General features: G+C 36.7%; 5 protein-coding genes across 11 annotated transcripts in view; 2 read left to right on the top strand and 3 right to left on the bottom strand.

Moving 5' to 3' along the window:
• The window catches only part of LOC119785935 (NAD(P)(+)--arginine ADP-ribosyltransferase 2-like), a 3,770-nt gene extending 28 nt beyond the window's left edge, over positions 1–3,742 (bottom strand). Inside the window, exons 1-3 of the mRNA XM_038288907.1 lie at positions 3,687–3,742; positions 3,542–3,612; positions 1–889 (exon numbers count right to left, since the gene is read on the bottom strand). The exon at positions 1–889 is cut by the window's left edge and continues 28 nt beyond it. Of these exons, the coding sequence (XP_038144835.1) occupies positions 224–889; positions 3,542–3,595 (720 nt within the window). The 5' untranslated portion in view covers positions 3,596–3,612; positions 3,687–3,742 and the 3' untranslated portion in view covers positions 1–223. The remainder of the gene's footprint in view (positions 890–3,541; positions 3,613–3,686) is intronic.
• A 2,505-nt stretch (positions 3,743–6,247) lies between these two features.
• On the bottom strand, positions 6,248–11,207 carry otud6b (OTU deubiquitinase 6B). The gene is made up of 8 exons (XM_038288657.1): positions 10,938–11,207; positions 9,549–9,697; positions 9,140–9,238; positions 8,719–8,919; positions 8,423–8,543; positions 6,965–7,026; positions 6,778–6,884; positions 6,248–6,384 (listed from the first exon to the last, which is right to left on the bottom strand). Exons 1-8 carry the CDS (start codon positions 11,005–11,007, stop codon positions 6,300–6,302), a joined length of 894 nt encoding a protein of 297 aa, XP_038144585.1. The 5' UTR covers positions 11,008–11,207; the 3' UTR covers positions 6,248–6,299.
• A 1,126-nt stretch (positions 11,208–12,333) lies between these two features.
• On the top strand, positions 12,334–23,471 carry rab5aa (RAB5A, member RAS oncogene family, a). Of its 4 annotated transcripts, none has more exons than XM_038288899.1 (6): positions 12,334–12,635; positions 18,531–18,749; positions 18,881–19,032; positions 19,193–19,315; positions 20,852–20,945; positions 21,201–23,471. In XM_038288899.1, the coding sequence occupies exons 2-6, from the start codon at positions 18,584–18,586 to the stop codon at positions 21,314–21,316; spliced, it is 651 nt and encodes a 216-aa protein (XP_038144827.1). In that variant the 5' UTR covers positions 12,334–12,635; positions 18,531–18,583; the 3' UTR covers positions 21,317–23,471. The 4 variants fall into 4 exon arrangements, with proteins under 4 accessions (XP_038144827.1, XP_038144826.1, XP_038144825.1 ...); XM_038288898.1 differs by having other exon boundaries at positions 18,528–18,749; XM_038288897.1 differs by having other exon boundaries at positions 12,335–12,525.
• Positions 23,472–24,344: 873 nt separating this feature from the next.
• kat2b (K(lysine) acetyltransferase 2B) lies at positions 24,345–37,163 on the top strand. Of its 4 annotated transcripts, none has more exons than XM_038288892.1 (18): positions 24,345–24,680; positions 26,614–26,740; positions 27,569–27,714; positions 27,831–27,917; positions 28,009–28,190; positions 28,269–28,460; positions 29,812–29,915; positions 30,023–30,142; positions 30,416–30,558; positions 31,585–31,793; positions 31,874–32,000; positions 33,227–33,337; positions 33,459–33,602; positions 33,682–33,796; positions 33,907–33,937; positions 34,178–34,241; positions 34,604–34,688; positions 36,065–37,163. In XM_038288892.1, the coding sequence occupies exons 1-18, from the start codon at positions 24,480–24,482 to the stop codon at positions 36,256–36,258; spliced, it is 2,382 nt and encodes a 793-aa protein (XP_038144820.1). In that variant the 5' UTR covers positions 24,345–24,479; the 3' UTR covers positions 36,259–37,163. The 4 variants fall into 4 exon arrangements, with proteins under 4 accessions (XP_038144820.1, XP_038144818.1, XP_038144822.1 ...); XM_038288890.1 differs by having other exon boundaries at positions 30,020–30,142; XM_038288894.1 differs by having other exon boundaries at positions 24,346–24,680; positions 30,425–30,558.
• Positions 37,164–37,473: 310 nt separating this feature from the next.
• On the bottom strand, positions 37,474–44,464 carry sgo1 (shugoshin 1). Its single transcript, XM_038288895.1, has 10 exons — positions 44,303–44,464; positions 43,954–44,114; positions 42,468–42,676; positions 42,273–42,325; positions 42,075–42,139; positions 39,065–39,907; positions 38,898–38,987; positions 38,184–38,348; positions 37,847–38,021; positions 37,474–37,764 (listed from the first exon to the last, which is right to left on the bottom strand). Exons 2-10 carry the CDS (start codon positions 44,099–44,101, stop codon positions 37,608–37,610), a joined length of 1,905 nt encoding a protein of 634 aa, XP_038144823.1. The 5' UTR covers positions 44,102–44,114; positions 44,303–44,464; the 3' UTR covers positions 37,474–37,607.
• Between the last annotated feature and the right edge of the window lie 26,197 nt (positions 44,465–70,661).

Raw genomic sequence — 70,661 nt, 5'->3', positions numbered from 1 at the left:
AGTGCTTTGGAAACCAATTTATAAAGCAAGTCAAAACTGTTGATGAATTCTCCACATTAAACTATATCATGGAAGCATGTAAATAATAGCAAGCAGTAACTTTTTTAAGTAAATTCAAATTTCATCATCTATTACAAAAGTGTCTTGTATATAATATATATGGCAAAAAGCACTCCCCAGGATTGAGGATAATTCCAACTTACTAATCACTATTAGTTTTTCTTTAATTCACTAGTTTGCAGTCCAGTCTGCTCTTAGTGCCAATACTTTCCAAGACATAGACAGTCTCACAATCTTTCAGTTTTTCAACTTTTTCCTCTACAAATTTGAACACCTCATATGGTGGTATGAGCACTTCTTTCTCTTCAGGATGAGCTGAATAATTTATTATGTCGGCACCATGACAGGTTTTGATTTTAAAGCAGGATTTTTTCCCGTATTGTTCCAAATTTGAAGTCAGAGAGCTGGATGTAAAGCTACCAAGTCGAATTTCCTTTTCTTTTTTTTCAAAAGTACTGTAGGTCCTTCTATAAGTAAAATAGCAACGTTTGTCATGTTCTTTTATTTTCTGTATAGCTGATGTAAGTAAGAAATATAAAGTGTGGTACTTAAATGAGGCGCCATATACATTTCTACCTGTCCTAGTAGCACTGTTAAAATCGGAATAAACTCCATTTTCATTTTTAGTGTAGACACGAAGAGCTGTCAGTTCATCCGGAGTCAGAAATGGATGATCTTTTATAGTGTTTCTTTCATTTTTCCAGTCATATTCGGTCTCTTCCAGTTCCTTTCTAAACTTTTCGAACTTTTTCTTAATCATGTCTTTGCAATCACTGTACATGTCATCAATAGAATTTTCGTGGAATTCTAATGGGTATGGGCCAGACATCTGCAAAAGAAGAAAAAAAACATTTAAGACAAGCTGTGTCATGTTATTTGTTATTTTTTTCTATCACCAATATGACTTAATCATATTTTTAAACAATAGCCAGCAGTAACCAGTTTTGTAAAAACATCTTAAAGCGAAAGTGAGGGAGATCAGTATAAGGTGCCGTGTTGGTGTTCACTTTAGACCAGGCATCCCCAAACTCGGTCCTCGAGGGCCGCTTTCCTGCAGGTTTTAGAGATTTCCTTACTCCAGCACAGCTGATTTGAATTGAAAGCTGATTAACAGGCTTCTGCTCTACTGCATTCATGATAATCAGCTGTGCTAAAGCAGTGAAACCCTTAAAACCTGCAGGACAGCGGCCTTCGAGGACCGAGTTTGGGGATGCCTGCTTTAGACAGTGAGCACATTGAGAGCTTGCAAATTCCAAAATAAAAGGGATTCATAAAAAAAAAAAAAAATTAAAAACCAAGTAAAAATTAAATTAGTTTCTCTGATAAAAAAAATAAAGGTAAAGAAAGTGATGACAAAGGACAGCCAATAGCAGATGGGAAACTTCATGAGAATATAATTTTCCAACATAAACAGTGGAGTTAAAAAAAAAATGACAACACACTGAAAGACCACTTGCAAAAACCAGTTACCAGTACCCTGTATCGGAAGAGACAATGAGGCCCTTATATGTCTAGGGTTTATGGGGCGATTTACTAGCTGAGGCAGTGAGAAGTGGTTAAAGTTTTTCTTTAGTTTGTCTTGTTTTCTTTTTGCTTTTCTGTAATTTTGTTTTGTTTTTAGATTTCAAGGGGATCACTATTCGTATGTCCTCCTCAAGTCCTGCCATGAGTAAAGTTTATTAAATATTTGTATTGCTTTTCTTTGCTGCGCTGTGCGACTCCAAACCTTTTATTTTTTATTTCTCCCAAAGAGGATGTGTTCTACTATGTAGCCCCGTCTATATTTCTGCCACACGTTTGAAAATACAGCTGAATTGCTGCATAGTCCCAACTCGACTCTATGATATTCAAGATTTTGGGTTTCAAAACAGGTGATATGATAATAGTCCGTTTGCAAATGGAACTTAAAATATAATGGCTTATGAGCATTATAAAAATATTTCAAACAGAAAGCTACTGTTCCTGGAAATTAACGCATATGCGTGGAAAAGGCCAGTCAGTGCGTGAAATGGAAATTTAAATTTACATTACAACAGCAGACAGGTAGCTGCCTCGGGCGCCATCTGCTGGACAGGGCGCAAAATTGCAGAATGGAAAATAAATTATTGTAGCCTAGGATGAATGATACACACACAGACCTACATTTATTTATTTTTTAAGTCATAGTATTTTAAGTATTCTCAGGCTACTTATCTTTCAAATTGAAATGTATTCTTTGGAATTTTTCCTTTTACAGTTTTTGTCTTAACGTTGATATTTAAGTTTTGCCTTTGATTTTACAGTTTTATGTTGCTTTTGCACCCATCACATTTATATGCGATTATACCTTGTTGGTTACTGTAATATTGTAATTATATCGATCATATTTATAAATATTCTTCAGGTTACTGACTTTAAAAAAGGTTGTTTTTTTTAAACATAATATAAAAAAATAATGATTATGGAATTACTGTGGAATTGAGTGCAAACTCGCTAACATTTAGGTTATGAAAAATTTAATCCGCCCACAGGGTAATTATTTGTCATTTCTTGCCTTGTATTTTCAACCTGCTGAAGGAATCTTATTCTGAAAATTTGTTGTTTTTTTTTTTATTATATCAAATTCATAATCATTTTTAAGGGCAATAAACAAGTAGTATAAATAATAATAAAAAATAAGAACCAGAAGACAAAATAATAAGGCAGTTTCACCGCAGTGCAGTTAGTGTGCAGTATTGCAGATTAAATTATATTTTGCCTTTTGAAATGATGTTTCATCTCAAGAGGTTATCCAATAATAAATAAACAAATCAAATTAATTAATTAACAAGCGTGTACCACTGAGCATCACCATCTAAAGGATTAATTTGATTTAGCCATGTAACAGAAAACAAAAAACACCAATGACGATGACTATTTCTTCTACAGGCTGTACAAGTAGGGTTGACAAATATTGCAACATTTATCCCCTACAAGCTTTATTTTTTTTTATTGAAAGGGAATTAGTTGAGAAATTTTTGATCGGAAGGTCTGTGGGAGAAAACATTAAAAATCAGGATTCTCCCGCTTACATCCGGAGAGCTTGCAAGTATGTAAGCTCAGTGGCTGACACATCATTTGTCAGCTTTATTCTATAAAATTAGTTAATATTGTATAAGAAATACATTTTAAAAAGTTCTGTGCCTAAAACTTCCTGTGAAATGGTTGTATGAGGTGTATTCACTTCACTACAGGGTATAGAGATACGTTTGAAAAGAAATACCTAAAAAGTATTACAAAATTTTGAAAAACTGAGTAACCCTGACTACAATACTTTTGGCATTGAAAATTAAATCTACAAGTTTGTCTGTTCTACATGTGGCCTCCCTTACATCTCTCTGTGAAATAATGCAGGCACCGATGCAGAAAAAACTAAAATACTACACCAAAAACATAGTAAATTGCACATTTCTCTAAATTACAGTTTCAAAATAAAATGTTTTTTACATGTTTTTCCACTTACCACTCCATTGAATTGTGTCCAGCAGAGAAGACATAGTGTAGTGAAGATCAGCATGATTTCTTCTTTTTTACCTACAAAATAAACAGCATGATTCTTATTTTCCTAACAAGCACAAATAATGTACGTGAATGGTATTCTAACATACCTGTGGTAATTTCCAGAAAAAAGAATGCGAGTTTGAGAGTTCCCTCAAAGTGGCTATGCTGCAGAGCTGGGACAGAATATATATACCCCTGCAAAAGGAATCTAAACTGTTAATCTTCCTAATCACCCTTATCTGTTACAGTTATTGTTATCAAACAGAGTAGTCAAATAACTCAATTTCCATAATGAAGATGTATTCTGAAGTGAACATAATTTGTATTGAGCTCAGCTTTATACTACAGGATTTCTTAAAGTTGAAAAATAAAGGAAAACAATAACAATTATCCTGCTAAAGGTCAATTTTGGCATCATTTTTGAACATCCATTTGTCCGTCCATCCATGCATAGATGCATCTATGCAAACATTGTTATGGTAAGTCCTGGTATGAAGTTCATTGCGTTAATTCTAACGAATTGTAAAACTATTAGTCAGAGTGCAACATTGTTGCAATTAACTCCGTTATGTCCTTGGGCAAGGCACTTCACCTGCATTACCTACTGATAGTGCTCAGAGGGCCTGGTGGCGTCTTTGTATGGCAGCCTCTATTCTGTCAGTGAGCCCCAGGGCAGCTGTGGCTACCATGTAGCTGATACCATCACTGTGTGAGTGGGTGAATGGGTGAAGGACTGAATGTAGAGTAAAACACTTTGGTCAAGGCTCCTAACTTGAAAAAGTGCTAAATAAGGACAGGCAATTTACCATTAGGAGTTCAATTTCCAGCCCTGACTCACAGCCATTACTTATATCTCACATTTGCATTCACACCATAGCATACTAGGTAACCATTTTTAATGTGATAAAACCTTTTCCATTAATTATTTTTTTCTACAAATAGCAAAATACATATAAAAAAAAAAAACAGGCAGTCAAAACAAACCTACACTCCTCTGTGTCACCATGTTTGTTATTACGTCAGCTGTGACATAATTCATCATATACTCAAATATTCTAATGTACTGGAGGAAACAACCCCATGCTAAATGTGAATTCCCTTCAACATTATTCCTACTAGCAATCAAATATTTGAAAGATGCAGTCTTTGTCATCAAGCTGAGTCCAGCTTGCAAGCTTCGGCACACGCACGCTCTTCTAGTGCCATTATATCAGCCACTCTGCAGTAATGAGGCCTTCTGTTATCAGTGCATGGTGTATTTTTTCTAACTCCTTGTGGCGAAAGTGAACCATCCCCCAGGGGACAAAGCAGTGGAGATTCCGGTAAATTTTGTCCCAAATAATACGTTCTTTAAAGACTTTTTTTCCAGAAAGGTAATACCACTGGACATTCCCAGAAGGCATGCAGAAATAAACTTATAGCTCTGTCAGTCTCAGGTGGCAGTCTGCAGTACCGGGGCCCCCAGGGGCACCGTACTGTCTCCATTTCTCTTCCCCCTCTACACCTTAGACTTTACCTACAATAGGGAAAGCGACCACCTCCAGAAGTTGATGACTCGGCCAATGAGGCCTGTGTGTAGGAGGAACGAGCTTGAGTATCATCAGTCTTCATGAACTTTGTGGACACCAGTAAGACCAAGGAGATGGTGATAGACTTCAGGAGAAGACCCCCACCTCACTCCCCTGTGAACATCAAGGGGCAGGATATAGAAACCCTGGAGTTTCAGATACCTGGGTGTTTATGTAAACAACAAACTGAGCTGGACTTATAGCACTGACGCCCTATTAGGAGGCCCTTTGGAGGGAGCAGGCCCCTGCTTATAACCTACTATGACTCTGTGATGGCATCTGGGCTCCTCTATGCTGTCGTCTGCTGGAACCCTGGCAGCGCAGAGCAGGACAGAAAGAGACTGAAACAGCTGTTGAGGACCACTTCTGTCCTAGGCTGCACTCTTGACTCAGTGAAGGAAGTGGCTGATAGGAGTGTTGTCCAAGCTCACATCCATCATGGAAAAACACCTTCCACCGTCTGCACCAGGCTTTAGAGGAGCTGAGCACCTCCTTTTGTGAAAGACTTAAACACCCTGTTTGTAAAAAGGAGCGCCACCGCAGGTCATCCATCCCTGCTGCCATCAGTTTATAATGCCACACTATAACTGCAATAACCTGCGCAATAACTAAGGTGCAATCACTATTTAATAACCTGTTATCCTGTTAGATAAGCGACTTCAGCTGCTAGTTATCTTACCATCTCACTGTTGTTCTGTACCTTGTACCACTTTAATGTACAATGCCAAATCCATGTGTATAAGTCACCTTTATTGATCCACTGTATATACATGGATTCACTGGACCCAGGAGGTTTAAAGCATCATATGCTAAATAACCAGGTTATATTTTGTTATATTAATTTACTCCTCACTTTTGTCTATTCTGCTCTTTGCTGTCTGCCTGTATTTGTGTAAAAACAAACATGCAAAATAAATCAGAAAGCTATGGACAGCATTGATGGTATTTAATGTAAAACTCAACAGTAACCAAATTTCATTCTTTGCTGCTCTTTGAAAGGTGATTCTGTATCTAATAATTGAGCAAATGGACGGAAATGTTGTGCTTCCTTCTCTCTTTCCTAAACTGTCCTAGGAAGAAAGAAAACCCCTTTACAAGCATTTGTTTCTCTTTAATAAAGACATTTATTTCTGTCAGAGGGGGGACTGTCTCTTAGTTGTCATCGGCACTGGCTGCTTCCTTTAGTCGCTCCACACTGTTGTAGTGCTCTCCTAGACCATAGGCATGATGCATATATCTGTAAAAAATTAATAAAAACACATATATTCAATGACAGCAAAGGTCAGTGCCATACCTCAATTTGCCTTCAGCTTCTTTACATGAGAAACTGATAATGTGCTATCAGTTTGTCCATGTTTTCATACAGGTAAATCATCCTATAGCATTAACAAAGGAAAACTGTTGGAGCTTACTACTGCTACAGCGAGGTCTGTGATACTGTATGTGAAATGTATTATAAAGACTAGTTTTGCATAAAAAGATTACATTTACAGTCCCTAAACCTGCAGTGAATGCCTCCCAAAAAACGGATGCAAATCCACTCACACCTTTCTATCTCTATGTAAAGCATTTCTGAAAACTAAAGTTTTTCCCTCCAGTTTAAAGGGAATATTTCAACCACTTTTCTTACACAAGAGTGAGGATTTCACCATCGTATTCCTCTCCAATCCTGATTGTTGGGGAGTCAGCCTGGATCACTTCTATTGGCAATTTCAGCACCCGACTCAAAGCCTGAAGCTGTGAACAACAGGAATGTAAAACATAAACTACAGTAAATCCGTACATATTACTGCTAAATAACAGAGAAAGCAACTCACTTCTAGCTGCCCACCCCAAGCTGCTGTGTGCTCTACATCACTGCAGTATTTTTCAAACTCCTCTGAAAAAAAAAAAAACACAGAAGATAATCAAACACACAGCAAGGTTATAATAGTTTGAGGTTATTGATTATAATTCAGCTTGATTTTCTTTTTGATTTCCTTAGTACCAAACTAATACTAAGAATATTCTTGATCTGTTATGGATGAAAAGGAGTCTGATCCACAGATCTATTCAGTCTCTCTGTAGATAATTTAAGTTTTGTTAGAAATCTCTTAAGCAACAGGAAAGTTCACTTTAAGTCTTTAAGATATTTGTTTGTGGTTTAATAAATACAGTCGATTTGAAACAATTTTTTTGGATGGAAAATGTTATGTTAACACAATTTATGGTGTTTATGAATTCCACTGGTTTGTTTGTGTTTGTCTAACCATCCTGGAGAGACATTGTCTTGGCTAATGCCATCAGCACCTTAGATTACCAGTTTTTCTGTATGTAGTCCTGTTTCTCTTCTAGACATAGCATTGGGCTCAGCTTTTACTGTGACTAACCACATCTGCTTAAGTGTTTGTTTCCAGGACAGAGACACCAGTGGTGCTAGTTTACCTTTACTAGCATAGAAAGTATTTATAGATCATATTTCATATTTATAGATGAAAGAATAAAATGTAATTACTGTTGAACATTCAACTGGCAACAAATAAACGTAACAATCCACTATATAGCAGCATGAAGTGCAGAATGTGTGACACACTCTTCTTCCTCTCAGATTAAAAACACAGAGGCATGGCAGGGTGCGAGTGAAATGGAGTTCTTGCTATAACATTGAGAGACCGTAGTAGCTACTTTTTGCTCGGCCATGTTTTTGTCCAAATACGTTGTCGCCTTTTCTTTTTAGGGCTTTCAGCACAAAACTGCCAAGGCAGCGAATTTCACTCTAGTGAGCTTCATATTCCCTTTCTTTTTGTTTGGCTTCCGGATAGAAGAGTCAGAGTAATGCCATCTCACTGCAGAGCTGAGTCTGACGTGATTTTTAGACATACAATGTGAGCAGGTAGATCCCATCAGAGCGTCAGGCCGAGCTGTAGCTGCGTGCAACGATTGAAAAAAATCGCACAGTGAACACCCGGTTTAAGTTTATTTGATATAAACACAATACACTTTCAGTTAGTTAAAGTTTTTTTTTTTTTACCCTTTTTATAACAGTTTCTAGTTATTTTAATTAGCTAAAATATTTTCTCAGTTGTCATTTTTTTGTGCATTTCACTTAACCTAGTTGGAATACACACAGAGCTCACTCATAATTATCTGATATACAGCCATAATTCAACTCTTCTAACATATTGTATCAGAGAGAGAGAGAGAATATTGTACATACATACTACATAAATCTAATCTATTTTTATACCTTCCCTTATGCCGGTTTGTATAACTAACTCATAACAAATCAGTTTTACCTGTTGTGAACATGTCTCCAGTGTTGGGGTTGGTGAGAAAAGGTAGGAAGTCGTCAGCATTATTTCTCATGTGCTCAGCAGTGCGGGTCCGGAGTTCCTTCATACTCATGTTCAACGCAGGCTAGGAGAGAAAACAACAGAAAGCCTGCTCAATGCAAGTACAAGCTTGAACCGCAATATGAATAAATGTTTTAGATGAATTAGATTTGATTGCCTCTACCACAGAGTTAACATTTGCCTGTGGGATCTCTGATTAAATAATCAAAACATTGCAACGCTTCAGTAAATGAAACTACCTTTAATCGCTGCGCTAGTTGGTCTTCAATGGCGCGATACATGCAGTGTCCATCAGATGCAATCTCCTTTATCTGCAGCTGTTGCTGAGCCAGTTTCTGAGCCAGCTTCAAACCCTCCTGGTGCCTCACACCCTGGAGGTTCTGCACCTCTGCCTCTGCTATCCTGCTCTCCCTCTCCTTCTCCTGTGCAGCCTTCTTGTCCTGGAGAGCATTTTTCATTCAAAAACCGTAGATTTAATACAAGCTGACAGCTGTAGTTAAAAAATAAATAATACATTAATATCAAAGGTAGGTAGGGATGTTTTTCAAATTAAAAATATGTTATGATTTTTAATTTGGTCATAAAACCAAGTTTTGGATACATTACGGTCTACCTGTTATATGGCAGTAATAACTGAAAACTTTATGAAAGACATCTTACCCTTCTTTTCTGGGCCTTCGTTACACGGGGCTGTTTGGACTCTTCCTGTCCTCCACCTTCCAGCTGTATGGTCTCCACACCATTCACCACTTCCTCCACCTGGTCAGAGGGAGGAACCGTAACAATTAGTAATAATTTATCAGCAACTTATTATTAGAGCATCTTCTGTATCAAAATAAAGTGCTAATCATAAGATTATTATAATTATGAATAGCCATGGTTATATTTTGGAGTAATATTTCAAATACCTTTTCTTTTTTTTTTTTTACATGTTTAAATAAGTTAAGATCAAACATTTAGAAATTATATAAGAGGAGCCACTGATTATTTCTGTAAGAAACAAAGAAAGGAGTCATGTCTGACACATGCGTCAACATTCAGAGTAATTTTTTTTAATAAAAGTGGTTACCTTTGTATCAGCGGTAGATTTCAGCTGCTTGAGTTCCTCTTCATGCTTCTGATTGAGATCCGTCTCCAATTTTGCTATCTCCTCTGTAAGCTGTTTTCTCCTTTTCTTGTCATTTTTGGGGACTGCATTTTTCATACCCTGGATCTTAGCTGTAAAGTAAGCACACAAACACTTTTTAAGGGCATCAAAGAAATAAATCTTGTGAATATTAACTTGATTAATATAGAAATTCACGATATACAAGTTGCACCGAAATTCAGCAGATTCTAAACAGTGTGGAAGAAAAAAACATGCTGCATTAATGAATAGAAAAGGGAAACAATCTAAGCTTAAGAGACCCAAATATGTATTGCAGTTATTTAAAAAGTTATTGAAGTGATTAAAAGCTGTATGTATTTTAGCTGCTCTTGTGGTTGTTTTCTCCAGCTCTGTGAGTTTTGTGGTTTTACGTCAAAAACTGAAAATCATTCATTATCCTCTCGATTTTTTTTTCTCCATTCCAACAACCATAGTGTAAAATTCTGAGGCACTGTTTGTACAAGAACAAGAACTTTGACTGTTCAGAACCTGCTTCTCGTTTATGTGTATTTTAATGGTGGTTACAAAATGAAAACAAAATGCACTAATATAAACCAGTGTGCATTTCTGCTTCTATCTCCTTAAACCTCAGCCGGCATCGGAAGAAGGCTGCTTACGCTGAGCCTGATTTTCCTTAAGGTTTTTTCCAGTAAAAGGAAATTTATTCTCTCTCTGTCTCTACATTTATGCTTGTTATGAGGGATTGCTGGCAAGTCAATGAGTCGATGCAATCACCTGGTTTTCCTTAGACAGAAACTTAAATAAAACTGGAATTGGATCAGAAGTGAAAAATGTGGATCGTGCATCCCTTTTTTTACTCTTTTTTTTTCTAAAACTGCTTGGTTTTAATTAGGTCTAACACTAGTTTTATGTTTTCATGCTTTGGTTCATTTTCAGACACAAGATTCAAAAAGGTTTGAGTCTAATTATTATGTTGTGTGAAGATTTAACAAAGAAAAGAGCAATGAAAGGAAAAAATGCGATTATTGTTGAACATTCAACTGGCAACAAAAAATTTAACAATCCACTATATACAAGCCTGAAGTGCAGAATGTGACACACTGCTTTTGTTAGAACTCATCCATAGATTAGTACAGATTGTACTATTTGTAAAAAGAACAATAACTATGACTGTTCAGACCATGCTTCTCGTTTATGTGTATTTTAACACATAAACAGAATGCATTAATATGAACCACGTTTATGCAATGCTGCCAGAATTGACTAACCGTCATATCAAAAAGACAAATAATATAAATTGAGACAGTAAGAGTTTGATAAACAGAGGTAACGGTCGGTGAGTTTTGATACCCTGCAGGTCCTTCTTCTCTTTGCGGTGCTGCTTTATCAGGAGCTCCTCTGCTGTCTCCCCTTCTTCCATGACGGGCTGTTTCCTTCTGCTGTTTCAGTGGTTCAGTTAGCTCTTATTAATTGTAATTGTCAGTTCAAGTGCAATTATTACAATATCATCAATCTACGCTATTTAAAATCAAATGTTTACGAGTAATTAGCCTTTAAAACGTAGTACCACAGTCTGACGGAAGTAACCATTTTCTTTCTTCCTCTGGAATTTTTGGAACGGTCGGTGAATCCCTGTAGTAGCGCTTTACCGCCACCCACTGGTGTGGAGTGTGTACTGAACGAATTTTGAATAAGGACCTCATACCCTTTCAAATAAAAGATTTACGTTTTAAAATATTTGATCAAAGATTACTATCTGATATTGAATTTCTATATTATTAATAGGGGATTTAATATTCTCTTAATTTTGGAGTGACTATTTATCGGCTGAACTCTTATAATACCATAGTTTTGACACATTTATTTGTATGAAGTCCTCCTATTACAGTACTATTTATCCTGTATGCCCAAATCTGAGCTGTGTTATAACTAGGGCTGCAACTAATGATTATTTTGCAAAGCAGTTAATCTGTCAACTCATTTTTCGAATTAATCGATTAATAATAGGATAGCAAAAGGTTCCTATAGGAAGATTTTTTCCAAAATTAAACCAGGGGAAACTTTCCACTTGAAGAGTTCTGTACAGAGCATATTGACAGCAGGATTTTTAAAAAAAAATCTTAAATGCAAACTGTTTATATATATATATTGTTACAATGTTGGTATAATTGCTGCTCAATTTGGGTCACTCTGTCAGCTAAAGGCATGTTTTAGAATCTCTACACTCCAGTTAAAGATCAATTGATGTTTGTTGTTCTTTGATTTTTAAATCACTGAAAACATTTTCAATATACAGAACCTTGATATTACGTAATATTATTATTAAAAAATAAAATAAAACAGTATCTTATCTACTATAGTTCAGTATCAGCATTTAATTGTATATAAATACATATAAAGACTACTTGTATAAAATGTTGTATAATTATATATTTTTTTGCGACAGATTGTAGAATTAAAGTAACATGTTTTTATTTATTTTGGTTATGCTCTTAGCGAGATATATTATCTGTTTAAATTAAATATATTACTTTCATATATTGTGTGTTAAAATAAGTACTATAAATGAAAAATAATTAAAGATTTATAATAAAAAAAACAACAACTACATTGTCGAGCATTACTATATTGTTCTATTAAACTCGTTTTTATTGATACTGTAAGAAATGTGTATAATTGTAAATAAATTTGTGCCTGGGTTTTGCTGCAGTCGCTGTGCTGAGGTGCACTGTGACGTCACTCAGAGCGGAAGAGGTCGTCGTGTGTTTTGGTTCTAAGGGGAAGTTGCGACGAGAAGAAAGAAAGGAGGAGACGTGACGGGATTGTTGAAACTGTTTTTCTCGGCTCCCCATACCATCCCTACGCAAAAGCCCCGGATACCGTGTGTATACACACCAAAGCGGTGGGAGTAAAAGTTTCCCCATCGCCTGGCTCTCAGGTAGCGGACACGTCGCTGTTAGCTGCTGCTGCCTCGCTGTATTTAGCGCTAACGGTTGCTCTGCTGTGCCTCCGTTAGCTGACTTCGGCTAAAGTCTGACCCTTGACAATGTAAATAATTTTAAGCCTTTCGGATTCAGTTGAGTGTTTTTTGTTGTATAAGATAACCTGATTCATTTAACACGACTACAGAAGTTAACTTTTATGACATGCAGGTCGTTTAGTCACCAGCTTAAAGGATGGCTGGACTGCTATCAAGTGCTAACATGCTAGTGCTAGCGGTTTGGCAACTCCCCTTTAAAAACGCCGTAACAGATTTAGTCCAAGATTATTATTTTTTAAGATTAGCACATTATTAGTCAACACGTGTAGCTTTTTTGGTAAATATTTGTAGTTGTGAGAGGTTAACTATGTTGTCCAGCTATCATCCACAAACAACATGTTTGCACTGTGAAAGCTAACCAGCTAAACAACCATTATAAAATCTATATCTAATATCCAAACAGAGCCAGGGCCGCCGCCAATGTATTTATAGTCAACGACTGCCTTTTGATTTCGTATTCGTGGTGCGTTTGTTGACACTCCTTCTCGTAAAGTCTGGGTAAACAGAATTGAGTCCTGTAGCGTTTTTGTCTTTTTCTCATGCTTGTTTTTTCGGCATTCATTGCTAAAGTTAGTGTGTAAAGACGAGCCCTCCATTTATATTATAACTCTCACAAATAAAGGAGCTGTTTCTGAATGTATAGAAAGATGATCTGCCTGGTCCTTTACTTCAATTTTAGGACTCTTATTGTATTTCTTCTAACTGCAGTATCTATGTAAATATCATTTCTTTTTATTTAAATTAAAACAAGAACGTATAGTTTTAATTGATCAAACATCCCCCATTAGCTGGATCTATCTGTCACTATAAATGAAGTGAATATGATTTAAATATTTTCTACATCCTAAATGCCTCATAAATGACTAAAATAATTTTATAGAAAAGCATCAAGAAACTGACCAATGTTTATTAGTGGACTTAACTTTTTTAATGACTGGATAGTATGATATTAAAGACTGAAAAATCTTTTTACTAAGCGCTAATAACACTACACGTGGAAGTTGTTATTGTGCAAAAAGATTTCATGTTTGCTATTCTCAGTGTTTGGGAGATGTTAGAGGAAGCGCAGATAAAGTCAGAGGAAGCACAGAGAAGCTATTTAAAATCAAACTTTATATTCGACATGTCAGGAAATGTTCACAGTTCATTCAGACCTGCAAAAGTCTATGGAATAAAAGGAAGGCTGGACATAGTAAAGAAAAGTTATTTTATTTTTTTATTCTTTTGAAGTCCCGTAAAAATTAAAAAAATATCCACTGGACTTGGTTTTCAAGATTTGAAGACGTTTCGCCACTTCTCCAGGAAGCTTTCTCAATTCAAATGTCTGGATCTGCAGTGAGTCTGACTCTTATATAGACAATGGCTATGACTATGACCTGGATGACTGAGAATCTTCATCAGCAATTCTTTTGAAGGTGCTGAACCTCTAATAAAAACCCCCACTTAGAAATGTTGGGCTGCATAATTGAAGATTTTGACAGTGCTACTGCTAAGATAACCATTATCATTCTCTAAGGTGAAATTTTCCCTTTTCAAAAGTCTCCTTGAAATTAATTTAAAATATAGACACACATTTTTTTTGTGTATGTTCATTTTATAATAGTAAATCAGTTCTACAGAAAATGCATGAGCAATCGTAGTAGAAAGTTTAGCGGGGGAATATATGCTTAATACTGGTCTTAAATCTTATAGAGAAAAAATTCAATTGTCTAAAATCGATATCCAGAGTTCAGAGCTCTTTAAAAACTGGTGATCTGAAATCAATCACAAAGTTCTCATCTTTGTATCATAGTATAGCTAGATATATAAATCACTGATACAGTTCAATGCTGATGCCGATTATTTTGGCAACGAGCTAACAGATCCCCAATATGTGCTATAGATATTTTAGGCCGGTTATTGAAGCCAATATTACTTTTTCTTCTTCCAGTTACACAATACAAGTGACGCAATTTTAAAAATGTCACAAAATTCTCGATTTAAGCCAAAAAAATAACATCCATTAAAAACAAAAAAATAGTAAATAGTAAATGCTTTTAATGGGGTTTCAAGGCATGTTACTAGAAACCGGAAAAGGCCATCTACATATCGGCTGATACCGACCCAAAAACAAACCCGCTAATGTTGGCTGGCTAATGTGTCGGTCTATCTCTAGAAAAATATAAAATAAAAATTAGGTTGTTATTGACTACTTCACTGACTTAAAAAAAGATTGCTTGAAAAAGACTTCCCATATTCATGCTCAATAAACCAGTGATGTATTTGATAAATGGTGCGTAGGAAAAGGCAAACATATTTTAAAATATTTGTAAAGGTAAATTATTATGATTTTATTCTAATACTCTTTATGTGTATTTTTCGTAAAGTAAAATATGGAAAGATTTGAGAAGATTGCCTACATTGTAAACAGAATTTATTACTGCAGGGCGGCAGTAAACACTATCTATTAAAACTTAATTTGGTTTCAAAAGGTTTATTCCCAAAAGAGCTAAGCTCTTTTATGAAACTAAAGGAAAAGGGAAATAAACCTGGTGCATGTGTGCAGATGAATAGTCTGAAGTTTATCTTTGTTGCTATGCATGTTTTACTCCTTTATTTATTTCAGCTGAATTTAGAAGTTTCCTTAATTTGGTGTTTAAATGCTAGTTTGAGTTGTCTACAATTCTAAATGTTCCATCTGTCAGTGCGTATTTCCACTTCTGTATTTGATCATGTTTATTTTGAAATCCATGAATAGAAGTCATACTTTTCCAAGAACGGTGGAAATGATCCGATGAAACTGCTCTAACCATGTGTCCCACAGTTGGCATTTATTCCTAAAGAAGTTAGTGAGCAATGCATGGTATGCATCTAAACAGTAGCTCTCACAGAGAAAACATGCTTAAATACTGTGGGTGGGACTTATGTCCTCATCTTTCTGTGCTGTAATGAAACAGGGCTGTGTTTCAATTCACTACTTGTGTTGCTTTCTGTTACTCTATCTGGTTGAGACAGGCTCCTCTCATGTTTTCAGTGATTCACTCTCCTTTTTGTTCCAGCTTTAATTTCAGTTTATCAGTGTATAATTCAGACACGAACAGGTAAAACATGTTTAGAAAACAGACACAGCTTTAAGGCATGTGAGGAAGGTTTTCATTATAAAATGCAGATTCCGCTTGTAGTACTCCTCATTTTTCATGTTTGTTCGTCAGCTTTATAAGAGGTTTGTGTGGTTGTTTGCTTTTTTTGTTTGTTTGTTCTTTTTGTTATTCTGGAGGACTTTTGAGTGTTTTTTTTCTTTTTTATTAGATGATGTGTGGACGGCATCAATTAACATTTGCTAGATGTCACTTCCTTGCATTCAGTCCAAACTTTGCTATAAATTAACCTTAAAGGAATAGTACACCCAAAACATGATTAGCCTTCATTTTCTACTCACCCCCATGCTGAACAACACCCTGGAGTACTTTTTTGATATCTCAAATGCATCTGGAGATCTGGGAGGCTTCTTGCTGTCTGCTGACATTCAAATAATGGAGGTCTATCGTGACCGAGACAGAAAGGTCCATAAAAGTCCACAAAAAATGTGTCAATATTCCTCCATACTGCTCGTCCAATGTATTCCAAGTGTCCTGAGTGGGTAGCATCCAGAATTTACTCGAAACGAAGTCATTTAGAATGTTTTTAGAGCATAAACAGTAGTGTATAGGATTTCCTAAAAGCGCGTTCACGGCGCTACGGAAGCCGGCAGACCAAACCAGATGAAAGTGCGCATTCAGCGTCTGCTCTGCCAATAATGCAAGCGTAGAAGAAGAAATGTGCTGTTTACCTGTGCAAAGAAAGAAACAAAGAAAAGAAAAATGTCTGAGGACTTCAGTGTTGAGGAAGAGCATGAGTTCTTTGCCGAGCTGAATGCGCTGGTTTAGTCTGCCGGCTTCCGTAGCGTCGTGAACGCGCATGTGCGTGCTTTCAGGAAATCCTATACACTACTGTTTATGCTCTAAAAACATTCTAAATGACTTCGTTTCGAGTAAATTCTGGATGCTACCCACTCAGGACACTTGGAATACATTGGACGAGCAGTATGGAGGAATATTGACACGTTTTTTGTGGACTTTTATGGACCTTTCTGCCTCGGGCGCTGGGCACCTCCATTATTTGAATGTCAGCAGACAGCAAGAAGCCTCCCAGATCTCCAGATGCATTTGAGATATCAAAAAAGTACTCCAGAGTGTTGTTCAGCATGGGGGTGAGTAGAAAATGAAGGCTAATCATGTTTTGGGTGTACTATTCCTTTAAGATTAAATGTGATGCTTCTTTAGCTTCTAATATGGAGCTTTGTGTACATTTAGGAAGTTATTTTGTTTTTATGTGAGCAGTAGCATTGTTTTTTTTAAACTTTTTTTCTAAATACCTTTTTTGCAACTATTTCAGTTGTTGACTCTCGTACATCATTGAATGGCAGCTCATAGATGGCAGTCTATATGCTCAAGATATAATCTGTCTTTGTCTTAAGTGTTTAAACAAATATGCATAATTTACTGTTGTAACAGTAAGAAAGAAACTACTTATATATACATAAAGCAACCTTTATAGGGCAATAGGCAATTAAAGAACTGTTTTTTCCACCAATGCTATTCTTTGGCGTCTATATCTGAGGGTGAAATCAGTTCATAATTTCTGTGAACTAGAAGATAAAAAAGCTGTAACACCACTAGCTGCAAAACATTTAGTTTATCATATTTTAGTTGATTGAAGTGATACATGGTTTTACAAGCAATTTCACCATTTGATTTTTTTGCCATATACTTAAGAGAGGAAAAAAATCAAAATTTTTAGCCATATCACCCAGCCATAGATTATAGGTATCTTTTCCTGTTAAATTGATCTTGTCAAATTAAAAAAAAACTATATGGTGAACTCAGTTAACTGACTGTTCGGACAGATTGTTACTACTTTTCACACCTCATTGGTCATGTGACTCCGCCTCCCCAGCACAGTGCCTGCGCCATCTTTGTTTTTGACGCTGCTGTCAGGTAGCAACAGCCTTTGGCAACAGCGGGCCGCTGTGACAACCATTCCCATAATAGTAAAAGGGAACATATTTTGCTGGCAGGTTCGAACATTTAAAGTTGAATAAATAAACTGTTTCAGATGAGTGATCATAGCGATCTGCATTAGCAGCACTGTGTGTCTTCCTGCCAGCTCGCAGATTGGCTTCTCTGATTGGTTGATGTGGCACGTCGAGCAGCAGAAGTTCAATTTTTCGAACTCCAGCCTGCTGCTTGGGAAATTTTTAACATTTGAGCAAAGTTTCTGGGGAAGAACAGGGCGTACAATTTGTCATTTTTCTTAGTAAAGGCCGTATACATTGCTAAATAAAAGCCTGGTCAAGTCCTTGGGCAAGACACTTTGCCCACCTTGCACACTGTTGGTGATCAGGGTGCCTAATAGCATTGATTGTATGGCTGCCTTGTTTCTGACTGTCAGCTGTTAGGGCATATCCAAAACGCTTCCCTTTATGGGTACGATTTAATGCATAGTCAGTAAAAGATGTCCAGTAGAGAAAAGTTCAGTGTAGGAAAACAATATAAACTATTTATTTGTCCTCTGCTGGCTAGTGTGACTTTAGTTTGAGAATGTTTCATTTTTAATAGGGTCTTCATGTTGTCACTAGACTGGGATTAATCATCACCTTCCTTAGCTGTGCTTGACAGAATTGATTTATTTAAAATCGACATGTTCACACTGTTATATTGTTGTTTTAATGAAAATATGCTTCTCTAATGTTCCTCATTTTGATTTTGAAATGACACCATGTTAAGGAAACGCTTTAATAATGAGGTTTTTGAAGACGATTTCCAAAGTTTAACGTTAATTTTTTAGTAGTAAAGCAACTTGTATGTTCTTGTTTTCTAAAGCAGACGCCCAGGTCGTGAAGTTTGGCCCAGAGGATAGCACAGAATCTGATAAGGCCATGGCAAACAGAGGAGGAGCTACAAGACCCAATGGACCCAACGCAGGGAACAAGATCTGTCAGTTTAAGCTGGTGCTGTTGGGGGAATCAGCCGTTGGGAAGTCCAGCTTAGTGCTTCGCTTCGTCAAAGGCCAGTTCCATGAATTTCAGGAAAGCACAATAGGAGGTTAGTGATTTTAAAGGTTGGCCCATTTGTTTGTGATCAGTTTTGTATGTACAGTAAGACTTTGGAGAGAATGTTGTGTGGGTGGGAGGTTGATGATTCAATCTTGACTCATCCTTATTTTATCTCCTCAGCGGCTTTTCTCACCCAGACCGTGTGTCTAGATGACACAACAGTGAAGTTTGAAATCTGGGACACTGCAGGTCAAGAGCGGTACCACAGTTTGGCACCCATGTATTACAGGGGAGCACAAGCTGCCATTGTGGTCTATGACATCACAAACGAGGTACATCTGTCACTCACTATTTTTCCAGTTTTGAGGGCTGCATTGATGACACTTGCATATCTTGAGGAGGGGGGAATATGACCAGATCAATTTTATAACAAGCTGCAGCATGAAGTAAAGCGATAGTGTCAACATGTGGCACGTGGTCTTTGTTTCACAGGAGTCCTTTGCACGGGCGAAGAACTGGGTGAAGGAGCTACAGAGACAAGCTAGTCCTAATATAGTCATCGCCCTGTCAGGAAATAAAGCCGACTTGGCCAGCAAGAGAGCTGTGGATTTCCAGGTCATACTTATATTGTTAAACGATACTGCATTAAGCCACCTGGTTTTTGTTTTACTACTTTCTGAATCATATAGCTTATATCAACCCTATTAAATTCTCCATTTATACTCTAAAACAAACATAAGTATTATGTTAAGACGCAGCTTTTCAGAAATTCTTGCAAACCCTTGAATTTTCCATGTTTATAATTTCCCAACCAAGACAGTCTAATATTCTATTAATTAAATAAACTATAAATCCTTTATGCTTTAGATTGTTTTTATGTTTTTTTGAGTTGAGATGAAAAATTGGTTCTATAAAGAAGTGAGTTTGGGAGAAAATGCATCCAACATGTTTCTGATTTTGGTTTGTTAAATAGTTTGATAACCATATATCATTTTCTTTCCACGTAGATTATCCTGCAGTTTGTGTTGGGTTTTCGCTATGGTTGAACAATTCTTAAAACAAACAGTTGAGAGTGTTGACCTCTACCTGAATTGGGTTCATAGCAAACATAGACATAGACCCTAAATCTCAACATTGTTTAAATAAAAAGGTTGAATCTGGCCTGGATCTGCTGTTGTCTCATGCAAACAGATTGGCTGTCATTATTTTTGACTATTGCGCCTTAACGCTGCTTTACCTTCTTAAACTTTTTGAGCTGTGTTAAAGAACAATTTTGAACAAATTAACATTTACATCCATCGATAAACCCTATACATAGTTCTTACAGGGTTTCTGCGGGTCATTCAAAATCATTAGATTAATATATTTTAAATTAAGGCCTTAATTGGCATTAAAATAAATTAAATGTGATTATCATTTAAAAAGCTTTATTAAAAAAAAGTCAAATATATCAGATTTAACTGGTTTCACGTGGTTGCATGGAACTGCTCCTGGTTGATCCTAAAGCTATATGTTCAGAACAGAAGCTCGAGGCACAGAAAAAGCTAGAGAATGGAAAAATGCTGATTTTAACATAAGTGGCCAAAAAACGAGAAATTCGGGACATGGCTGCAGCCTGTCGATGGTAAAGATTGCAAAGGATTTAGCCGTGTTTATATATATATATAATGAGTACTTATTAATGGCATTAAAATTATTTCTAGGAGCATTAAAAAGTATTAAATTAGAGTTCCTCCTTCCTGTATAAACCCTGGCTTGAATAATAAATATTTATTGAGATTTAGACAGTAATTTACAACATGTAAATTACAACATACAGTATTACTGCAGTAATGATAAGTGACAATATATATCCTGCCCTATATTTATTACATGATAGTAAATAAACTTAAAAATTGTGTTTACAATGTGAAAAAGTTCAAAGCATTTAAAATACTTACTCTTTAGGATGTAACTTTCAGGCTTAATTTTTTAACTTTATTTTACAGTTTTATAGAAAAACAAACATCTAGCAATTTAAAATCAAAGCTTGCTTGGAAATGTAATTCTTTGTTGCTCCAAAGTGTTTTTAACCTGACAATTGTGCGAAATGTATAGAGAAATGTGTCAGGAAGTGTTTTTCTAATTCTGTTGTGTACTTGATGTTAACAGGATGCTCAGTCATACGCAGATGACAACAGCCTACTTTTTATGGAGACATCAGCCAAGACATCAATGAATGTGAATGAGATATTTATGGCTATTGGTAAGTTATCCTCTATATGTTGATAATTTAATTAAATTCAAAAGTACTTTGTTGATCCCAAAGGAGAATTAAATGTTCTTGCAGCTCTTTTTTTTACGAGTTCTTGTACATTTTGATAGCTGTATGGTGATAGGCAGTGTTAGTTTAAAAATTGGAAAAGAAATATTACTGCTTATGCCATCTTTGGCTAAAAAGTGTGTGAAATAGCAATTCTTTTCCTTCTTATGTTTGTTGTATTTGTTTTTTTTTATTTAGCAAAGAAATTGCCAAAAAATGAACCTCAAGCTCCAGGAGTCAACAGTGGCCGGACCCGAGGCGTTGACCTGACAGAAGCTGCTCAGCCAGCCAAGGCTCCATGCTGCGCTACCTAAAGATGAAGAGCACAGTTTTCCCTCCCTGACCTGTAAACTAGTAACTAATGTGGCTGACGCCCCAGATGCCACTGCAGCTACTAATGCAACATGTCCCCCTTTGTTTGAAACAGAAACAGATGCCCTGTAACTTCATCACACTTATTTTTGTATCACAGTAGCCAAGTCATCAATGCCTTTTAGGGCTCTGCCTCTTCCATTAGGGTTCTGTTGGTACCTGAAGAAGCCTCCCGACCACTCTGCTTTTTTTCTCTTTTTTTTAAATGCATCCAGTTGATTAGGTCAGCAGTTAACATTGATGTGTCTGTGATGAAGGCTTAGCTTCCCTTTTCCGGGGACTGCTGCTTTATTCACACCGTTCTTCTGATTTCTACCATCCTTTCATGTCAAGAACTTTAACGTTCAGATCGATCATCTTTGGTTGATTTGTGTTAGTTATCGTTTGCTATATTTTGTTTAAACTACAGATGCACATTCCTGTGTATTTAAGTGGATAAAGAGCACAAATAGAGACAAGTTGCAGACATAGAGCCATTACTTACGGCTCTAAGAAAAGAAGCAATGGTTATTAAAAAGTCAAAGAGGAACCCTGAGATCTGTGTACCTACCCTGTCATCAGGACCTTTTATTTAAAGTTTAAAAGACATTTTTAAACTTTTAATCTCCCTCAAGCCACTAGCTTTCGCTTGTGGTACTGTAGTCTTCTCTAAGCAACTGTGCCTGCTTTTTTTTGTGTCCATATTGGCTTTTTTTCATGTTTTGCTGTATTGCTCAATGATTTGAGTGTTTGCAATTAGTATTGCACCACAGCAAAAAAAAGCCCACTCTCTCCTCCAATCAAGACACAGAGGCCTCTAAGGTACACATCAGCAGCCGCTCATCTCTTCCATGTTTCATCCATTCATTAATCCCCTGTTGACCATCCCTTTCTGTTCAAACTTGGGTTGGAGGATTCAGTTTATGCAAATACTTTGCTTTTCCCATTATTTCAGTGTTGCTTGACCGCTGCAGGGTTTGCACAGGGTAAAAAAAAAAACAACAAAAAAACAAAGGTGGTGGTTGTAAGTGGGACGCTGCAATATGTGAGGTCTCTTCATGTTTATAGTGGAATTCTAATTATTTCACGTTTCGATTAGGAAGTGCTTTAGACACATCGGTGTGTCCGTGTATTCAAACTTTTCTTGGACTGGCTGGCTGGTGACTGATTTCATCTGTAGACTTAGAGTCACATGCACATTACACACGTTTGCACAATGGAGCACACATTCACTGAAAAACAGCAGATCAGCTCCCAGGCAGTCTGTTACACCTCATCCACATCACTGTTAAGCACATTTCTTTTTTGTCTTTTTTTTTTCTATGTCCCCACATGTTACATTCACATATTGACACACGTTACTTATATAGACTTTTTTTACCGGTCTGTCTTTCTCATGCCTTGCACTAATGATGCTTATGAATTTATGTTGTCATAATCTCAGTCAGTGTGTTATAAATATATACATAATATAAATATATAAATAATATACTGTAAATATGGTGTCGCGGTGTAGTCTACTTTTTTCCTGTTTTTTCTAGTGACTAATGCTTGCTATGGAGTTATTAAAAATAATTATTAGGGGTAAAACAAAACAAAAAAACTGTACAGATGGCAAGAACACAGCTACAGTTTTGTTTGGAGTTTTGCTGTTTTCACAAAAATGGTTAAATTATAATCAGTGGTGGTCTATATTAATGTATGTAGTGGTATTAACTAAAGGTAAAAGTAAAATTGCATTTATTTACACATCTAAAATGTTATACCCAAGCATATTAGATTCAGACTTGTTTTTTTTTTTTTTTTATGACCTTTGTGTTGCCTTTCTTTTGTTGTATTTATGTCCTCGGTAAACCTGAGCGATGCAGTGGTGGGAAAGTTTCCCTTAGTTTTGATAAATGACGATCTGACCATCCACATCTCAGCTAGCATTTTTACAGTACTGCAGGATTGATAGAATAGAGGTCAGGTAATCTAATAGGGATTTAAATTGTATCTTTTCTTTTTTTTTTTTCCTGTCAGCACTTCTTTGCAAAAGAACACATTTAAATGCAACCATTTTACAGTCCTGTTATGACAAAGTACATTCTGAAATAAATTTGATCATTTATCATTGTAGTTTGGAGGTTTGTGTCTGCATGTTTTTAGTTGTTTTCCAATAGCTTTAAACAGGCTGTAATAAGAGTTTATAAATATATTCTTGTCAAATTAGTATTTTTTATTGTGTCAGGCTGTAACCACAAATATTAATTTCATGCTCTTATTGTTGCATAAAATGTGATGTAAAAATGCTTTAACAAAAAAAAAAAAAGCATGGTTTTCACCATTTACACATTGGACTTAAAATTCTTATTTGAATTTCCCTTAAACTTTGAGTAGGCCATATGCTTTGAACTCAGTCTTTTCTGGAGTCCTAAGTCTTTAGCACAAACAGATTTTTGTTTTTCCCAGATTTCAACTGGTCCCTTTCTCTTATCAACGATCATATTATCCTGTTAAAGAAAAACATTCCCATGTTGTGATGCTGTTACTGTATTTTCTTATTGTTTCATAATGTAACTTTAAAACAGCTTCACAACTTATTTTTCCTGAACTGTCTTTTGCATTTATTGGTCTTAATTATTAAATTCTTCACTGATGTTGTAATTATATGTATTAATTACATTTTATTTAAGGGTAGCAGAATAAGGGGGACAACAATCTGGTTTCCAGTTGTCTGAAAATGTTAAAACTAGTAATATTTTCCCTTTTATTTTACGAATATTTTATATAAAAATGTGAAAATTTTCCATGAGCAAAAAAATCTTGCATTTGAAGACACTAATATTTTTTCAAAGATAAAAAGCTGCACTGGTGGGGGGGGGCATGTTATATTTCCCACTCCACCACATTTGACCTTGAAATTTCCCTTCATTAGCTGCTTTTTGTGACCTCTCAAAGTTGCCAGTCTGTTAAAGTGGCCTGTCCAAATGTGCGCCCCCTAGCGGAGGAAAATAGGCCTGCAGCTAAAAATTGAAAATAAGGATGAGCGCCATGTCTGATCCTCCTCCTGTGGAATAGAGCGGACCGCGGAGTGATCGTCTTCCGCGGGCCCTGCGGTCCCTTCGGGGTTTCGGTGCTGCAGTCATGGCCGACAGCGCGGGAATTCAACAAGGTTCACCGGCCGTCGGAGCAGCGGGCCTGGTTCCGGCCGCTCCTGGAGCCGCGGGGTCGGAGGGCTCCGGCGCCGCTGGAGGATCCGCACGTATAGCAGCCAAGAAGGCGCAACTCCGCTCCTCTCCTCGGCCGAAGAAACTGGAAAAACTTGGAGTGTATTCATCCTGCAAAGTATGCACACTTTGGCAGACATTGATTCACTGCAGTTTTGATCTTTAAGGGGAGCTTGCTTGGGTTGGCAGCAATAGTTTATTAAATGCAAGCGCAGTAAAAGGAAGCCATTGCATAATTCGTTTTTTTCTGTATTTGAATTTGCATGCAACAGTGAGTTTATGAAAGGATGTTATAAAATGAAGAAAAAACGTTGCATTGTGGCTCCTTAGCAGCGGGCCTGTAAACTGCAGCTCCCTCCGTGTTTTTACAGCGCTACCCTGTTTCTGTCAGGGTGGGGGGTGGGTGCGCGTAAACATTGGCTGCTCCCTTGGTGTCCCTGGCTGTGGGCAGAGGCGCTGCGTGTTTCTGCGTGTTAGTGCGGAGATCACCGCGCTTTCACCGCCAGGCCCGTCGGTCAGAGTAGATCTGGATGTATATAAGCGCGTCTGTGTGGCTTATGCAGCTATGAACCACTAACAGGGGACTGGGGTCTTTGTTTTGACAGGATGACAGCTGCTGGAGTGGGCGGAGTTTGTTGTGGTTCCAATGCGCATGCGCAGAATAGCCCAGCCCAGCTGACCCTCTGCCCAACCCTGTGTTTACCTTAGTGCACAGGTTTACCTCTGTAAATAAATATTACACCTTTGTTTATTTCAGTAATTCAAGTCAATAAGGATACTAATGCAATATAAAGCGTCACATTTAGTTTTTTTGAAATGGTTCTATTTTTAGTTTTAAAGATTTTTGGTCACAGCTCATGAAAGAAACTTAAAAAAATTCTATGCACAGATTTAAAAAAAATAGCTAAATTTAAATGTGTGAAATCTAGCATTGAAATTGTAATTTCTATTTGCAAACTTTACTCAGATCTGTATTGATTTTAAGGCAAATTTATGAAGAACCATACTTCAGAATTAGCTCTCCTAAAAACCTACATCGCAGCGATAGAGTTGATTCTTTCCCGGTATCATAATCCTCATCACCGTGCAGGGGATCAAGACATCTCACCTGGTCAGCCGGGCCAACAATGCCCCTAACGACTCCCCCTTTCAGAGGCACAGACCAGTATCGGGTATTTCAGTCTATCAAAGACCTCAAACTGTCCTCATTTCTAAAGCGTGGACCTGTTCTTCCAGTTCAGTTTGCATGTTTTCTAAGCCAAAACAAGTCTTTATTGGGATACTCTATAAAGCTTGGAACTCAATGCTAATTATGACTTTTTGAATTGTAAAAGCTTCCTCGATGGGAAGCGAAACGTCTTCAAACTTGGAAAACAAAGTCCAGTGGATTGTTTTTTTTAACTTTTTATTCCTATTATAGACTCCTATTACAGAACCCAAGTTTTGCGTAAGAGAACCAGCTGAGGTCCACAGTAATGCTTCAACAGGCAGTGTTGATTTAGTCCAAAGCACAGCTGTTAAGAAGATATGCTTTGCTTTGCAGGGAAGCTATGTGGAGATTCTATAGATTAATTTTCCCAGTAGGGTCTTACCCACGCTACCAAAAATGCTGCCACGTTCAACAACTCTTTTACTATTGTATAGGGTGGCCAGGAAAGGGATCTGACCTAAACCTCTCTATTAGATGTAGTCAAGAGGAGATGAGCTTAGGGTCACCAGCATCTGATTTTCTGGGTTGGTGGCCTTCATGAAAAGCAGCACTGGTGCAATAATTTGTTAAATAAAAGTCTTGCTTTACATTGGCATGCTTTACAAAGTTTGACACTTTTCTGTTACTTTGTTTAAAAATTTTGAGACACTCATTTTCCAATAGCTGTGAACCATTACCATCCAAATTATTGGAGATGGATTCTTAATTTATTTCACTGTGTAATCATTCTATACTGATCTCTCTGCATGTTTTTATTTTTTATCTCAGATTCAGAAAAAAAGTGTGTTTTATTGCAGCTGATACATGCAGTCCGTACTAATTTGAGTGATGTTTTCTTTAGGCTGAAGGAGCCTGTAAATGTAACGGCTGGAAAAGTCAGAACCCGCCTCCAACGCCTCCTCAAACTGACCAGCAGTGCAGCATAGTAAACCTGCAGGAACCTTGTCGGAGCTGTTCTCACACTTTAGGTACTAAATTACTAACATGTATCTACAGCATTTAGTAGCTCAGTATGGTGCCCGGGAACTGACATGGGGGGGAGAAATATATAATGTGCAAAGAGGACTTTATTTGGTGTTAAAATTATTTGGGAATTTAGCCTTAATTCCCTTTTTATAATTCCATCTTTCAGTGTCCAAAGTCATGCATTTTCCATCTACATTCTCCCTCGGTGAAGGCAGCAATGACTAAATTTTATTCCACAAACACCTGCTGAGTGGCCCCTCACTGACTACTGGTACTACTGGAAACTGACTCCCAAATCAGCCTTTTTTTTTTTAGCTATAGAAACCAGTGAGGCCCAGAACTTTAAGGGGGGAGCCTATAAGCTTCACCCTTATCGCTGGTGGGTTAAAAGATTGAAGTTGATATTTTACAGTCCTGCACACATCGGTGCATCTGGTCACCATTCATACCTGTCTGTGAATATTTTATTAAATTGAAATGCTTCACTAATGAGAAATCAGAATCTCTTTATAGTTTAACCTTTACCTAAAATAAGACTTGATCAACTATCTTTGTCTATCATGTTTTTTGTATATCTGCTACAGAAGGTGCACTGTAGGAGCATTATGTTTTAGAATTTTGCAAACTATATACTTATGGTGCAGCCACAAATAAACATATCCTGAGAACAATTTTGAAGCACCCATTAGTTTTTTTGAGAGAACAAATGAGTATTTTGTGCATACGTTTATGCATGTTTTTTCCCATGTCAGATCCCGGGCTCCGTAGTTCAGTGTTGATGCAATCTGGAAAAAAAATTAATTGCTTAAAAATCTCTGTTTTCCTCCCAGGTGATCATGTGACCCATCTTGAAAATGTTTCAGAGGAGGAAATGAACAGACTACTAGGTATTGTTTTGGATGTGGAGTATTTATACACCTGTGTTCACAAAGAGGAGGATGCTGACACCAAACAAGTCTACTTCTCACTCTTCAAAGTAACCTCCTGCCTTCCTCATCATTATATATCCTTATGTATTACTTTAAAAACACCATTTTGAAAACTGCATTGCACAGGAACAAAAGATGTTTTTTTTTTCTTGCTTTCCTACAGCTGTTGAGGAAATCTATTCTAGAGATGGGTAAGCCGGTGTTACAGGTACAAGAGAGTCCTCCATTTGAGAAGCCCAGCATTGAACAGGTAAAGTACAGCTTCTCGCCGGGAGACAACATTGCATTTATTAAAGCTGGCATCACCTTATTGATCTATAATCCTTTGTTTATCGAAAAAGGGAGTAAACAACTTTGTCCAGTACAAATTCAGCCACCTACCATCAAAAGAAAGACTAACTATCATGGAGCTGGCCAAGATGTTTCTGAACCAGATCAACTACTGGCAGCTGGAAACGCCCTCTCAGAGACGCCAACGGGTACCGACTGATGACGTAGCTGGATACAAAGTCAATTACACAAGGTTGGGCCAAGCAAATTTAACCTCCCTTGGCGCAATGTACTTTGCCAATTCTAGAATCTGTTTATTTGCTTTTTGTAGATGGCTGAGCTACTGCAACGTGCCGCAGTTCTGCGATAGCTTACCTCGCTACGAGACCACGCAGATCTTCGGTAGAACGTTGCTGCGCTCTGTATTTACTGTGATGAGAAAGCAACTGCTGGAGCAGGCCAGACAGGAGAAGGACAAGCTTCCTCCAGAGAAACGCACTCTCATTCTCACACACTTTCCCAAGTAAGTTTAAATATCTGAGATCAAACACACAAAAAGAAGCCATGACGAGTGAAAGAGGATCCATGCCAGCGGTGTTCAAACTACAATGGCCCTGAAATATGAAAAAAATGTTTGCACTGTTCAGTTGCAGACATTCCCAATCCTCACACAATAAAATATATTCCTTTTTAGTTCACATTAATATATTTATATAGCAGTAATTCAAAGCAAAGTTCATTTTTTTGTCAGTTTACAAAACAAATGTGTCAGTTCCAGGTCATCTAAAATATAGAATCCAGTTTGGTCCAAATTCTAATCATTCCAGGTTACTGAAGTACAATCAGCCTCTGTAGATACAGTACAGTGAAATCATGTGGTCAATGACAAAATAATATATATGCAAAGAAGAAAAACTGACTGGATAAATTCATTGGTTCCCATTCCTGTGGAAGCATGTGACAACAGTAGCAAGAAACCACTCATATCAACAAATCCACCTCATGCTACCTCCAGTTAAACTCTTATATATGGGAGCTTCTAGACACGAACAAGGTCCTAGAAACATACTCTGCAAAAACTAAAACTCTAAATACTTAATTTTTTAAAATTAAGTGCATTTTCCTTGGATTTGAGAAGGTCAGTAGGTCAATTTACCTATGGGATATGATGATGTACATTTAAAATAAGAAAAGAAAGAACTCCTTTTATGTTATTTCAATTGCACTATATCCAATTATCTTATAAGGGGAAAAACATGCAAACTCCATGCAGAAAGACCCCAGGCCAGTAATCGAACATGGGACCTTCTTGCTGCTAGGCAACAGTACTACTGTGCCATCAAGCAGTGTTGCTATATTGAGACCTAATTTCATATGCCTATCAGGGTTTTTGATTAATCCAATTTTGCACATCATTCTTTGATGTCACTAACTTAAAACACATTTATTGATGCTTTAAATGGAAAAAAAAATAAAGGGAATGTTAAGTCAACGACAACAATAGCTTCCTTTAGGAACAAAACACCTTTTTGCTGCAGTAATAGATGAGAGGTTTCTCTTTGAAAGTAAAAGGAATAGAGTACTCATAGAAAAAAAGACAACAACAAACAGTGAAGAACGTTGCCAGAGAATTTTGTGCAAAGTAGTTGCAGCAACAGGTCTGTCAAGGTCTCTATCTAGGCAAGAGTTAAATACAAAAGTACAATGCAAAGGGAACAAAAAACAAAACAAATCATGAAGGGTGAATAAAGTTAATATCTAAAATTGCTCACCCAGGGATGTCCTCCAGCTTTAGACAGAATTGCATTGAAGGAATACACATTTAATGTACATTTTAAATGCGGTAATGATCTAGTTGTGTGTTTCTCTGTCAGATTCTTATCCATGCTGGAAGAGGAGGTTTACAGTCACAGCTCTCCCATCTGGAGCCAAGAGTTCATGGTGGGAGCAACTGGAGGGCAGATTCCCATCCACACAGGTAATGCAAATCATCAAATACATATTTGTTACTAATACAGTATTAATATATGCAATAAAACATTGTTGGGATTGTTTTCACTTTACGTCTTTACTTTTTCTAAGCAGTGATAAGTGCTCCCCCGGTAGCTAGGCCCATATACTACAGCACCAGTCCCGTGTCAGTGGACCAGTCGACCTGCGGCAGCCCTGCCAGGAAACTCGCATCTGTTCTGGAATCAAACCCAGGTATCACAGATGGACCTTAGGTTTTTATTCTAAATAATGAAACATCAGTAATTGGTTAGGCTCTTTCCTTTTGCCTACTTTAACCATAATATATAAGGAGATAATGATAATAAAATTGGATTTGTAAAAACTTCCCCATGAACTGAAATTTACCTTACTGTACATGTTCAAGTGTTGGCCACAAATTTGCTAAAAAGAGGAGATTGATGTCTGTTTAAACGTATAAATGAACTATGGGTGTTTTTAAAATCCCTTTTTCCTGGGTTTGCACTGGTCTCACAGTTGGAGAGAAGCGTAAAGCCTCAGAGCCACTCCATCATGAAGAGAACAAGAGACCCAAGGTGGTGGGCGACATCCCTATGGACCTCATCAATGAAGTCATGGCGACCATCAGTGACCCTGCCACCATTCCAGAGGTAACCTTTGAATAAACTCTGTAAAATACAAAAACTTTATAAAAAAAAGTTTAAAAATATACTATAGGGTATATAACAATACAAAGCTGCCATTTCAAATCAACATGAGGATATTAGTGATCTCGTTTTTATTTAAAATCTCCAGAGTGGATACTTTTGGGATGTGAAAATGTGTCTAGCTCTTTTACAGCTTCTTAGGTTCTTTTTGTGCCCCATAAACTTTAAAAAGGGAACAGACTGAACCCATACATAAATGTTTTAGGAGACAAAGCTGTGACCTTGAAACTTTAACCGTCACTCTGCCATGTTCATTTGCACTCATGTTGGTTTGTGTTATTCATCTTTTGATCAGGTACAAAATCTAATATGTTCTGTATTTTACAATCATGGCCCCAAGTCTATTCCATGAAAGATTTTTATGTATGTTGTAAAGCTGAGGTAATGGATTTGGGATAATTCTACAAGCGTTTATGCAGATGTTACTCTAATTGCTAAAATCTGCACCAGTACATAAATCAATGTCCCATTTATCGGGAAGAGGTGGGATCCCTAAATCTACTTTTGGAAGGTAAATGTAGAGTTTTGAGAACTGCTTTAGTGGTTGAATTTTAAGAAAGTTAGGAAATTCTATATTTAAATAATAGTAAATATGAACTACATAACAGCGAATGGCTCAATACGTCTAGAAATAAGTTAGAGGAAGAATGAACAATTGGAAAGTACATTCTAATTTATCGAATACAACTGCATTTCTTTTGGGAAAAAAAATCTGTGATCATTGGGAATCTTTTGATAAAAGTTTTATTATTAGAAATTATAACGCTCTTTCACTGGGGTACAATCTACTTTGTGTTGCTCTATTCGTATTGTTCTCCCTTAAATAAGGCCTCCTTTATCAACCCGTATAAGGTTAATATGCATTTTGTCTTTTAACCAAAGGAAACGACAGTTAAAGACATTTTAAAAGATATGTTATGAGAACAAGATGATCGTTTATATTTTACACTTATCCTCCTTCCTGGTCAGACAAGTCTGCTGTCTGCTCATTCTGCTCGTGACGAAGCTGCCCGCCTCGAAGAGCGGAGAGGGGTGATCGAATTCCACGTCATCGGAAACTCGCTCAATCAGAAACCCAACAAGAGGATCCTGATGTGGCTTGTCGGCCTCCAGAATGTTTTCTCACACCAGCTTCCTCGGATGCCCAAGGAATACATCACCCGACTGGTGTTTGACCCGTGAGTGTTTGTGCTTTATTATCCTCACCCTTGCACAGGAATAGGTCACAATGAGGACACCTGTGTCTCTTCTCTTCCAGGAAACATAAAACACTGTCTCTGATAAAAGATGGCCGCGTCATTGGAGGGATCTGTTTCAGGATGTTCCCGTCGCAGGGTTTCACGGAGATCGTTTTTTGTGCAGTCACATCTAATGAGCAAGTCAAGGTGGGAACAGTCCTTAACTTATTTCAATGTGTGGTGTGCTTTCTAGTGCCATTTATAAGTATTTGCTGCTAAGCTGTCTTTGCTCTTAAATATATCAGGCCATGAATGTAATATTAGTATCAGGCATAGATAACCTGAATAAATACTTGGAATTAAAAAAAAAATTGATTCTGTCAAATATCGCAATATTTCATTAGAAGATATTTGTATCATTTCAACATACAGATATATATATTAGATGATATAGATTCAAAATATGGCCGAATGGATCTTTCAAAGTTTTACGTATTTATAGGTGAGCATCCTTTTCATTCTTTTTTTACATAACTGTTAAACTTACAGCCACTAGTTGGCAGTGCACTGCCCAAGAGCCCATTGTTCAGCTCCTACAGAGCAACTACAAGATCCTGTGAGATGTTTTACAGCTATATTATTATGAAATCGCAATATATTGTTGTTGTTCATGTATCTGTATATATTGGTATAAATCATATCGTATTATGTATTGTACCACCAAATTTCTCATACAGAATCTGTCTATATACATATGCAGTGTTGGCGTTCTCTGAATACGTTCTTATTTTTATTAAACGGTAAACTGAACAGATCAGTTTTGAAGTAATGAACGTGAACAAGAGCGACGTTCACTCTGAGAATAATGATGTATATATTTTTAGAAATAAAATTCCGGTCTCTTGCATAAATCCCAAAGGGAAATATCCGGCAATCAGATCAGGTCATTAAGATCAAGATAAGTTTAAAGGAGGACATTATCAGAGGTATACCTGCAATTAGAGGTATGCCTGCTAGACCACCTTTGAATGGTTAAACAAAACAGCATAGTGAGTTTTTAGCCAAGGCAAATTCTTGAATTAAATCTGATTGAAATGTGTGGCAGCAGATGTTAAACAGCTAATGTTTGAAAATAAATCTATATAGACAAGTAGCATAAATGTCCTCCTCAGTGATGTAAATCACCAACTGATTTTGGTTGAGGGGCCAAATACTGCATCCTACTGGGCTGGTTTGGATAGATTTTTCCTCTTAAAGGGAAATGATTTTAAAACTGCTGTTTGTATTTACTCAGGTAATCTCTCTATTATTCTATTTGGTGATCTGTAACCTTAGTTTCAGATCACGAAGTGTCTCAAATCAGAAAAATAAAAACAGAAGTCTGAGCAACTTTGGTGTTACATATGAGTCTGATCTTTACTTGTTGCTTGCAGGGTTATGGGACTCATTTAATGAACCACCTAAAGGAATATCACATAAAACATGAAATACTCAACTTCCTCACTTATGCTGATGAGTACGCAATTGGGTACTTCAAGAAACAGGTAGGTCTATATAGGTGAATATATAGGAATATATTTAAAATAGCTTCTTTTTACGCAACATAAATCCTGCCGCTTCCGTTAGAATTGGTCCTATCCTACTAATCCTTTCTATCATTAACAGGGTTTCTCTAAGGACATTAAGGTTCCCAAGGCCAAGTATGTGGGCTACATCAAGGACTACGAGGGAGCAACGCTGATGGGCTGCGAACTCAACCCCAGCATCCCTTACACAGAGTTCTCTGTTATCATCAAGAAGCAGAAGGAGGTACTTAGGTGAATATTTAACCAAGTATTGCTTGCCTTTCACCCCCATTCACACCCAGCGTCTCTTGTGTCTCTGTCAGATCATCAAGAAGCTGATAGAAAGGAAGCAGGCCCAGATCCGAAAGGTCTACCCGGGGCTGTCCTGTTTTAAGGACGGGGTCCGGCAGATTCCCATCGAAAGCATTCCTGGCATACGTAGGTTACCGGGAACCATAGAGCACATAGAAAAACAAGCTCACACTAAGCTGTTATGAATGCTTTAATGACAATGGATGTTTTTTTTTGTGGGGTGGTTATTTAAACAGGTGAAACTGGCTGGAAGCCTGCAGGCAAGAGGTAAGAGAATGAGTTCAGCTTATTAAGACCATCAACAGATGATTTTTAAATTGATTTTACACAATGGAAATAATTAGGACTTTTGATCTACAACAGTAAATACTTTAAATAAAAGTGATAGTCTAGGCTTTTTTTTGTGTTTTATTGTTTTATTTACCGGTATATGTTAAACAATACAGCTAAACAAATGCATAAAACATTTATATTTATTTATACAACCCTTTTTCTTTTTTGTTGTAGCAAGGAATTGAAGGACCCTGACCAACTTTACAGCACCCTGAAAACCATCCTGCAGCATGTGAAGGTGGGCCTGCAGTGTTTTTTATTTCTCATTTTAATTTCCAGGATCAAGTTTCTAAAGTTCTCAGGCCCTTTTCTGCTCATTGCAAAGGAGACGGTCAAAAGCTCACACTATATTTTTCTATAGATAGTTTCACTGCAGCCAGGCTTAAAATATAGAAACTTTAATGTCTGTGAGATTCAATTTAAATCTGAGGAGTATTTGGGTTTTGGAGAGCTAAATCATTTGTATCTTGTATGATATCCTTACGTAACCATGATGCATATAACTCCTACCCAGAAAAATTAGCAAGCGTTAAGCACGAAAGGATCTGGAAAGAATCCAAGAAAGATGCAAAGAGTCATTAAATTTTCTTTGTGTTTTAGAGTCATCAGAACGCTTGGCCCTTCATGGAGCCTGTGAAAAAAACAGAAGCACCCGGTTACTACCAAGTAATCCGCTTCCCCATGGGTGAGCAACTCATGTTTACAGAGACATGAAAATGTTTCCCTCTTATGTTTGCGTATCTTTTTTGCAATTAAATGTCTTAAATCATTAAAGAGACTTAAGTAATATTAACCACTTTTAACACAAGAAGCTGTTTTTTGGTTATAAGAATTACGGAGTAAGGGCAAAAGCTATTCAAAATAACCTTTCTATATGAAATTGTAATAACTCCCTAAACCCAATGACTAGCTCTGCAACCCGTTCTGCAACAGGTACCTTCAATAATCGACTGACGATGAGTCTTTTGTATCATGTGGGGGAATTTGCCTTATCACACTATAGCAATTCTATCAGGTTTAAGTCTGGACTTTAACTAGACCACTTCAGAAATTTCTTTTTTTCTTTATCTATTTAGAGGTTCATGGATGTCTTTCTGTTACGGAGCAGAATTCATGGTTTCATTCACCAAATGATCCAGGTCCTGAAGAAGCATAGCAGCACCAAACCATCCCACTACCACCACCATGTTTTCATTTTGGTACAATGGCATGTGCTTAATAAACTGAAATGCTAAGGTGGTTCCATACCAAATGTAACGTGAAACACAATTTACACAAGTTTTTTTAAAAGTCTCATCCGTTTATAGAACGGTTTCCCCAAAATCTTTAAGATTAAATAAAAAAAAATCAGTGGTGTGGTGTGTATATATATATATATATATCTATAAGCTCAACTCATATGTTGCTTTTCAGTAAGCAAATTGAAAGGCATCCTTGTGACGTATACCGTGAGCAAAGGGGTAATCTAACCCACAACTCTCTAACTGATTGCTTTGATCAGCTTTTCAAAGCTCCCTCATAGATCTAGCAGTGATTTGTGTTCTTGCTTAATTTGTGACCTTCCTGATTATTAATATATAATATAATTGTACATGGTTGTTGGTGTAATTTCTCAACATTGCTCCATTTACTTAGGGATTAGTAGCCCTTTTCAGACTGATGGATTTTCTTGTTTTAAATTTCCTGAGATCAGGGTGTGATGTGTTGTTTTTAGCCTAGCTTATGTGGTTAGACAGGTTCTGTTCAACTGATCAGTTCCGTCTATAGATGTGGCAGAGAGTTTATCTGAACTCAGCTTCCTAGAAAGTGGTTAATTGTATTCAACTTGTTTTAACAAGAGGAGAATAACTAATTCACTCAGCACTTTGCTCATCTGAAAAGCCTTTTCTGTAATTGTGTCATTTGAGAAGGTTAATTGTATTTACTCTGGTTATATTTGTCTGGTACTGTAGATCATTTTAACCTCAACTTCAACAAAAAATAACTTTGTATACATCGTTATCAAACAATAAGGACAATTTCTTAGTCGTGTGTTGCCTGTTAAAATGTTTTTATCCACAGACCTTAAGACGATGAGCGAGCGCCTGAAGAGCAGGTACTACACAACGCGGAAGCTTTTCATGGCCGACATGCAGCGCATCTTCACCAACTGCCGGGAATACAACGCTCCTGAGAGCGAGTATTACAAGTGTGCCAATATACTGGAGAAGTTCTTCTACACCAAGATCAAAGAGGCAGGTCTCATCGAGAAGTAGATGAAAGATGAGAGGTTTTTCTATCAAGGCTCTTGACAGAGGTTCAGTTAGCGGATAATCCAGAGGAAAAGAAAAAAAGATTACTGGTTGTGGAGTTGGTTTCAGAATCATATGTTATGTTTAATGCATGCTAGCCTTCATCCTAAATCAGATTTTTTTTTGAAAGATCGCCCCATAGGGATGGAAACACTGAACACTGACTTTCTGATGGTTAAGCATTGCAGAAGAAACTATGGTTCTATTATTTGTTCTAGAAAAAAACTCAAAGCGTCGACAGCTGATTGGATATTTTTCCCCGTATCCAACTTCACCTCCTCAGTTTTTCCATACTGCCTCTTAGTGTCTGCCTTTTCCTCTTTTTTTGACTTGTCAAATGAGAGGTTGTCATGTGAAGGAGCCAAATGTTCGATGGATTGAAGTGTTACCTGTGAGCAAAACAAGCTTTGCTGTCTACCTACGTATAAACATGTACAGATCTGAGGTTCAAGCTTCTCTGATGAGTTCATCCTGCCAAAAGAGGAATATAACCTTTACATTTTGTACATATTTGAAATCATTTTTAAGCACTTATGCCCTATGTATATTTTAAAAGCATATACCTAAAACATATTTTCCCCCATTAACCCATAGAGGGCAGTTTAGACTATCAAAATGCACTTTCCCCCCCAAAGTATTTACATGAATTTTACCCTCTTTTCTCTCTTTATTCTACTTATGGATTACACTGTCAACTCAGAACTACTTTAATAATCTAGAGTTTATTCTTATTTATGTGCTTTAAATCAGAAGAATAATGTTTAAGACAAAGTCTTAATTTATTATCTTATTTTTGTCCTGCAGATGGAGATTGATAACTTTATACTTTGGAGATAAATGAAAAGATTGTGCAATACGATGTAGTTTTGCTGTTTTGTAAAAAAAGGTGTTTGTACTTTCCAAACTTTAGGAAAAATAACCTTTTGTAATGTCTGTAAAAATATATTTCATGCTCTTTGTACAATTGGTTTTATCGACCTAGAATTAGCCTATTTTGAAGACTAAATAAAACAAATATAAGGCTAACGTGTTGTTTTCTTTATATGTATGTTTCAGAACTTTATTGTTGCACACAGAAAATCAGAGATTTAATACATAGATCATTCAGGAAACTATTAAAACTGAGTCAAAATTATAATCTTACCATCTTTCAAGATTATTAAGCTACATTTATGTAAAGAAAAACACAAAAAAGGGAATTTATGAAGAGAAAACAAACTGATTGAAGTTACTTTAAAAAGCAGCCTTCAGAGATGAAAAAAAAACATCCTCTGAAGAAGTAAATCTATACAGAAAAAAAAAAAAAGCAGTCTTCAGTGACATCCAACGAAAGACTCATTGTACTTCTCAAATGGCTGCTTGCTGCACGACTTCCTTGAATTTTGCACAGACCTCCTACCAGGCTTCTGTTTGAAAACAGGGGAGCGGAGGAACTGCAGGTCTGTGAACTTGTCGCCACGGCGAAGTTTACTGGTGGGAAGTAACAAAAACACCACTGGTTACAAGTGTTTTCTTAATAAAATATTCAAAATGATTGAAACGATGAACTTACGCATTCAATGATGGTTCTTTATAGTCGACGACCATGGTGCAGCGCCGTTTGCGAGCGAGGACAGGAGCATCAGAGCGGCGTGGACCACAGGAGAAATTACGATAGGCTGCAGGGGACATATTGGTCATATCACACAGACTTAAGCCCCGCCCAGCTGACCTTACACCAACACCACCTGTAGAAATGTGAGGGGGAAAAAAAATGGGATGTAGAAAAAAGCCCATAGCTATAGGAATTCACAAAGAAGAACACATAGGGTGACAAAACGACAAATGACACCAAAGAGGAAAAGGAAAAAAATAAAATGACTTTTTCATGAGAGTTGATTAGGACCTACGTTTTTGGCTTGTTTTAACCCTTGGAGTTTGACTTGATGACAGAGAAGAACTCTCACTAGAGGCTTCTCCATAATTGGACAGCACAGTGTCTATTCTCATCATCTCTGCCTCGACCAGAGGACTGACGACAGGGAAACAGTCTTCTGCTCCATCCCTTTGAGGCTCTAAAAGAAACGACTTTTAGGTTGCTATAATCGCCACATGCATGCTCCACAAAATAGATTTAAAACAACAAAGATCAAATAAAAACAAAAGACTGCTATTTCCATATTATACTGTGAGTTCAAACAACCCCCTAAAAACTATTGGACATTATGCATCATCAGTAACCGGTTGGGAAACATTTGTTAGAATTTTAAAATGCTCAACAGCTAAAATGTAGATCAGAAAACTGAAATTGTTCTACCTGGATTTCTACACTATTTTGGGTCACAATTTTAAACTCAAACTACATAAAGAGGCCCAAAAAATGTATTGCAAATGTGTTTTTTCTTTTTCCTAATGGTTTAACTTTAAATAAAGAACCTGTAAAAAGCACAGACCACAGGTAAGACAAAAGAAGTAATAAAGTTACAGCTTTAAATTAGGAAATGAAACAGGATAAAGACAAACCCTGATCCAACTTAAAGTTATTTTCCCTAAATACTTTTGGAAACCACATGAAACCCAGGCTATGGTTGACTGAGGTTTACATTAATCAAGTTTTTACTCACCCTGTTGATTTTCTTGATCAGGCGGCTGATTAAGATCTTTCTCCTTTCCAGAATCTGTAACCTTCAAGTCTGACTCTGCATCCCTGAAGACTAATATTTACAAGAAATATTTTAAACAATGCCCATGAAACAACAAAAGAACCACTAACTCTACAGTAAACACATACCATAGATCTTTGGAGTTGGAGGGATGTTCTCCTTTGTCCTGACAACCTGTGTGCGCTGGCCTCTACGAGTGGTCAAGGCTTTGGTTTTAGAACTGGACCGTCTTCCCCTTGTCTTCTGAGGGATGTACAGGCTGTCCTCTGATTCTGTTGACGGTGACGAGGAGCTGGATTCGCTCTGTTTGGGAACAGCTGCAGAGACTTCAGCTTGGGTCTCTTCATTAATGGGTGTAGCTGCCTGATTATCCTCAACTTTCGCCTTAAACGGCGTGATGTGAACCGTCTCTTCACAGTCAAAGTCAAACGTGTCATTGAATCCCAGCGAGGTGTTAAGCTTGTTGCCCTGCGGAGGAGCTGCTTTGCACCGTTTGGCTGAGCGGTCCCGACTTTTGGAGCGGGCTCTGGGCTTGGGATTCTCCCAGGGCTTCTTTAACGGGACCCGATCGGGTTTCCGTCCTCTTTCAGGTTTCCGTGAAGCTGGTTCTGGTTTAGAGCGAGGCTGTTGCTTGGTTTGTTTCCTCCTGGGCTGTGGGTGCGATTTTTTAGGACGGACTGGCTCAGGGGTAGAGTGATGCACCTCATCAGTGTCACTAACATCTTCTGCCTCAGGTTCTGGCCTTCGGTGGCTCTGGTTCAGATCTCCACTGTCGACGCGAATAGGGCTTGGTAACACAGCTCCGAAATCAGCAACTGGGTCAGTGTTGCTCTGCGGCCTTTGTTCCTGCACAAGCTCAGATCGCCTCCTGCTTCTTCTATTGACCCGCCCACGCCTCACGCCCACCGTGGACGGCAGCGTGATCTCCTTGTCACAGTTAATGTGCTCTTTCCTTTTAGAAGGCGGGGAATCTGTGGAGAATGGGTTAAAAATCAGATATAAAAGTTTGATTATCCGTCACTTTAATTAATACAGAAGACAACTGCTGAGAAATAGAAATTAAAATAGTCTATCATGCAGTTTATAGCATTAAATGAAAGTCTTTTACTTCTATTCAGCTGTGTTACTTTTAATTAAATATGAGGGGGGAAAAAAAGACTATATTAGTGATATTGTGTAAACCCTATAAAATCTGACTTAATTAAGCCTAAAAAGATCGTATTAAGTTTTAACCTAAAAAATATTGAAAAATGATCGAAAACATGGCCCAGCTTGTCGACCGAAAGTATGCAACACTTCTAAAAAGTTATGGTTTTAAGATATGCTCCATTTTCTATAGAGATGCACGGTTCCAATTTTCCTTCTCTCGATCCAACCCAATACCTGGGCGATATCAGATACCGATCCAACCGTTGGATGAATGAACCATATATCTGGCCATGTGAGTAAAGGCTTTCGTTTTGACGTAAACGTTGTTAAAAAGGTAACAAATTTACACAGATATAACTGTACTTTATATTATTTACTAACAAATAAGCAGCAAAAATAACTAAAAAAAAAAACACTTTCCATGTTGAGTGCACTGGATTGGATATCCGATATCAAATCTCCAATATCCGATCCAGGTATCGGATCGGTGCATCTCTAATTTTCTAATTACAATTAATATACATTTTTTTTTTTAAATATTTAAATTGCTTTTCATGCAATACTATAGAAAGTGCTGGAGTTATTTTGTTAGTTATATCAATATTTCTGTTAACCAAAAAAACAAAAAAAAACAATGAATGGTGGTCATATTGTCAGAACTACAAGAGTATTCTAGGTCTGAAACAATGAATTGGATTAATCAATTACTGAAATAATCTTCAACTAATTAAACAATCGATTAATCCAGTGGTTCCCAAAGTGTGGGGTGCGCCCCCTAGGGGGGGGCGCAATGCCATTGCAGGGGGGGCGCGGGAAGCGGTATGGATGAATGAAGAAAAAAAAAAAAAAAAAAAAAAACAGCGCTTGCTTGACTGAGCATAATGGACAGTTGTGACACTGCAACCCAGATTTGAGAAGATCTACAGCAAAAAGCAGGCTCACTACAGCCACTGAAAAGATGGGAGGATTAAAGTACAAAGAAAAAACTCTCAGGGAGCTGTTCAATGTTTTCACTCCATTTTGCACAGAGGCTTTTTTAATGTATAGATTATAGCAAAGTTAAATATTGTAACAAATAAAAAAAAAAAGAAATATGTTTAAAATAACACAGACAACAAAGAATCCTCTTCTAATCTACAGTATAGAACTATGAAAAAAATACAGTTACACAAAAGTGTTCCACTGTAAAGATGGTGTAGTTTGTTTTGTTGCAACCTGAAGTGTGAAATAAACTTCAGTGGAGTTTGAAAACAAAATATGTGTATAGATTTATTATATCTGGTTGAATGACTTTTTTTTTTTTTTTTTTGGGGTCAGGAGGGGGGGGGGGTGGGCGTGGAAATTTTATTGTACCGTAATCCAAAGGGGGGCCCAGAAGAAAATCTTTGGGAACCACTGGATTAATCGGATTATAGACTCTAAAAGATGCCTTTAGCTGACAGAGTGATCCACTTAGAGCAGTAATTATACCAAAATTGTAAAATAATATATAAATATTTTGAATTTAAAGCAAACGTTTTTGTTTGCCAATATGTTCTATCCAGAACTCCTCAAGTGGAAAAGTTTTAGTTTCACCTGGTTTAATTTCATAAAAAATATTTTTTAAGGAACCTTTGGCTATTTGATTATTAATTTAAAAAAAAAACAGATTAATGAACTTGCAAAATAAGTTAATATAAATAGTTAGTTGCAGACCTAGAGTATTCTTCAACATTCTTAAGAAAATACCGTTTTGTTATTGAGCTATGAGCAGAAACAGTTGACCGTAAGTTGGTGACGTGAGCAGCCAGCCCCACTTATATTTTTTAGCAGCTTATGACACCTATAGGTTACTCTATGAAGATTGTTAAAAGAGGAATAAATAGAATACATTTGGCCAATGCTTATTCATTATTTTCCTTATAACAACAGACAGCAATACATCTACCTGTACTAGTAACTGACTATTGAGAAATCTATTTTAGCAATGACAAAAAAAACTAACAAAACCTGAACAAATTGGTGAAGCATCACACATGATGAGTGGATCGAGCTGCTGGCTGCTTCTCTTCCTCCTGGGAATTAAAACAAGACAAATGCCAACAATAAACACAGAATAAAGGAGGTATAGTGATGCTCCAATCCATCAGTGTTTGAGAAGTTAATAGCTGATCATCAGATTAACTGAAAACAATAATTTAAACTCACCTTGTTAAAATCTGGTTGTTTTGAGTTTCCAATTGGATCCCTGTTTGTTTCGTCTAAATTAAAACACAAACAAACACAGCATTGCAAAAATACAATAAAATTATATTAACTTACTGGTGAAGTGTGACATCTGGACATCTTAAATAAGGAAATTGAACATGTTTCAAGAACAAGCAAGGGATCCTCAGAATGTACCTGTGAAGCACTTGCTGCCAGCACTTCCTGTTCTTTGAGTTTCCTCTTCAGCAGAAGGAGGTGAATGAACAAAGCTTGTTGTTCTCTTTTCAGTTGCAGGATCACCGCATTGGCCTGCCTCACTTTCTCCTTCTCAGCTTGTAGGGCCTCAGCCAGCGCCTTATTGTTCTGCTGCACACTTTTTAGAATGGTGCTGGCAGAACTGGGCGCTAGGAGAAAGTTCAGATCTAAACCATTGTTTTCCAAAGTCAATATATTAAAAATATATATATATATATATTTAAAGAAAACTGTAAATTTACCTAAAATTCTAAACAAAAGCAAACTAAGTTAGACTATTTAACTACAATTTTTTATGGATTTGCATGATCTTTGTCCCATATATTTTTGTTTTGGATGTATTCATCATAGATAAAAATCTCACACCGCCCCCCATACCTGCACCATGGAGCGTTATCACAGATCCTTCCTCCCAGCAGCTGTAAGACCTTCTAACCATCACTGTTCCCAACAACCTCAATAAGTTGTTACATTCATGCTGATTTTGCACAGTTTCTATCTTAGTCAGGTAAATTATATGCTGCTGTCATTTAGCAAATCTCTGATATTGCAGCAATTTTCAAATATCCATTTGTTAGGATAATTATCATTGATGATGTGCGAGTTTGTTACACCTTAATATTAACTGCCTGTTGCATGTCAGAATTGATGTTTTCCACAATAGTTTATCTAATTAAGAAAAACTAAACTCTGTCTGAATATACAGTTATAATCTTCAATCTGTACGTGGCAAAGATTTGGAAATGGAATGAGAGCAGTGTCCATCAGCTAAGAACGAAGTGTAATATTTTGATAAGGCTGGAGCGATGGATGTCCAATCATCTGCTAACGTGTATGATGTGATATGTAAGACTAGAGATGTATAAAATGCCTTTTCAACTGTTAATCTGGGCCACTTCCTGAGAGGTGAGCAGCTGCCTTCAGTAAACTATAAGCAATTTCTTTATTCTGAGTAAGATTACAATTGATATCAAAATCTGTTGTCATGTCTCCTGATTATTTAATACATATATGTTATGAAGTGTTATTTAAAGAGTTTGTCCCTATTGATCTCTTTTCAGCAAAAAGAACAGGAGAGGTAGAGCCTCAAGGTGCAAACACAGAGCCTTATCTTAATCACATTATTGTAAAAATGTCCATAGCTGTATATGGGTTATTTATTCTCCAGGTTCAGCTTTTATATTATTAAAACACTTTACAGTAAACTATTTTACTGTTTATCTTTCAACTCTTCACTATTATATTATTTTTATACACTTTTCTAAATAATAATAATCCCTTTGCTGCTGTAAACACAAGAGTTTCCCCATTGTGGTATTTTCTATTATACTTTATACCTCTGCATCAGTCAATCGTGACTTTTAAAAACTGTATTGCAATACCGTAAACATAAGAGCTACGCATAAATTCAATTTCAAACACTCACCTGCTATTTTATTTATCATTCTTGACCGCCCCCTTCTTGGAGCTGCAGCATTAGCCAGCCGTTTGTTCCTCTTCTCCTTCATTTTCTCCTTGATTTCCTCCAAACTCTGTTGGAAGGACTTCTTCTGGGCTCTTTCTTTCTCTCTCATCGTGACTCAGGATCTAATATGCATTTCAAAATTCGATACAAGTACAGTTAATCATTAAGGTGATTGATAGCTATGTGGTAAATGGGCCGCTAGCTAGACAACCAAGGAGGTAGTCGTTGCAGCTTTCTAAAGCACACGGCTAACGTTAGCAACAACAGCCTGGCAATGTTTACGTATAAAGGAAAGAGACGTTGAACCTACCAGAGTATATAATTCACGAGTATTATTAGTTTCCTTTCTCCTCTTAAACGAAATACTTTACTACATTAGGGAAACAAAGCAGCAACAGAATCCATATTTTGAACTGCGTCTTCGGAAGGTTAACGTTCGAATTGAGAGCCGCGACTGCTGATTGGTGGAGATTCAATGTGACGTAATTTCCTTCCTTGAAATTAATGACTTGCCCGCTAGATGTCGCTAAAGTAAAGAAAGTCTAATAAAAGTCGATTTCCACACATCCACCCCTTAATTCAGGGGTGTCAAACTGGTTCCAGAAAGGGCCGAGTGGCTGCAGGTTTTCTTTCCAACCAAGCAATAGCACACCAGACTCCAGTCATTTCATAATGTCATCATGTTCAGATTGGACTCACTTGATGAGATGATAGGAGTCTGGTGTGCTATTGCTTGGTTGGAAAGAAAACTTGCAGCCACTCGGCCCTTTCTGGAACCAGTTTGACACCCCTGCCTTAATTCCTGAAAAGATTTATAGATTCTAAGATTTAAAGATATATATATACATACATACATACATACATATATATCTATCTATATATATATCTATATATAGATATATATATAGATATATATATAGATATATATATATATTATTTTTTTTTTTATTAACTTCTTTGTTTATTTGCCTTTGTTTATTTATTGTCTGATATATTCTTCAACTTTATTTATTTATTACTTATTTCTTTATTAGAAAATAAACCAAACAATAATATCATAACATGCACATAAATAAATACTTAAAGAAATACTTAAAGAAAGCTACATTTATTTGTTTATTGTATTTTTGGGGGGGCAATTAATTGTATGCTTATTTATTTTTGGAGCATTTATTTATTTCTGTATTTATTTTTAATTATGGCAGGATTGGTCCTCCTCATGAGTGCGGTTGCTGAGTTAAATTAACGTCCAAAGGTTGGGATTCACTCTGGACAGGTCACAAGATAGTTAGCATAGAAATTGTTTCAGTTTTTAATTTCTAGGATGATAATATATTTTTTCAAGTTGTAAATTTAAGTTTCCTAATAAGGACTATGATCATCAACCATGGTTTGACTCCTTATTATGAAATTTAAAGTTGCAGAATTGTCAGAATTGTGTTATTTGATGTCATACAATTGAAAAAATTATTATATTTAAAAAAATAGAATTGTGTTTAAAATTCTATCAAACTACTATGTTCAAAGTAACTGTGATTGGAAGGGTTTGGGAAGAAGTGTGGGAATGTAGAGGAGATCCATAGAAAATATAAAAATTGTGTTCCTATATAGAAGTAGAAGAGCATTGAAGGAAGATCTCATTACAGATCCTGCGTCGATCTAAAGAACTGAATTTTACCACCAGATCCTCCTTCCAAAGCCACGTAACAAGGTCCAAACTTGAAGATTTAGAACTGTCTATAGAGGCATAAAACCTAGAGAGCAAGCCTTTGATATTCATCTATATTTTGTATCGACCCTACCAGGGAGCGATATGAGTAAAGAAGACAATTTTATCAAATCATTCTTAATGTGCTGAACCAAGAGGGAGTAAATGGATGAAAACAAATTATTCAAATTTGGAGTTATAAAATTGTCAAAATACTTAAAACTTCTTCCAGGTATTTGAAAAAAAATTTAACAACCTTGAAAAAAAAAGATAAGCAACTGATTTACATAGATTTAATTTCTAACCTGACCAAACAGCATATTTAGGTAAAGAACTAATGATTATCAGGACTGAATTTTCTGGGTTTCTGAGATATAGATAGACATCATCTGCAAAAATCTGGTTTGCACCTGTTCTGTTTCCAGAAAAAACAGGGTTGGATATAAAACTCTGTGTCAAAGATAAAAAAAAAAAGTGTAAAAACTAAACGTGACAGAGGATACCCTTATCTGTGGCCACTTTGCACCAAGAAACACTCTAAAAAATATAATTAGTGTTTATGTTGGTTACTGCAGCAGTGTAGAAGGCTTTGATTGTATCACTGAATTTAGAACCCAGGCCAAATCTCTGTAAAAGTAAAAATAAAAATGATCATTTTTACCAATCATAGGGTTTTATGCATCAAAAGAAATTTTCAGAGCAGGGTCTTTATGATTAATAAAGTATTGAGCAATGCCAAGTGTACGAAATACTTGATCTGACCTATATCTTAATCCAGCAGAACCCTGTCTGATCCATTTTTATTATTTCCAGAAGATTTTACCCTTGAAAACCCTTTCATCTTTGCTGTAATTTAGTAATCAACATTGAGCAGACTGATAGGTCTGTAGGCTGAGCGTTCTAGAGGGATTTTTACTTTCATTCAAGAGCTACATAGAGGATATTCTTATTTTAAATGGCAAAAATGGACTACCACAGCCATGTTTCACTTAGTATGCTTTATTTGTCTGATTCTAAAAAGTGCACAGCCATACTGCATTTCAATAATCTAATTAGAATTGTTGGCATCTTAATCAGCCCCTTCCCAACCCTTTCCTGCCTGTCAACTGGAAACAATCAAACCACACTGGAGTTTTGCACACCAGGACCCAAGAAAGATTGTAGATTATGAGTAAACATTACAAACGTAAATTAGGTTGAGACTCATCAAGGGTCAGGCTCACCTCGCTCCTCCAGAATTAATGTTTGTATTTGACTGCTGTAGATAAGAGTTCACACAACACTGTACAGAGTAATGTGCTGCATGTGAATGGAGCAGATAGCTGTATTAATCCTGGAGCCCATTGACAGGAAGCATTTGTAGTCCTGTTCCTTGAGATTCTTCTAAACCTCTCAAGGCTCGTTCAAGCAAATATTAAACAGTCAATTATTAGATGAAAGCATATTTTAATTTCCCTTGTTTATCTTTTTAAACTCTCTTTAAAAGTCCAGATTCCTGCCCTTGTTTTCCACAGCCAGACTTAATCACCATCGGTGTTCATGTATTTACACAGCTCTACCCATTGAAGCCACCCAGTTCATAAACACCCATTAGTTTCTGCTAAAGCTTAAGCTGTTCTGTAAATATTGTGTTACCTTGTATTGCTTAATGGTCTGTGATTTCATTCAATTTAAAATTCATTGTCAAACAACATGACTTGCTTTTTACACGATACAGAAAATTTGCATGCTTCCTGCAGGTCCTCACAGGTAATGATATCCAGGTTTGTGTTTAAGCATCACAGAGTGACTTGCATTTATTCTTCTTAGAAATCATGGTTATTTCCTCAGCCAGACTAAGATGTTGGATATGTTCAAATATGTGAAACATAATGTTCTCTGAAAAAAAAACAACCAGCTAAATAAAGAAACTAATAGTGCATGTCTTTGTTAAGGTAAAAAAAACCAGTTCCAGCTATATATAGAAATTAATCATTGACTAAAATTTCCAATATATTTATATAAAGTTTTCCAATCAGTCTGACTGCCATATATTTTTTTTTACAGATCATGCCAAATGTTGTTTTGCAGAAGTGCATTTTATTTTTTGTCATTTAAACCTGCAGGAGGACAGCTTTCCAGCTAGTGTAGTGCGTTTAAGATAGCAAGAAGGTTCATGGAGTCTATACATGATCTTCCTTGGTCATAAGTAGTAATGGTAATTTAATGTGAATGCATTGAAATATAACTTTGAGTGTTGTTTTGTGTCTAACAGTCTGATGATGCAAGAAAAAATTTTAAGGCTTAGTTCATCTCTTAGTAAATTAGTTGAGAAATGTGCTTTAAAAGTACATTTATTTTAATACATTTGTGTGTTTGAGCAAGCCAAAGGCAAATTTCTGCCATCATTGTGTATGGTATAAAGCTTTTCTATTCTATTCTATTCTATTCTATTCTATTCTATTCTATTCTATTCTATTCCATGCATTTGTATTGCCTTGGCAATTTTAGAGGAATAAAAGACATAAATAGATAACAATGTGCTGTCAGGATTTGGTTTTGGAGTGTAGACCCAAAAGCAGAGGCAGGAAGGCAGAGGTGAATTTCTTTAGATTTTATTAAAAAAGGGAAACTGAAAACAAAGGCAGGTTATCCAAAAATCCAATAATGAAAACAAAGTCCAAACAAGCATCAAACCAGGAGTCCAAAAAATCCAAAAGAATCAAACATAAAAACTAGACATCAGGGGAATCACTGTCACAACGAGGAAGACTCAGGAAGACGGAGTTGGACAAAGTTTGGCAGTGTTTGACGAGGACCCAGCAAAGGGGAACTGAAGAAAGAGGGCTTTTTAAAGGAGACTGAGACAAAGAGGGGGCTAATGAGGAAACTGGGAGCAGGTGTGCAAAGAACAAGAGAGGGAAAGAGCTAGGGAGAGGGAGAACATAAGAGGGCAGCAGAGAGCAACAAATAGAAACCTGGAAGACTGGAAATAACAAAATGATAATCAAATAACTAGGACTATAAAACATGGAGAAAAGAAAACTAAACACTAGAAAACAAGGAGTAAAGTAAGACTGAATACTCAAAAGAAAAACATAACAGAAACAGAAACCTGACATGTGCTTAAATAGCCTTAAATCATTACTCAAAATTACTTAAATCATTAAAACATTTTTTGCTGAAAAAAAAGTACTACTGAAAAATATAATTTAAAAAAAGAAAGTCAGTGATATGTGGAAAATCCAGTGATGCCTGTCTTATTGTACAGATGTAAGAAAATACTTTTATCCCCCATGTTCTGTAATTACCATGGAGCATTTTATAAAGGTCTATGAGCAAAGGGCAAAGTTGCTCAATTTAGCCGACATATAGGAGGTGAGAAAGGCTACTGAGAGGCTTACTCTAAGAAAGTATGTCTACAAGACACAGGGGCTTAATTGTGGTTATTTTCAAAAGTTACTTTTTATCAGGAAAAAAAAAAACAGCTTAATCTGAATTTATATTTTAATTTATTGACTATAGATGTACATGTTTTGCATCATATATATTATTCATAATATATGCATGATTATTTTTAACGTTTTCTGTCTTACTGGCAGCACGTCTTGTATTCCTATCTTTTTCTTTGTTCTGCACAGATTCTAACATAAAAGACAGGTCCATTTTCTGCATGATTGCTAGAGTGTTGCTCATAACCTTTCCAGTCCTTGCACCAGAAGGTCATCTTAGAATAGTTCCTACCCTCGTCATCTCATGCTTGACTTGAAATACATGGGGTCCAACTCCAATAAGATAGCTAGTATATTATAGGTTAATATGTCCGCTATTTATGATATCCTTGGAAATTTTTGTTTCCTATAAATTGCCACAGCTAATATATGGAGTGATTGCAGAGAAGATTATGGCCCAAACCATTCTGTTCAACAATGACTATCATGCACTGCTTGGTTTTGAAAAGGGTTAAAATAGTGATCAGTGCTTAAAATGTATCTGATTTCACCAGTAATATGAATTATATAGCCATGCTTAATCTGTTTAATAGTTTTTATCTGATATTTTGCTTTGTTTTTTGTTGATGATAACCATAATAATAGGTGTAAGTTGCTAATGAAATAATGGATTATTTGAAGTTACTCACGGCTCAGTTAGTTGATGTATTTCTGTACAGAGCTATAACTGTTTTTTGTAAGTTTTTATATATATATATATATATATATATATATATATATATATATATATATATATATATATATATATATATATATATATATATATATATATTACATATATATATATTTATATATATATAATATATATATATATTTTGCCTTCATGTTTTCACCTCAAATAATACCTGAATTATGTAAACCAGTTCCTCCCTGTAAAAAATTCTAATAGAAAGAAAGGAAGATTGTTGGGGAAAAAGAGATTAACTTACCAGGGTTGGAGTAACAAAATCTTTCATGGGAATCTCCTGTTGTGGGTGTGGCACAAAATTACCAATTTAGTCCTATTTAGACCATATAAACTGTAGTTTTTATGCATAAACACGCTATTCATTGATCTCATTTTCTGTGATGTCATTTTGAACTGGGACCTAAAAAAAGAGACTTTTGAAATTACCTTCGGAAGAACCGCTTTGGTGCCTGTCACCGTCTGGCCTTCGCCGCAGCATGCTGAGGTTAGAGAGGAGTTTGACTAAGCTACATTGCCGCCCATTGAAAATAAATTACCTCATCAGTGTCTAAGCTGTGACCCTGGTGTGCAAAATACGAACAGTTCTTTCTCTGTGTTTTAAGCTCTGTGGGCATGTTCTTACTGGGACTCTTTCTTAACAGCTCACTGAAGGATTTGTAGCAGCAAAGCTTCCTTAAGACAAAAAGAAGAAATGAAGAAATTCAAACATTATGTGGGCTTTTAGTAACAGGTGTGGGATTTTAGAGTGACTCAGAGCATTCATTTACAATGTTCCCATTCAAACCTGTAATGATGTCCATTTTAACAATAACATTAAAGGGTAATATTCTTGCTTAAAGCCTGCAAATGTCTCAGCTGTTCCTACACAGCAGGGCAAATACAGAGAGAAAATGTCCGTGTAATTTTGTTGGAAAGGATAGACTCATAAAGAGACATGGAAACAGAGGAACTCCAATGGTTCCTTGTTCAGCTTGATGTAATCGACAACTTCATCATTATCACATGTGAAAGGTCTGAGGCAGCAGGGGGCGTTAAGGCACTAAAGCACATCATTTCATGACTAGAGATCAGTTTTTACACTGAAACTGAACTTATAATATATAGGTACACAAATGATGTTCCTTTCACTCAGCTTACACCTCTATTATGGCACTTCTAAATGGTCACTTCAATGGTATAAAATGTATTAACTCTAATCTGGGGTCTAATCTTGACTGAGGCGAAATATATACAGCTCTGCTTTTTTTAAGTGGAAAATGTGCTCTTACAATCCAAGGTAATGAAATCATAACATCGACTGAGTGATCCGCACTTAAACACAACGCTGAGGCATAAAAAAGTCCAGTAACTATGGACAGTTTGTTTTATGGCTGTTATATTACTCTAAAACTTCAATGCAGAAGACTTTGCGGCGACCAAGGCCGCTGCTATAATTTTTAAGGGGAACAGCGTGAAATATACCTGACCCACATATCCAGTGCCTTAAAAAAGTATATGCTCCTTGAACTCTTAAACATTTTTCTTTCAAGTTGTATCGATTTGCAAAGCTACGGTATATGTATTTATGTGGGATTTTTTGTGATAAGCAAACACAAAAGTAGAGTACAATTACAAGCATTAGGGTTTTGGGTATTTAGTGTTTTTAAAGATGGAAATTTTTAATTGTGCAAGCTTTTTTTTACTGAGGCCATAAGCTTAATCCTTTGTTTAAAAAAAAACACTACTAACTGCTAGTCTTCAGAATATGTATAAAAGAATTTGCACGCAAGATCTTTGTCCATTTTTCTTTGCAAAATAGCTAAAGAACATTTATAGTGGATGAAGAACATGTGTAAACATCAGTTCTTGGAAAATGTTACGGATTGCTAGTTGTATTTGTCTAGACTTCGACTTGGCCATTCTTACGCTTGATCATGCTTGGATCTCGAATATTTCATGGATGCTCTGACTTTAGGTTTAGGTTTAAACTTTCACCTCAGTATGCTGTTTTTAAACCCTCTAAGGCTTTTCAACAGCATTGCCCTGTGTCCATTGTAAAGGAAGAAAATATTCTAACATAGTTAACTTTGGAAAAAGGTTGGCTTTTCATTTTCTTCCCTCTCCAGGTCCACCCGGCGAGCTGCGTTTGGTAATATGAAAATCAGCAAGGCGTGTTGACATCACAGAATTACAGAGTTTAATCCAATATAAGACAATGCATAAACTTAGAAATAAGACAATGCACAAACCTACACCAGAAACTGCAGAACAACAGAGACATACATTCCATTACCTGACATAGGAGGAAAGAAAGCAAAGACGTACAAGACATCTTTGGAGAGTTTGCAAGAGCAAAATCTGATCTTTTTCTTCTATTTAGAAAGCTTTATCCTCTTGTATCTAATCCATTCAAAAAGGGCTGGCCCTCGGTCCTCCAACCAAAAGCCATCTCTGACACTGCTAGGGCTTCCCCTTATTTACTGCAAACATCTGGGGTCATTTGCTTCTTTGTTTTAACAAGAAAAGGCGGAAAGCTTGTCCTGGCATCTAGAATTCCTAGGGTCATAAAACACAAGATAAGCTCCCACAGACAGCTTGTGGAATGCGGGGGGCCTCACCATCCCTGGTTGTTTATTCTGGAAGACTTTTGACCTTCTGTAAACCAAGCAGAAATCTCTCCTGCAGGCTTAACTGTTATTCACCCCCCAGGAGATACTCATTCTATGGCCTGGTGGTGTAAATACTTACCCATTAGTAGTTTTAAATCATTAACACAGCCTTGTTCAAAATTAAGAAATATGTTCAAGTGAGAGTGTTTACACATGCCATAAGATTAACTGTATTAAAGTCTAAAAAATAATCATTTTTCTTTAACAGTCCCCGTTTTGAGGTCTGAGACATACAGACCTCACAAATAAATTGATTAAGCCTTCTAATAGAGGAACCAAAAAACTATTTAGTATACTAAAAAACTAAAACATTAGCCCAATTTTATAACAGTCCCCGTTTTAAACAGCACCTCCTAGGTCCACTGCCAGGTCATGTGTCTGAAGCTGAACTCCATAATCTAAACTTATCAAATGTATCTTGCGCTGTCCAACAATTTAATACTCACCTGATGAACCACAAAATTTTAACCAGTAAAAACTAAACTAAAAATACATTTCACTTATCAAACATGAAAAATCATAAAACTCAGTTATGTCAATAGAAGAAAACACAATAGAAATATTAGCCCAAGTATAAAATTAGAAAACCAAAGCAAGATATCTCGAAATTACCAAAAAATGCTCAGCAGACTCAAAAGACAATACTCGCCACAAAAATTACAATTTGTCAATACAAAACAATAACAACATAAAAAAATACATCATAAACACATAAAAATTACAAAAGACCTTTTTTTCTTTTTTTTCACAATTCAACAATAAGAAGTTAGAGTTCGTCTCTATGCTCCTTCGATAGTCTTTCAAAAATGAATATGAATTCTTCGTCAGGAAACGATCCAAAAATACGCGCAAAAAGAAACGAATGTTCTTGAAGAGTTCGCAAAAAACGAAAACACGCAATAAAAAGAAGATAAGTTAATGATGATCTTGTAGCTGGATCCTTCACGTGTTCCTCCTCGGTTGTAAACCTCAGGTTTTCACCTGAGTGTCCGTTGCTCACTGAAAATTGGAGTATTATGCCAATTTAACAGTGAGTTTAAGGAGAGGGTGCAATCTCCTTTTCTCAATGGAAGGACACCGGAACAGGATTATTGTGCCTGTCTGGGCCTTTTAAGCCTTGTAATTCAGGAAAATGAAGTGGTTTTGGCAGACTTCTGCCCGGAAATGCAGATCCTCCTCCGCGCTGTGATGGCCCTCAGACACTCCAGGTTGAGACTGTAGATTCTCCTGTATGCCCTGCAGCGTGCGCCGTGGCTCCTCAGCTGCTGTGCACTGACTCCAATGGAACCACGTGTCTCCTTCTCTCTTGTAGACGGACAGCATTAGATGTACTCTCCACGACTCGGTATGGTCTGGCGAAGCGAGGTTCAGACCACTTTCTTTTGATGACCATCAGGCGCACCCAGTCGATTCCCCGAACTGATCCCGAGCCTGGAGGTTCCTGTGACGTCTGGTATTTTGTAAATTCCGCTGCCAGGACCTGTAACTCATTGAAGAAATCTTTATGAGATAAATGTGCAAGCTTACCTTTCCATCCTAGAATGCGGGTAGCAGGTCCTGGAAACATCCGTCCTGTCTGGAGCTCATATGGAGAGAACCCTGTTGATTGGTTAATGATTGATCCTACACTTTATGACAGCTTCACTGTCTTCCTTTTGTATTATAAATCTACTACTTTGGAGCTGTATTTTAACAATCCTTTGACCCTCTTTTTATATAGGGCCTACATGAGAAATGAAAGTTTCCTATCATGTTGAACCCAAAACTTAACTGTATTTTAGAAGCAGTTCCACAATTGTTAATTTGTAAATCTCCAATTTAGACCAATTTAATTTCAATCATCATATTTTCTATTTTTTAAACCTTAAAAATGATCAGCCTGCTTTACATGAGTATAGTTAACCTTGTCACTAAATATAAAAATGACCTACTTTATTCCAATCATATTTTAAATCCCAAAAATTTCAACCATTTTTACCTTTGATCCATTTATTCATTTTGAAAACCTATTTATAAAATATTTAATTGAATAATGTATTACCCTTTTTATATTGTTTATCAATTATCAATGCCTTTTCAGTTTTGGAGAGAGATTCGATACAGCTAAATTTATTAAATGATGTAAATCTTTAGTTTAGACCTTCCTGGATGTCTTAGTTAAACAACTTATTTTAAAACATTTGAATAGAGATGCAACAATCCAACAATCACCTTCCTTAGTTTAAGACACACTATTTTATGTAAATTATTTGATAGGCAATATTTTGTTTAGTATATTCAATTTATACATTTTACTTATTTCATATCCAAATAGTTAGCTCATCTTTAATGCTGCTAATACACCGTAAAATATTTAATGTATTTTGATTTAACTTCAATAACCTCTTTTTCCGAAAAGTAAAGAGAGATCCAAACAAAAAATTTGCTTATCAGATCAATTCCATTCATGTCCCCCTGTTTCTATAACAGAACAAATGTTCTGTCATAGAATACAATAAAAATCCTATACAACTCATTGAGATGAAATCCGCCATCACCACTAACCTTAGCCTCATGTAACACAGTTGGATGCAATTCAAACATGGTGTCCCAGTTACTGTTACAATCTGCACACCTCAATCAAAGAATTTAATGTTTGATTAAATTTATGAAATCAACACAGAACTTGGTGTCATTTGCTCAGTAAGTCAGTCTATAGACACCCAATCCACTTTAACACCTTAATTTCAAATTCCATTTAAATTTAAATTTAGTTTTACTGAATGGTAGCCACTGTACTATGCAAATAAAAATTTAGATCATCTTCCCTAGTAGATGAAGCGTAACACACAATGCAATTCAGCTATAGTTAAAAAAATGTAATTGCAATCATTAGTCCCTGCCCATTCTTTTCAGGCAGGAAGGGAAAAAAACACATTAGCATTTTGTGAGACCAACAGAGTGAATCATGGAGGAGGAATGCAGTGTCGTAACAGTTGGTGCACACCAACCCCCAAACTGCATTGTAAAACCTCTGACCCCAGGGGATGGGGTGTTCTTAACACTTAGAATTACACTGCAGGGCTTCAGGACATGAAGACAGCAGGGCGCCTCAGTGCTATATCTAAAATAAGAAGAGAACAATGGCATCACACACTACAAAAATTTTAAGAAAATAACTTATTCACCACTACCAAGTTTTGTTGGCACCCATTTCGTCTCCAACCTGCAGACTGAAGAGAACCCCAGGAGTGGGCCTTGGCGCCCAGGTCACATGATCAGAGGTGAGAATCCAGGATCAAACATGAGAACACACAACAGGACCACCGCTGAGCGACTTGCCATGCCCCAATTCTGTATCTGCTGAATCAGAAGGTGTCTAGAGAAGCAGTCATTCCAGCAGTGCAGAAACATCTGGATACAGTCCCGCTTTGATGAACTTTGGTCAGCCTTTCGTGGTCGACAGAGCAGGACATAGAAACCAGCAGACCAGTCATCTACTGAAGCCCCCGTCCGGGTTTGTCTATGATCTTTGTGGTCCCGACTCACTGCTGATTTCCAGCCATAGAAGACTCCCACAGATAACGCCTGAGTCCCTTTTGTTATCAGCCCAGCATGAAAAGCAACAGTCAAAGGAGACATCTGTTGCCAGGTCCTATGAGCAGCACTTTGCAATCACGTGCAGCATCATCATGTACAGCAGGAGAACAGTTCGCTTTCACTGACCTTCGTAATCGCTCAACAGCGTTCAGCTTTCATACAACAGTCCAGCAGAAGATGGGCCTAGTTCAGCATCATCATGTCTTTGTTCAGCAACAACAGCGGCCTGATGCGGTAATCAAGAAGATCCCTTCAAATACATCTTCCCATGATCTCTGAGCTTAAAAGACCCTTCCCCCAAGATTGCCATCAAGTCAGAAGGAAGGAGAACTGCCAGAGAAAAAATAATACAAAGTAATTAAAAAGCAAAACTTATATTTGCCACATTTTGTTACTTTCACTATCATAAATAAAATTTATCTTGTGATGCCTCCTCCCGTGTGGCGCTAGATTTGTTGTTGTTATAGCACAAACGGCCAACTGCCCCAAATCCTGAACTGCAAAAAGAATAGATAGAAATTTGTTAAAATAGTCCACGATCGGATGTGCCAGAATTAAGAAAATAATGACACTTACTGTTCAAAATCAATAAACGTCAATACCTCGATGACATTCACTCTGCTTGTGCCAAATATCAACTACAAATTCTAAAATCACAACCTCACAAACTCATTAAAGAATTAGAACAAACTCTAGAATGTCCAAGTACTGATACTTATAAAAGTTGTGATGGAATTGCCCTTGGTCAAATAATTATGAATTGCATATTGTTCTACTAAATACCAAACATCCTTATCATTGTCCCACGCTTCAAGACAAAGTCCTATTTCAAAATTTCAGAAATCCTTTACATTTTATCTGAATTTCATAGCAGTTTTAACCAAAATTTTCCTCAAAATTAACAATTTACACCCAACTGTATATAATCAAAGTCAGCAGTGATGCAGAAATCTATCAACAATTTTAAATGTAAATAGACATGGCATAGATGTTATTTGAAACCGTTCAATTTGAGATGATCAAATCTAATTTAGTAGAAGCTTCTATATCACATACACCATATTGTAGTAAAGCAGGAAGGCCATATGACTCTACATTAAAGAAATCCATAATTCACTATTGTTGAATCGAAAAAAATCAAAATTATTGATTAACTAATTTACCATTAACCATATCCAAAAATTTACCAGGAATTAGGGTCTACTTCTGCTTCTCCCCCTGTTGATATAATAACATTCTCATTTTGAAAACAATTTGGAATCTATGTCACTTTTATATAATAATTTGCTGAAAAACCAAAATATCATAAGATGTTCCACCATTTCTCCAAATCTTCCATCTAGTATTCAAACTAGACTGAGATTATGTAAATTTCAAAGTTCCATCTGTAATGTCTTATCTTTATAACATCCCCCTGTGTTTTCTTATTTCCAAAAGAAAAACAATTTAGAGGTGGAAAAACAAAAATGGAAGAACTCACCCCCATTATGCTAAAATTTCAACATGTCCAATCAGTCACCCATATGAAATATAAACCAAGTTTATTTAGTTAGAATTTAGGTTAGTTTGTTAGTGTTGTTAGTCAAAGTGGATAACACAATTTCCTAATAACTACATCTATCTGCTTTAAGCCAAGGCTGAATTCTCGTTTCATATTAATTTCACTGCACAAGCAGATGATTCAGCTTCAACCAGATTGTGACACCAAAATATGAAATCGTCATTACCTTAAAATTGTCCCTTAAAGCAGTAATAAAAACATATTTATGAAACAAAACCTTCAGTGTACCTAAATAGTTTAAAATAAGAAAAATATCACACAGCTACACACTAAACTGAGGTCATATTTACATAGAGCATCCTAAAACCCATCAAAGGCCATCTGCCTCCACATTCACTCTCATTCACACTCAAGCAGACTCATCAACACATTGTAAGAAAGATGCAGGATGTTACCCCAGATTTCAAACCAAAATTCATCCTGTAAAAGTCTTAAACACAAATATTATAACACCATGGTTGAAAAAAATAATAAAAAGACATTATTATCCAATAGTTCTAATATTGTTCAGTTTTGAGTGAACCTTTTTAAAAACTCCAAATTATACACACAACCGTATTTCATGATAGCCCACTGTTATTAAATGGCTACCTAGACCCCCTGTAGGAAAACCCAAAAACCGTTCATGTGGTCATGTAATATGCAAAATGGGCTGCACACGAAGATCGTCCTACAAGAAACAAAGTCATTCATTAGTGTTTCAACATGTCCCACATTAACAGTGTAGAAAACACTGTTAAGCAGAAAAACATCCATATGTTCTCCTGTTCCAATCAGTGAGGGTGTTCCCTCCTGTGTCAGGAAACCTAGAAATTGAAGTGATTGTCAATGTTACAGTATTATAAAAAACAATTGGATCATTCCAGTGCTCTAGCCTGGAACTGATGCAACACATTTCACCCGCTGAGAAAGTAAAAACATCTGTAAATCTGTTATTTTGTACTCTTCTTCTCAACACAAAACACAGTTCTAAGAGTAATTCACATCAAAATCCAAGAATCCTGAAAAAGTCAGCTGGACATCAGTGCTAACAGAACTGAAGCACTCCCAAAATGCAAATAAGGGGGGTCAATCAGTCCCCCTGCTGTGAAACACAACTTGCATCCAAAACGGAGACACCTCTGTCCCACAGAAGCACATTTTAACAGAAAGTTAGTAATACAACATCCAGCAAAAATATTTAACAATATTTCAGAACACAATCTTGAAACACAAATCACTTCCGCACAATCTCAGCACAATTCAGACACAGACAGACGAATAGACAGCAGCGCGTGGTGGGACATAGGCTACAGTATAACGGGGGAAGACAGACACACAGCCATAAATCAACCCGCAGCCAAGCACGCACACAAACACTAAGAAACATACAAAACACAGAAACACAGACAACGTTGTAGTTCAGTCAAGAAAAGACAGAAAAGAAAAGAAAAGAAAACGTCAGGTGCCGGCTAAAAGAATGTATGACGCATCTTTTAATTGTCCAATTTCAATTTTACAAATCCCTTTTATTCTCATTTCAACTTCTCAGTCCTACACTTCAGAGCTGGGTCAAGCTCGAGGCGAAAATAAGCCTCAATTTAGTTTATTCGATCACTCAATCCGCCCAGTGACAAAAGGTTTTTTCTTTTTCAGCTGGGGAGAGCGATTGAACCCGTATTAAATCAAATAATTTATTTTAGTCCTTTATACTATAAGCAACCCGATTAAGGGTGCCAAAGAAAGGTGATCCAACCTGCTATTAGTCCTTTATTTTCCACGAGTGATACAACTCGGTCCAATTAACCTGCTATTAGTCCTTTTCCATGAGTGATACAACTCGATCCAATTAACCCAAATAATTATAAGTCCACTGGAGATGAGTCGAAATCTCCGGCTGATACAAGCCCCTGCTAATTAATACACAGACACCCGAAATTCTTTTTTAGAGGCACAGGCATTGCTCCTCAGGGTAAAAAGAATATACATTTTTTAAAACCCAGCTTAAGTCAGAGTTAACGTAAAGGCTCTGTTTGAACTAGCCACAGTTCCCTGTAATGTGTATTTATTCAAATCCTTAAACAACCGACTCATTTAGGAGGGATCCTATCTACCTCTGCAGCTTCTGAATTCTGTGAGGCCGCACACAGCAAATCAGCCCCGGTCCGACCACACGGCGCTTCAGACAACTGAAAAATAATCAAATACTGTCTTACCACACCGAAGCGTCGGGCCGAAACGGATCAATCAGGACCAAACAGCCGCGCGCCGAGATTCCAGAACCGGCACGAGCCCCCAATTGTAAAGGAAGAAAATATTCTAACATAGTTAACTTTGGAAAAAGGTTGGCTTTTCATTTTCTTCCCTCTCCAGGTCCACCCGGCGAGCTGCGTTTGGTAATATGAAAATCAGCAAGGCGTGTTGACATCACAGAATTACAGAGTTTAATCCAATATAAGACAATGCATAAACTTAGAAATAAGACAATGCACAAACCTACACCAGAAACTGCAGAACAACAGAGACATACATTCCATTACCTGACATAGGAGGAAAGAAAGCAAAGACGTACAAGACATCTTTGGAGAGTTTGCAAGAGCAAAATCTGATCTTTTTCTTCTATTTAGAAAGCTTTATCCTCTTGTATCTAATCCATTCAAAAAGGGCTGGCCCTCGGTCCTCCAACCAAAAGCCATCTCTGACACTGCTAGGGCTTCCCCTTATTTACTGCAAACATCTGGGGTCATTTGCTTCTTTGTTTTAACAAGAAAAGGCGGAAAGCTTGTCCTGGCATCTAGAATTCCTAGGGTCATAAAACACAAGATAAGCTCCCACAGACAGCTTGTGGAATGCGGGGGGCCTCACCATCCCTGGTTGTTTATTCTGGAAGACTTTTGACCTTCTGTAAACCAAGCAGAAATCTCTCCTGCAGGCTTAACTGTTATTCACCCCCCAGGAGATACTCATTCTATGGCCTGGTGGTCTAAATACTTACCCATTAGTAGTTTTAAATCATTAACACAGCCTTGTTCAAAATTAAGAAATATGTTCAAGTGAGAGTGTTTACACATGCCATAAGATTAACTGTATTAAAGTCTAAAAAATAATCATTTTTCTTTAACACCATCAACCCTAACTAGGTTCTGTCATTAAACTTGAGGTTGTAGCAAACCAAACTGCAGAGAGGAACTTGGAACAAGCAGGATGAACGTAAGGATTGAATAATAACATTAAGACAGATTTACAGCAGGCATGAGATGAAAGGACAAGAGGCACGGACAGAGTGACAGACTAAAGGGCTCATTAATGAAGGAATCTGGCAGTGGAAAATGAAAAATCCCCAACTTAAATAAAAGAGACGAGAGTAAGATGACATAGAATGCAGGACAGCATATTTAGGGGGAAATGTAGAACAGCTGAGACAGAGTGAAAGCAGGGATCTGATCTGATCAAGAAGGGTCTAGGAGAGATCAAACAGAAAAAAAGCTATGTATATATATCTATGACATTATACAAGATTTTTATTATAAAAAATACCATATCTATTTCTTATTACATGTATTAAAGTTTGCAAATGTAATGTGCAAACTGTAGACACATCACATGAGAATGAATTATTTTATAAATATCCCTAAGCTATTTCTCAACATACTTCTGTTGAGTATTTACTGTGAAGATGGAGCCTTTGTGTAAAAAATCTTAGTGAATGAGCCCATATTAGATATCGCCTCCATTACAGCCCAAGCGACAGCACCACTAAACTCCAGACATACAATTGGCTCTCTGTGGGGAGCAACATGGCCATTATGCCTTCCTGTTTGCTCTTAAACACCCTGCTGTGCCATTTACTTCACAGCCAACTTCTCCCTCTCCATTTTACTGATCCGTTACTCCATGCCCAATACAGTGATCCCCTGCGGAGGTGGAAAACCTCATAGGGTCTTAACAAATCCAGTCTGGTGCAGCAGCAGCAATGAATACCTCCACTTAGCAAGAAACTGGGTGTCTAAAATGTTTCATTTTGGCTTCCTTGTGTGCTTTAAAATGTGCTGGCCTGGACAGTTAATGTTTGGACTGAAGCTTCTCTTTCTTCTCTTCTCTTTAGTTTCTTATCTTTCCAGCTGGGAGAACTTTGGCAGCACCACAGATTGTTGGCTCAGCTGGTAAAGTGCCAACCTTTGTGCAGTTTTGTTTCTCTCAAATGAATGCTCTAACTGTAGATATTTAAAAGCCTCTAATGTAATTGAAATATAATGTCTCTGAAATACAAAACTTACATATCGTTAGATTCATCTCAGACCCAAAGCATAAGAAAAATGATCTGGTTGCTCACGCTTAAAGGGAGGTAGTCATTTACTATATCTAGAAAGTACATGTTGAAATAGAGTAATATATGCCAAGTATTTGTCATAATAGTGTTTACTTAGTACTTTTTGAACCTGAAAAGAATTTTTACATTTATGGTAATCAGCAGATATTGACATTGTTGTACACTATCGCCATCTGCTGGCAACATTCACCCATTCAGCATCTTTAGCTAGACCGGAGAGGGATAAGTCTTGGCATCCAACACGTTTGCACTGTTGCACACTCACTTTTAGTTTTCATCTTTCTCTAAATATCTTACTTGGCTCCATTACTTCCCTATAAACCGACTGCGCTCATGCACGATATCCTACCTCCAGTCATGTGTTCTTATTATGATAAATGTACAAATTTGCTTAAGTTTACGAACACATGCACCAAAAACAAAGTTTTAGACAGATTGAACTATTGTAAATTCTTAAAGTCATAGTTGGTGAATAGTTCCTTTAATAGCAGAGGTATTCATGTTACTTTTTAGACCGAACCAAGCTACACTGGCACACAAACATTTGGAGAACAGCGGTGAAAGTCTGCTTTTACTGTAAGTGAACAAAGGGCAGAGAGACCTTTTAAAGAAAACAGATGAGATATTTCATAGAACAAAAGGTCAACCAGGCACATGCTCTCCAGTCTGTTTAGACTTAAGTAGAAAGCAGATTGAGTGATTATACCACAGCAGCTGACCCATTTAATATCTGGGGAAAAATCACCAAAACATATCAAAACGGGCTTAAAATTTGAAACTTATTCAGAGTAAAAACCTTTTAATAAGTTTAAAGCTTAAATACAAAGACTAACATTTTCCACAATTGTTTTGTTTAATTATGTTGGCTGTAATTATTAAAATATCTGCTTTTAAAAAGTACTGACATTCAGGAAGTGTTTAATCATGAATAACATTGACATTTATTTAGACAATTTTATCATATGAGGACTACATGCAAATCAACTAAGAATTGTATGTGATTTGATTGAACTCTGTACAGCTGACATTCATTTGGTTTGTTTTTTTTCTGGCTTTTTTGTGTTAATAGCCACTTAAAGCTTTAAGGTCAAAGACACAGAAATAGACCAGTTAACAGTTAAGATTACTCATATGGTTTATTAACTCTTTTCATTTACGTTGTTTATATAAGTTTGGCTAAATGTTGGGTTTATGTTTTTTCACTGATCCTTGAACAAAGCTTTAAAGCTGATTTTATAAGTGATCATCCTCACTCTTCTCTTCATAGTGGCTGTGAAAACAACATCTAACCAAAAACTAAGAATAAAAATAAAGCTCTATCGTTGGTTATTTTGTCTCAGGCTGAAATGACGTTCAGAAGAACGATTGGCCACAAAAAAAAATGCAGGTCAAGCAAAGATAAAATGGAAAATAAAGGAAACTTCAAGATCAGAAAATCTTCAAGATTTTAAAAGGTTTGTTTTGCTGAGCAGCTAATGTTTGCTGTAAAAAGCTCCTCAGAGTAAGACCTTAGATAAAATCTTAGGCATTCTTAAAGCACAAATTTAAAATATGATACCCGCTTATATTGACATAATTCCTTGCATTTACCAACTGTTGACTTGTTAAGATGAAAATCACGCTTAATGCAATTCCCATAAAGATTTACTTATAAAAAAAATCCTCATCACTAAGATGAAAACTGCAGAAACCTTCCACACTGCAAAAAATATAAATCAAAATAAGTACATTTTTCTTAAAATAAGTTCATTTTTTTAAGTGCAGGAGGTAAGTGAGACGCTTTGCCAATGGAACAAGACAATTTACGTTTAAAATAAGAAAAACAATTACACTGTCTTATTTCAAGTCCATATTATCTAATTATCCAATTTTAAGAGTGAAAAAACTAATTCCATTGGCAAATCGTCTTATTCACCAGCTCAAATTAAGGGTAAATACACTTCATCCATCCATCCATTTTCTGTTACGCTTATCCCTGGTGGGGTCGAGAGGGGTAAATACACTTCATAAAAAAATTTGTGTGTTTTTGCAGTGCACTATATCATGGATGGATAACAAACTGTAAATCATTAGGGAGGTCATATCATGCTGTGGGATTGTGCTGCAGTCACAAGCATACTGGTATGTAGTACAATAAAGCATAAAGCATTCTTTAATAATGCTTGTGCAGTAAATATCACTTCAGAACGCAGTCAAATGGAAAAGGTACAAACAATTCTCCTCAGAGGCTCTACTAAAATGAGCTGAATGGTTTTCTGTTATAAAAATAGTTTAACGGTTTTAAAACTCATCAAAATGTAATTTGAACTGTCAAGATTTTTCTACTCATTTGGTCAAATTTTAATCCGACTTTGCTGCATTTCTTTTAACGGCGCCTGGTGATGAAGGTTTTGCAGTTATGCTTTAAACCCGCAATGTCCTATGTCTATTGAGATCCTTTTTTCCCCTCATTCATTTCTGTCGCTGGCTGTGTCGCTGAATTCCCCCATGACCACACTTGCTTTATGATTTGGAATAAAGTACAGCTTGAAGAAATCAAAAGCACTGCATGCTTGGGCCAAGAGCTTATTACAATCTTTTTTAATGTGAACAGCAAGCAAGGTTGCCCTCTTGAAAGGCTAATAGCAGCTCAGGCTGCCTTTGTAGTCTCTCCAGGTATATCAGAGGCAGAAAAATTCCCTGGATGCCAGGCTTTTGTAATGCTGACACATGCTTATGCGTGTATGTTCCTCTGCCATGAGTTTGATGATGCTTTGAGAGACAGAGCGGAGAGTGGAGCATAGATTTGTTATGAGCAAACCAGAGAAAGATGACAAAAGGTGCAGGAGAAGAGGGAGTGAAGGCTAGGAAGCGAAGGAGCCAAGGAGTTAGGGTGCCAGCGGAGCTCTGAATTCCAGCAGCCTGAGGAGAATTGAACATCCCACACACAGATGTTCACAACCATCAAACTAGATAATCTATTATCGTAACAAAAAATGACCCATGTGACAGCTGGGAGAATCGGGAGGCAGAGACTGGGTGGAGCGTTTACAGCACACAGAAGTAAATAGTACGGAGGTCATTTATTTGGTTTGGCTTCAGTCAGCTGCTGAAAGAGAAAAAGAAGAAGGAAGCGTTAGAGGGTCATGGAAAGTTAAGACAGCAGCAGTGACCCAGCCTGTGACCTCTGAAGAGGTATAGCACACCATTATTTAGAGTAGATTCACTATCTGCTGTTGCATGCAGGTTTCAGGTCAGTGCTCATCTGGGACAGACTTTAGAAAAGGCTTTAAAAAAGCAAAAGCTGCATAGTTCTTCATAAATTATTACCTAAGAGTGAATGTTTTGCAAATGCTGTATTTCTTAGGTTTCCAAAGAAACTCATCTATTTATGTCAGGTGTTCTACTTTATTAAACTTACATGTAAGCAGTGTATTTCAATACAGTTTTCTGTTTTTTTTGTTGTTGTTGTTGTTGTTTTTTTCCCATATGTTATTTTATTAAAAACAATTCTATTAAGAATAGATAACCAAAGTAGAGAGCAGTTCTAAGCCATGATTTCATTTATGAAGGGAAAACACTATCCAAGCCAATTTTCCTTATTCTCAAAAAATACTAGCCTAAATGTAATGACTGGTTCCACCAGGTACTATGAAGTAGTACTATGGAGCAGATTCTGCCCACCTGTAACTGCCTTGTTATTTCACAATTTCTTGATAGAAAATTTAAAGGAACCTAGCATAAGGTGCAGAGTTTTTGCAGACCCCTCTGCTGATGAGTTGAAATGACATCAGTTTTGTGCAAATAGAGAAAAAGCACCACAGTGTGCTTCTGCAACACACAAGTCTTTAGTTTTGAGGCAAAAGGTCACTCCAGGTAAGAAAGCAATAAATATTATAGTTATTTTCAACTGTGCATCTTATTTTTTTCAGCAAAAATTTGGGGCATTCCCAGCCCAGGGCAAATCTAAGTTTCCTCTTTGATGAAAGCCTTGCAAATACTAAAACTCTTGTCTTTTTCCTTAAATTTGGATATTTTTGTTGGACCTGACAAGCATTTTATTTTCTCATTCTTCTGCTGCTTTGAGATTCACTTGTGGCTGGTCTTTGTGATCCATCTTCATGAATTTTTGTGCCTGTTCTCACCCTGCGGCGAAGAGTCAACAAAGTAGCCAGGTAAACGAGAGCATGCAGCCTGTTGCACGGCGACAGAATTCGGCCTGATATCACGTTCCCATTAACTGATCAATGGACCCTTTGGGGGACTCTGCTGTAAGTTAGAAGAGACTTCCTTTTTGTAAGTAATTATAAGGGCATGTAGGGGAATAAAACAAATATAATTTACAGTTTAAACTAAAATGTCTAAAAGTCTAGATTTTCTTAGTGTTTCAGATCTGCAGTAACTGTTTTGCTTTTTGTTTATGCATTTCCTAAATGGTTTGATTTTAAGGTTAGTTTGCGGTCTTATCTGATGGTGCATATGGCCGTTTATCCTTCATAAACTTCTGGTAGAGAGCAGAATTCATGATTTTATTAATTATAGGAAGTAAATGGTCCTGAGGCAACAAAGCAACGCATCATTTTGTTTTACTGTGGTGGTTGCGGTATATCTCTGAATTACATTCATGTTTAATACTGATCTTGCATGCTGCACACTTTCTTTTAAGTTACATGTTTGTTTCTTCAGCCTACAGAACTGTTTTTATTGAATATTAAAAAGGTTTTTGGGTAAATTTGATAAATGCGGTCTGCATAAATCCCCAAAATTTGGATCTGAATGGCTTTCTTTGTTATCACTCCTTAGATTTTCTTGAGTCAGAGCATGATGAGTTGGGTCTTTAGATGTTACAGCCTTTTCCATGTTGTCAGACAGGCTGAACTGATCCTATTCAAAATAATTAGAGTTCTAGAGTGAAACTACTGATTTACATGAATTTGCACAAGTGGATGAACTTATTTGGGATGTGGCACCAAAACTGCTTCAAGCCCAGGTGCCTCATCCATCTCCTCCAACTGCTGTTAATGGGACTTTTACTTAGCACACAAAACATTGCTCAGAGTGATGCAAGCTTCATCGGAGAGACAACTTGTAGCATCTAAAAAAACATTCCAGCAGTGATCTGTTGCAGAGATTGTAGCCTAAGGGAAGTTCATTCGAGGGAGCTTTCAGTCTCTCTCACTTGAATAGGTCTTTTATTTGCTTAGTTTTTTTTTGGGGGGAGATACATGAACAAGGGCCAACAACAGGAGATTTCTTGTATGCTGATGAGAAACAAGGGAGAACAAACTGTATTTAAGTGTGAGTCAGAAAGCAACAATTTATGTGTTTTGAAGGAGGTGTTGTATAGCAGGGTCTTAGCCTGTCAACCTTCCTGGCAATGTTTAAGGTGAACTTGTAGCCACCTTAAAAAAAAAGATGCTATGTATTTTTTATGAGGACATGTTCTTCCTGACAAGCAGATGTGAAGCTGTTTATGCTGAGACAATTTCGGAGCATTTTTTTTTCTAAAGTCTCTTCGATCAATGATTTTGCTTTTAAGCCTGAATAGAGGCAAAACAGAAACCAAATGCAATCCAGCATTAAATTCAAAGCACCTTCTTTTTTCTTTCTTAAGCTCTAAGTGACATTATACTAACAGTGATATGCAAAGGTTTTAACACTGGTAAGATTTGTTCCCATGGAAGTGGAACAAGAATTAGCCTACAAAAGGCAGCCTTAAATACTTTTTTCATAGAAGTTAATGAGTCATATTTGGGAAGAACAGATGGGAGCCATGGAAACGTTTTGACACCCTAATGCCATAAAGCTCTTTACTATGGTTGCCAACTTCCGGACGCTGAAAAGAAGACCACAGATAATGAGATGATTTTGAGAAACCCCTTCTAATACTATTCCAAATATCAAAACCATATTTATCAACATTAGAAAAATTACTTAGCATTAATTAACTACCGGTATTAACATTTTATACCATGGTTCACTTCACTGTACAGCAAAAGACCGAGCCCTCAGACTTAAATGTGACATGAACTTTTTAAAATCTTTAGTGAGTTTTTTTGTTGCAAAAAAATCCTACCTTTGACTTGATCAACTTTAAACAGGTTTACATTAAAGGAGAAGTTCGGTTTTTAACACTTTAGCCCATTTTCTGTTGTGTCCAGGATGAAATCGAATGATCGACACCAAAAGTTTGACCATTGCTCCTGTCTCTGCTTTTTGGCTCATTTAGAATCAACCCCTGGCTGCTTTAGAATGGCTTGCATAGAGCATGTCCGATAATGTCCTTAAAACAACCTTAAACGTTCTTTTTTTTAAATATGCTACTCACCGGGTCGTCAGCGCTGTTCAATGACGTTCCAAAAAAGGTTTCGTGAAGAAAAAACGTTCCTGTAGTGTTTTATTTAGCATTTTGTAAATCCCATTGAGTTCTGTAGGAATAGTCAATATTCCGCTGCCACCGGAAACGGAAATGGGGCCTGTTTACACAGTTGCAGTCTTTTCGCTTCACTCTGTGTACTCCGACGTCGAGGTGCTAACGTCTCTGTTAAACACTTTAAAAAACTCTGAAAATGGAATACGAAAGGTGGATTCTTGATTCTCGACGTCGGAGTACACAGAGTGAAGCGAAAAGACTACAACTGTGTAAACAGGCCCCATTTCCGTTTCCGGTGGCAGCGAATATTGACTATTCCAACAGAACTCAATGGGATTTACAAAATGCTAAATAAAACACTACAGGAACGTTTTTTCTTCACGAAACTTTTTTTTGGAACGTCATTGAACAGCGCTGACGACCCGGTGAGTAGCATATTTTAAAAAAATAACGTTTAAGGTTGTTTTAAGGACATTATCGGACATGCTCTATGAAAGCCATTCTAAAGCAGCCAGGGGGTGATTCTAAATGAGCCAAAAAGCAGAGACAGGAGCAAATGTCAAACTTTTGGTGTCGATCATTCGATTTCATCCTGGACATTTTTTAGTGGTTTAAAAATAAATATATCAATGTTTTTTAAATTCCATAGTATTAAATTGTATTTTTTCAGTGTTTCTTTCATTTTGCCTGTTTTTCTCAGTGTGCAACGGTCTCCTTTGATTGAAAAGTTTAGGCGACATATTAATGACAAGTCATGCTGACCACATACAAAGGACTTAACTGTTGTAATTTGGTTAGACTTTTTGCTGTAATGCACACCATCTTTATTGTTTAAGGTGGAATGGTTTGGATCTTATTGTCAAAAATATATTTCATATCTTCTATGTCCTGCGATGGACTGACGACCTCTCCAGGGTGTACCCCGCCTTTTGCCGTAGACAGCTGGAGATAGGCACCAGCACCCCTCGCAAACCCACTTGGGATTAAGCATGTAAGAAAATGAATGGATCTTCTATGTCACATGTCATGTCAGATACTACTGATCTAACATCAGGGGCACCCTGAGGCACTATTCTGGGCCCCATTTCTTTCTTTTACTGTACAAACACTCCATTGGTCAGATCATGATACATTACATAAACTCTCCAATTACTTTGACGCATATTAAATTCAGCTTTTCTGCACCGACTAAAATGCTCAATTATTTAAAATGTCTGAAATACTTCAGTTTATGAAACGAAAATAGATCTGATTCCCTGATTCTGAGGATTGACTGATAATTAGTCCAGAGAGAAAGCCTTCCCTCCAATCAAACAACCGATTGGAGCCAGTCTTTAAAAATGTGTTGTTTTCATCAGTTAACATCTTCTAGATTTAACATTCAACACCTTGTCTAAAATATTTCTTAAATACCAGTTTAATAATGCGTTTGTTTCATCCTATTTAGACTATTGTAATGCCATCTACACATTCATCAGCAAAAGTCCAAGTTGGTCTAAGACTCTTAACAACCAGAGAAGAGTTTGTCACTCTTGTATCTGTGCACAGGCTATTTGCTCATTTTAGAATTCATTCTAAAAGCCTATCCTAAAGTTTTGGGGCTCAGCTTGAATCAAACTCCTTTATAGATGACTAAGCTGATAAAGTTGGAAACCCACCTAACTAAAAAGATAATTCTAGCGCCTAGTGGGATCACATCTAAAAATCAATTTAATTCTCTCCTGACTGTTGTACCTTGAATGTCGAAGTAATTTCTCTCTTTAATTTCCCTTCACTACTTTTAAATTCAGTTAAAAGCATCTCATATTAAAATTTGTTTTTACTTAAGCCCTTTATTAATAACACCTGTGTCCTTTCAGAGGAGTGATAAAAGCCACTTTCACACTTTGTGTGGTAGGTCAAGCCGAACACCAGCTCAGGTTTTAACATTAAGTAGTCAGATATTCATCTGATGTCATCTTTACATTTAATGTGAAAGAAAAGCCAATAAATGCAATTTTTTGAGTCATAATTAATAGGCTCCTTTATGAACAGTCCCATATTAAAAAAAACTTGTTAAGTGCCTCATTTCACAGGTTAACAAAAAAAACAAACAACAAAATGTAAATTTAAACTTGAAGTGGAAAAAAAATGGACAAATACTGGACAAATCTTAAGTGCTATTTTCTGATGATAAGAGAACACACATTAAAGAAAGAGCAAACAAATATATTCATTTTAGGAAATACTGATCACCTTAGCTTTGACTTTGATTAGCTCAAAGCATGGCTCTTTCCTTTAGTTCCTGTTGGGCACAATTAGACTTGGCTCTAATCGATTCTTTTTGATTAGGC

This window comes from Cyprinodon tularosa, unplaced genomic scaffold (assembly GCF_016077235.1).
Source record: "Cyprinodon tularosa strain WSP-4 unplaced genomic scaffold, ASM1607723v1 ctg26, whole genome shotgun sequence".
Taxonomy (NCBI): domain Eukaryota; kingdom Metazoa; phylum Chordata; class Actinopteri; order Cyprinodontiformes; family Cyprinodontidae; genus Cyprinodon; species Cyprinodon tularosa.
The sequence above is the reverse complement of the archived record's forward strand: the minus strand, read 5'-3'. Positions and strand labels throughout refer to the sequence as shown.

Excerpts from the sequence above, each read along its gene's own strand:
- otud6b (XM_038288657.1), bottom strand. The coding sequence starts at position 11,007 with ATGGAAGAAGGGGAGACAGCAGAGGAGCTCCTGATAAAGCAGCACCGC. Across the intron at positions 6,885-6,964 it reads CTTGGGGTGGGCAGCTAGAA|CTTCAGGCTTTGAGTCGGGT; the intron begins GTGAGTTGCTTT and ends TGTTGTTCACAG. Across the intron at positions 6,385-6,777 it reads GGTGAAATCCTCACTCTTGT|ATATATGCATCATGCCTATG; the intron begins GTAAGAAAAGTG and ends AATTTTTTACAG.
- rab5aa (XM_038288899.1), top strand. The coding sequence starts at position 18,584 with ATGGCAAACAGAGGAGGAGCTACAAGACCCAATGGACCCAACGCAGGG. Across the intron at positions 18,750-18,880 it reads TCAGGAAAGCACAATAGGAG|CGGCTTTTCTCACCCAGACC; the intron begins GTTAGTGATTTT and ends TTATCTCCTCAG. Across the intron at positions 19,316-20,851 it reads AGAGAGCTGTGGATTTCCAG|GATGCTCAGTCATACGCAGA; the intron begins GTCATACTTATA and ends TGATGTTAACAG.
- kat2b (XM_038288890.1), top strand. The coding sequence starts at position 24,480 with ATGGCCGACAGCGCGGGAATTCAACAAGGTTCACCGGCCGTCGGAGCA. Across the intron at positions 27,715-27,830 it reads TCTACTTCTCACTCTTCAAA|CTGTTGAGGAAATCTATTCT; the intron begins GTAACCTCCTGC and ends GCTTTCCTACAG. Across the intron at positions 30,143-30,415 it reads TGTTCTGGAATCAAACCCAG|GTCTCACAGTTGGAGAGAAG; the intron begins GTATCACAGATG and ends GGGTTTGCACTG.
- sgo1 (XM_038288895.1), bottom strand. The coding sequence starts at position 44,101 with ATGAGAGAGAAAGAAAGAGCCCAGAAGAAGTCCTTCCAACAGAGTTTG. Across the intron at positions 42,326-42,467 it reads TGGCAGCAAGTGCTTCACAG|ACGAAACAAACAGGGATCCA; the intron begins GTACATTCTGAG and ends GTTTTAATTTAG. Across the intron at positions 37,765-37,846 it reads AAAGAACCATCATTGAATGC|TAAACTTCGCCGTGGCGACA; the intron begins GTAAGTTCATCG and ends ACTTCCCACCAG.